Source organism: Barbus barbus (genome assembly GCF_936440315.1).
Source record: "Barbus barbus genome assembly, chromosome: 38".
NCBI lineage: Eukaryota > Metazoa > Chordata > Actinopteri > Cypriniformes > Cyprinidae > Barbus > Barbus barbus.
In genome coordinates, this window is record NC_136716.1 from 1,098,239 (window position 1) to 1,170,327 (window position 72,089).

General features: G+C 36.4%; 4 protein-coding genes across 7 annotated transcripts; 1 reads left to right on the forward strand and 3 right to left on the reverse strand.

Annotated features, from left to right (window-relative positions):
* Window positions 1-1,176: 1,176 nt before the first annotated feature.
* Window positions 1,177-1,944, reverse strand: LOC306857388 (leucine-rich repeat-containing protein 18-like; the record flags this gene model as incomplete). The annotated part of the gene is made up of 1 exon (XM_079397311.1): window positions 1,177-1,944. One exon carries the CDS (start codon window positions 1,942-1,944, stop codon window positions 1,177-1,179), a length of 768 nt encoding a protein of 255 aa, XP_079253437.1.
* Window positions 1,945-12,939: 10,995 nt separating this feature from the next.
* Window positions 12,940-30,541, reverse strand: LOC306857463 (V-set and transmembrane domain-containing protein 4-like). Its single transcript, XM_079397419.1, has 12 exons — window positions 30,452-30,541; window positions 29,057-29,110; window positions 28,854-28,970; window positions 28,746-28,773; window positions 26,891-27,029; window positions 23,602-24,000; window positions 17,067-17,120; window positions 15,725-15,832; window positions 14,914-14,947; window positions 14,710-14,831; window positions 14,541-14,605; window positions 12,940-14,417 (listed from the first exon to the last, which is right to left on the reverse strand). The coding sequence occupies exons 5-12, from the start codon at window positions 26,940-26,942 to the stop codon at window positions 14,292-14,294; spliced, it is 960 nt and encodes a 319-aa protein (XP_079253545.1). The 5' UTR covers window positions 26,943-27,029; window positions 28,746-28,773; window positions 28,854-28,970; window positions 29,057-29,110; window positions 30,452-30,541; the 3' UTR covers window positions 12,940-14,291.
* A 7,808-nt stretch (window positions 30,542-38,349) lies between these two features.
* On the forward strand, window positions 38,350-47,811 carry LOC306858022 (uncharacterized protein). Of its 4 annotated transcripts, none has more exons than XM_079398365.1 (2): window positions 38,350-38,531; window positions 40,888-47,811. In XM_079398365.1, the coding sequence occupies exon 2, from the start codon at window positions 40,989-40,991 to the stop codon at window positions 46,635-46,637; it is 5,649 nt and encodes a 1,882-aa protein (XP_079254491.1). In that variant the 5' UTR covers window positions 38,350-38,531; window positions 40,888-40,988; the 3' UTR covers window positions 46,638-47,811. The 4 variants fall into 4 exon arrangements, with proteins under 4 accessions (XP_079254491.1, XP_079254489.1, XP_079254492.1 ...); XM_079398363.1 differs by lacking the exon at window positions 38,350-38,531 and adding an exon at window positions 39,257-39,850; XM_079398366.1 differs by lacking the exon at window positions 38,350-38,531 and adding an exon at window positions 40,740-40,780.
* A 298-nt stretch (window positions 47,812-48,109) lies between these two features.
* Window positions 48,110-54,944, reverse strand: LOC306858100 (bone morphogenetic protein 2-B; the record flags this gene model as incomplete). The annotated part of the gene is made up of 5 exons (XM_079398497.1): window positions 48,110-48,522; window positions 49,469-49,652; window positions 49,740-49,856; window positions 54,457-54,584; window positions 54,665-54,944. The coding sequence occupies 5 exons, from the start codon at window positions 54,942-54,944 to the stop codon at window positions 48,110-48,112; spliced, it is 1,122 nt and encodes a 373-aa protein (XP_079254623.1).
* Between the last annotated feature and the right edge of the window lie 17,145 nt (window positions 54,945-72,089).

Sequence of the window (72,089 nt, forward strand, 5' to 3'; positions counted from 1 at the left end):
GATAGCATGACTAGCTTGTTGCTAGCATGTTACTTGCATGGTTAGCATGTTGTTAGCATGAAAACATGTAGCTAGCATGATTCCTAGGATAGTCATTAAGCGTTGCTAGTGACAGACAGCTTAAATATTTATAAATCTTATTGTACAAAAGTCTTAACCCCCTCAATGAAAGTCTATGGGACTTTTTGGTAGTTTTGAATCCGGTTAATGGAAATCATAAGCCTGATCAGTTGGAAAAGAGATAGCAACCAAGAGTTTGGTGGTTGTAGCTTGAAAACTCTAGGAGGAGATGCATTTGTAAATGTTCCATTCAAATAGTGCTTTTATAAGTGTTATGAATTAGAACTTTTCAAAGGATGTTACAAATTTCTTCATGGAACCTTCGAGCCAATAAAGAATGTAACAATTTAGAACACTGTTCATTAATAAATAACTACATAGGAACAACTGACTAATGCAATATTGACATTCTAACTATTATTAACTAACAATAAACTCTGATTAATGATTTAGCAAGCAATAGTGCTCAGTTGAAAGTAATAGTTTACTATTAGCTTTAAAGTAACTACTATTTTTTCATATATCTCGGAGAACTACTATATATACAGGTTCATAATTAATGTGAATTATGCATAGGCTAATGTATAATTAATTCTAAAGTGAAGATCATGGTAACCCACTAGTAATGCCTCAATTATTACCAAATCTAGCAAAAGGAATTATTATGCAGAACCTTACAAAACAACAGCTTACAATGATTTTAGTCATTACTAGAGAGTTATCATGTTATTCACTTTAGAATACTGATCCACATAATTAGTACGGTAATTCCTTATGAAGACTTTGGTAATATTTGAATCGTTACTAGTCAGCTATGACCTTCACTTTAGAATTAATTATGCAGTATTCATATTAATTATGTATACAGTAGTTCTAAGGTAGGTATGAAAAATAGTAGTTACTAATTAGCTAATTGTGAACTACCATATTCGACTAAGCACTATTACTTACTAAATCATAAATCAGAGTTTCTTATTAGTTACTAGAGTGTTAATATTATTGTGTCACTCATTTGTTCCTGTGTAGTTATTCATTAATGACTGAAAGTGTTACCAGCGTCTGTTTTTAAGACTGTAGATGCCGACAATATGGATTTGGTCACTTTAGTCTACACGTTCACCTCCATAAAGCCTGGTTCTCCTGTGCTACAGAGTTTGGCGTCATGAGCCCAGCAAAGATGGACTTCTTTAGTGTAGAAGCGGCACTCATTTGACTGTCTAACTTATCTCGTTCCTCCTTACATCTCTTCAGACAGTCGGTACACAGGCAGTCCTCCCGCACTAGATATAGACACTCTACTCTCTGGATGCGGTCCACCTCTGGAGACTCGTCTGTAGCGATGGGGTTGGATCTGGCGTTGAGCTTCTGTAGCTTTGGGAGGCTTTGGATGCACTTGGGCAAATGAGTCAGGAGGTTGTTGAAGAGCCCCAGTTCCTGCAGCTCTTTGAGAGCGGCCACAGATGGAGGCAGGCTCTCGATGCGGTTCATTCCCAGGTTAAGGATCCGCAGGTTCCTCAAGAGCCCCAGCTCATGCGGCAGGCCGATGGCGCTCAGATGGTTGTTGCACAGGTTGAGACTGTAGAGGTTATGCAGGCGGCCGATAGCCGCAGGAACCTGCTCCAGATGGTTGCTGTGCAGATCCAGCAAACGGAGGTTCATGAACTTGTCGATGGCGTCTGGGATCTTCCTGAGAAGGTTGCGGCTGAGGTCGAGCTCCTCGATGTCGCAGAGCTTCAGGATGCACTTGGGAAATGTGGCGATCTCCATGTTGCTGAGGTCGAGGCGACGCTTGCCATCCACCGTCACCTTCAGAGCACTCTTGGCCATCTTGAGTGTGATTTTTCTACCGGTCGGTTCATTTGATTTCTTTTTCCCTTTCACCATTGTGTCTGGAACAATGCAACATTGGGTTAGTTTTTTATGAACAATATTAATTTGTGACCCTGGACCACAAAACCAGTAATAAAGCTGAAAGCTGAATAAATAAGCCTTCCATTGATGTATGGTTTGTTAGGACAGGACAATATTTGGCTGAGATACAACTGTTGGACCTACTTTATATTAGGAGGCCTTAACTACTATGTACTTACATTTAAATCAATCATTTATATAATGTATTGTTGGCTATTGCTACAAATATACCTGTGCTACTTATGACTGCTTTTGTGCTCCAGGGTCTCATTTATGTTGGCTATGCCTAGTGGGCAGCATTTTAATGCATTGTAGATGTGGTCCCATCAATCCCATAATGCATTGACAAGTTCTTTGAAAAAGTCCAGCCAAAAAGGTGGATGAGGTGAGAGATATGATAGATTTTATATGCTGAAATCAAAAACATTTCAATTAAAATTTACTTTTTTACCCAATACATGTGCTATGGCAACAGGGCTAAAGGCACACAGAAAGGTAATTTTATTTTGTACTATTCCCTTAGTGTATCACTGAAAAAAAAAAAAAAAAAAATTATATATATATATATATATATATATATATACCGTATATGTCACAAATTCAGCCTCTGTGGCTCCCTCCGATCACCACCAGAGGGAACCATCTCCTGAGTACTAACATTATCATTCGGACTCCATTTCCCATGTCACCCCGTTCCTGAGACTGATTACCTGCACAGTGTTCCTCATCAACCAGCATATATAAACCATTCCTTCCCCTCTCTCAGTGCGAAGTCTTGTTCTTGCCCATGCAGACAATATATATATATATATATATATATAGTTTTTTTTTTTTTTTTTTTTTATTGAACATTGATGGAGCCGAGAATTTTGTGGGAAATCATATAATTAGGTTTTATTTTATTTTACTTAGTTCTATTTTATTAAATTTTTTGTTCTATTTGTTTTGTTTTACTTAATTTTTTTGTTTCAATTAATTTTAATTTATTTTTCATTTAATTTGGTTTTATCATTTTATTTTTGTTTTATTTTATTTTATTTATTTATTTATTTTTGTTAGTTTGAAAGTGTAACCATTCCCACACTGATAATCGGTGGCCTGAAACTGTTTGGTTTCATGTCAGTTGCTTCTTATGAAGAGTTAAGATGCCTTAGAAGGCAGCAAGGCAATTTACTGCATTTTGGAATAACGTTGTTATACAGTGTTGACGGTTTCTTTATGTAAATTCACAAGCTGTCCTTTCTACTCATGATGATTAGTAGTCCAGTCCCTGGAGACGCATTACAGACGTGTTTGATAGAGGTGACTGTCACGCTCCAGCGCTGCTGCTGAAGGACACAGAGACCAGTGCTTTGTCTAATGAAATGAAACGCTGCCCAAACTGCTGGCCAGGCTGCTGTTTTTGCATTACATGACTGTATGCCAGCACACGGCTCACTGCGCCAACCTAAACCGGCCTTGCAGGACAGAAAACACACTAACACTTCACTGTAAGCTTCAGTTCATTTACATCAGTTAATGCATTAGAGCTCTTGAGCTAAAATCAATCAATGTTTACTGTTTGCTTTTAAAAAGACTATTTTTCATTGCTAATCCATGTTTATTCAGGATACATTAACTCATATAAATTTAATTCATACAACTTAAAAATGTTTTATTTTACATAACTTAATGCATTCGATATCTTGAACTAAAATCAACACTTTTTACAGCATTTATTAATCTAAGTAAATGTTCAGATTTAAAATACTATTTTCTTTGTTAATTCATGTTTATTCATGTTACATGAACTAATTAATGTTATTTAATTTAAACAACTTGAAATGTTACAAATGTGTTAGTATATGTAGAAAATATAAACAGAATTGTGTAATTAAAGTATCGTTAATCTTTATTTTAGGCATTTTTACAGTTATATTTTACAGAACAATCTATCTGTTATTTGAAACCATATCAGTAACACTTTATAATAAGTTCCCATTAGTTAACATTAGTTAATGCCCTAACTAACATTAACTAACAATGAGCGATACAGTATTTATTCTTTGTTCAGTATTTTTTTTATCTTTGGTACCATTAGTTAATAAAAATACAACTGTTCATTATTAATCATATTAGCAATAAATAATATTAACCTATAAGTTAAATTTTAATAATCTATTACTAAATGTTGAAATTGACATTAATAATAAAGGTTTTATAAATGATGAATAATTGTTAGTTCATGTTATATATTGTCTGTTGTAGTTAATAAATGGATGCTAATTGTAAAGTGCTATATTTGTAATGCAAATGAAACAAAAACATAGTAGTTGTGTCTGTAGGTTACATTGTGCAACCAAGCAATGAAAAATAAAACAAGCTCTTCAAATATGCACTGCAGACTTTTACAGCTTTTACATAATCAATCGTTTACAGAACGGTGCAATGATAGTTTAATGCCATTTTCACAGTTCTTGAACAGCAAACATATATATATATATATGTGAAATGTATTCGAAATGGCAAGCAGCATTATTACAGAAATGTTTGTTCTTACCTGCTGTGATTGGATCTGTGTCTCTCAGAGCGGTTTAGAGCTGAACTAGTACTGTGTTCATATCTTTACGAGGCCGTCTTTGTCAAGGATCCGTCCGTGTGAATAATGCACAAGCTTCTCTCGGACACCCTGTAAGTAAAAACCAGCTTGCCTCACTTCATTTCCTCGGAGCAGACAGCGCTGCTTGTTGCGTGGCTCTGAGGGTTTGCTGTGAAAGCGTGGCCTCCATGAGGATGGTTTGTTTGGCTGGATCTCCAGGCAACAGAGAGCTGCCTTCTGCTGTTGCTTTACAGTGGCTTGTTTTTAGTAGATGATAGATCTGTTCATTATATTTTTATGCACAAATGTTAGTATGCATGTTATTATAATTTTTTTTCAGCATGGTTGTGGTTAGTTGTTTTGTGGTTAACCTTTACCCTTTGAGATCAGTACCTGGCAGAGAACTATAGAAATGGATATACAGTAGTTTGGCTGAATGTAAACTATTCCTGAAAGCAAGCCGGACTCAACTTTTTACAGTATTTGTTATTTAAATTACTCTGCAATTTGTGTTTTACAATTAATGAGATGCTTTAGTTTGGTGACCTGAATTATTAAATTAACCAAATTAAATTAACTTAATTAAATTAAATTAAATTAAATTAAATTAAATAATTTAATTTAATTTAATTTAATTTAATTTAATTTAATTTAATTTAATTTAATTTTATTTTATTTTATTTTAATTTGGTTAATTTAATAATTCAGGTCACCAAACTAAAGCATCTCATTAATTGTAAAACACAAATTGCAGAGTAATTTAAATAACAAATACTGTAAAAAGTTGAGTCCGGCTTGCTTTCAGGAATAGTTTACATTCAGCCAAACTACTGTATATCCATTTCTATAGTTCTTATAGAAATACCTTATTTCAATTTAATTAAATAAATAAAATTCATTTATTTTACTTTTTATTTTTTTTTTACATCATTTTGTTTTGTTTTCGTTTTGTTTGTATTGTTTAGTTTTACTTTTTATTTTGTATTATTTTACTTTGTTTTTTATTTTTTAATTAATTTTTTTTCTACTTCTTTTGTATTGTTTTACTTTATATTTTTGTTTTACTTTATTTTATTTTACTTTTTTCCGATTTAATTTGGTTTTACTATTTTATTTTATTTTATTTTAATTTGTTTTATTTTAGTTTAGTTTAGTTTAGTTTGAAAGTGTAACCACGACAATAACTGGTGGCCTGAAACGGTCCGGTCATTTTACATAGCATGACCTAAATCTTACAGTAAGTGGAGAAAATAGTTTTTCTTTTAGATAAGTAGTAGCTTTGCCTTGGTATCATCAGACAAGAAATAGGATACATCTGACAGTTAATCCCAACTAGATTTATTTTTGACCTGTTAAGTATAGCATTTCACTTACAGTCACGCAAAATATCACTATGTTTCCTATTGCATTTTAAGACCAAGAGAGGGCATCAAACTGCTTTGATGTTTAGTTACCTGATACATGATGCACAAGTATTTTAAAGGCATGCAACAGAAATCATGCAACATGCATGCCACTACTGCAACAAATCAATGCATTTTCTTGTAGATCACTTATAGATTATGAGAATGTACAGTATTTTTATCTTTTAAAATCTTTGAACTGCAACTTTGTGTGTTTTTCTGCAGCTCAGTCTCAGATGAGTCATGAGTAAAGTTGGCTCACGCAGATGTTTAGGTGAGTTCTGACTCACTCCATTCAGTCAGACTGAGTGTATTTTGATCAGTAGATGTTATCTAGGTCATTTAGGTAAGGTGACGGCTGGTCTGGATCATCACATACATCCCCTCATTTTGCTAAGTAGGACGTGTGTCATTCTGCTGCGTAGGATGTTCTTCCGGATCTACGTCCTTGTTAGGGTTTGGAATAATGGCTATGTTTGCTTGATGGAGATGTTGCTCCAGGAAGAGCAAAAATGATGATCCAGGAACACGTAATGCGCTGCAAAATCATCGTCACCCACCCAGACTGCTGTCATTATCCAATAGATGGTCTTTTCACCAGGAGAAAGCCTTTGTTTAGTGATATTTTGGATACAGTTGAATATGGACTCACAAAATCTTATTATAGAATTTAATGATGAAAATAAAGAAAATATCGAGGATCTTTTACCTTAAGACCTTAAAATATCTGTTTGCATAGTTATTTATTTTTTATTATTTGTTAAATTGTAAATTTTTATTTACTGTATTTTTTAAATAATAATGCCCTGTGGAGAAAGGCGGACCAACTGCCGATTTGCTATGGTCCCCCTAAGAGAGGTCTTCCTGCTTCAAAGCAGACCCTCAGTCGGTGGATTTTCGATGCCATTCAGATTGCCTACGAGTCCTCTGACCTCCCCTCGCCGATGGGAGTCAAGGCTCATTCCACTAGGAGTGTGGCAGCCTCCAAGGCCTTCCTCGCAGGTGTCCCAATACAGGACATCTGCAACGCTGTGGGAGGGTCTACGCCCCTGACCTTTGTCAGGTTCTACGGCCTGGACATGCGGGCCACTCCAGGCTCTTCCGTCCTCTCGCCCTAGATATGCTCCTCAGGGATACACACTGGGCAGGGATTGGTAAGTCTGGCTGCGTGGATATCTCGTTCCCCAAAGCGTCTCCGGACGCAGCTCGAGTTCCTGAAGAGGAACGTCTTAGGTTATGTATGTAACCCCAGTTCCTCGAGGGAATGAGACGCTCCGTCTTGAGGCCACACTTCCGGCATCTCTGCCAGCGCTGGCACCGGTTTCACCGCATGTGGTTTTATACCAGCTGGTCATTACGTCACCTCGCCCGTGACGTCTCGCCCATCCATTGGACAGATTTCACTTGTATTCAGAGCTGGTTATGCTGAAGGCTTTCCCCAAAGCATTTCTGGACGCAGCGTCTCATTCCCTCGAGGAACTGGGGTTACATACGTACCCTAAGACGTTTTTATTTGTGTTACATTTGTACCTTATATTTACTGTAAAAAATGAAAAATATCCAATTTAAAAACTACACTGAATTTGTTGTCTCTTAGAACTTACTAATAACTTTCACAAATAATCTAATTTGGTGTATTTTACTGTATTTGTTTTAAAAATACTTTTTTTTGTTTTGTTTGTTTGATTTTGTTGTAATTCGTTAGTATTTCAAAATTATGTTACATACATTTGTATTTACCATTAAAATAATACCTTTTTAAAAAAAAATTTGTGCACCACCTTTTTGTAACACATCTTTTTTTGTGCTCAGTGCTGTTTCAGATGCTCCAGTGCATCTGTCACTAAATTAAACATTAATATCCTCAACAAAAGCCCATCAGCAAATTGCTTGTGTGGGAAAGGTGATCTAAGGGCTCCTTGGACGTTTCAGAGTTTCCTTACACACGACTGCTTCACACTTACACACACACAAACACACACACACACACACACACACACACACACACACACACACACACACACACACACACACACACACACACACACACACATGCCAGTTGATGAAGAAAAAGTTTCAGTTTGATGCTTGTCTGTACAAAACTTGCCAGGGAGATATGTCTTTGCAAAATTCTTAAAAAAAATGTATTCGCCAAGTGAAGGTTAAATATTTTAGAAAAATAAAGCTCCACAATGGCCATCAGTCTGCACTAAATACAAGAGCAGTGTTAGTACACGTTCATACGTTTATGCTGTATGTAATGACTCGTGTTTTACCAGGAGACATAACTCTTGCACAGAATCTACTTCTCATTGTCCAAAGATGTATTTTACTACCAAGGATCAATATCACTATCAATTACTCGTGCTGTCAGGAGAGTTTTAAAGTGATTGCACTGCATTTGAAACAATAAGTGCTTTAAAAGGGTGGTTGATTGCGATTTCACCTTTTTAACGTTAATGGAATGTGTAATGTTGCTGTTTGAGCATAAATATTATCTGCAAAGTTATGATGCTGAAAGGAGATATCATCTTTTAAAATTATGGCAGTTTAATGTCTACAAAAACGGCTTGTAGGGACTACAACAAGTTACTTCCCGGGTTTGTGAGGTCACAAACCCAGACATTTACATAAACCCCGCCCCCAGGAACATGCAACAAAGGCCATGCTGAGCTGCTTTAGAGAAGAGGAAGAGTTGTGGCCATGCCGTCAAAACTAGGGGTGCAAGAAAAATCTGTTCATAAATGAATAGCGATTCTGTCTTCTAGCGATTCTAATGGATTCACAAGTTTCAAAATCAATGTTCTAAAGGCCCCTATATACTTCAAACGAAATCAAAGAGCAAACTGATACGACGTCATTTCGAACAAAATCAGGCTGAAACGAAGTTCGTTTTGAGTTCATTTCGGCAGTTTGGCTCCTAAACACCTTTGAGCTACCATTGGTCAGTGGCGATTACTCAATCGGTGGATGGGTTCGGGAACTCCACCTTCTTTGACATGCAATTTTTTTTTACCTGGTTTGTTTCACATTCAACAAATGTCAGGCAGAAGAACAACATCTCCAAGTCACTAGCAACATAAATAAACTGTGTCGAATAGCTGAGCTGCCACAGATATATCCACACCTGTACGATCACTCGCAGAGAGACTTTAAAGATTCAGAGAAAGCATTTAATTCCTAGAAAGAAATTGCTTTGAAGCCTGTTGTCGACGACCCGGAGTTATGCAAAAAGCGTCATAGAGAAACATCAGATGCAAGTTTTCCAAAGCCATGAAAAGAATGAAACGAAAGAGTAAAGATATAAGGTTGCAAGTATCAAATACATGTGTTTCAAATGAATGTTACACCTGCTGCTGTTGTTCTTTCAATAAGCGAATTTAAAAGGTATGCACTAAATGAAATGCCAAAACAATAGAATACAATAATATACCTTTATATTTTTATCAAATCATGACATCACATAAAATATAAAAATGTGTAATAATTTATCCATTTTAATAAAAGACCTATACACCTTCATTGCATCGTTGTTGTGTTTAGGGCATACACATGAGCATCGTGACACGTTTACATGAATCTACACCATGCCTCCAGCAGCAGTATACCGTCACTCAGTCTTTTCGAACTTCTTTTTGCCCCAAACGAAGAACAAAAACTAACTTTGTTTGAAATATATCGGGGCCTAAAGCAGCAGTCCTCAATCCTGTTCCTCCCTGCTCTGCATCTCTCTCTCTCTCATTCAGATCATCAGCTCAGCTCCAACAATTAACTTTTCCAATTATACACTTTATGTGGATAGATCAGGCATCCTCAAATCTGGCCCACTCCTGCAGAGTTTAGCTCGAACCCTAATCAAACACACCTGAGCTGCTAATCAGAGTCTTCAAGATCATTAGAGAATCACAGGTAGGTGAGTTTGATCAGGGTTGGAGCTAAACTCTGCGGCAGATTGGACCTCCAGGGAAAGATTTGAGGAACTCTGGTATAGACACGGTTGCTGTGCTGTATTAAAGCTTTAATTAGGATAAAACTGTATATTAAAAGCTAACATAAGCAGTAGCATTTACAAATTACAGCTTATCTAAATGTATGAGACAGTAACAAACAAAAACATACCATTAAGAGCTGTGCTTGCACAGGTTCTGCACGATCCTCTTCACTAATATTCTCTGGGTCTCAATCGGGCTCAAATTGATATTAATTTAATCCTTTGCTTTGGTGATCCTTTGTCAGTTTAGGCATATTACGTACTTCACAAAAATATTGCTAGAGTAGGAAAGTATTTATTGGTTTCCACTCACTTTCAAATGGTTCTTGGCTTTACTACATTCCTTTTTGCAGAGGCAGACAGAGATATTTGTGTTTAATGATTTGTTTTGGAGCATCTGCAGTTGTTTGGAGAGGCTCTGTGCTGCCGCTGCTGAGATCTTCATGACAGCATTATCCTCACCTCCTATAATAACACGCGTCATAATCGACGGGACTTCAGGTTTTATCAATTCTTCATTCCCCGCACTAGTAAACAGCTTGTAGATGTTTTGTTTCGAAATGGATTGAACTCTCTCTTGTATTATCCGTTAAACTTTAAAAAGGATGGTGTATATAAGCTCTGAGATGTTCTCTGGAAAACTGGCAAATGGAAGTTTCTTTAAATCAAGGATGTGGTTTTTTGGTTTTAGGATACGTGCAGACCTCGGCTGACCTACTTCATGAATGTTTATCTGGAAGACATTCAAGAAATCTTGTCTGAGACTCATCCGACGGTCAAGAAATAGAAACCTTTATTTTCTGAGCTAATTCAAATGGTGTCTACTTTCAGTCTAACGTTTCACTGGCTTTGGTGTGTCTCCTCAGACTTATTTTAGGTTTATTTAGGGCATGTCGAAGCAACACAGGCAGTGTTTTCTTTCCTCATTTGGTGAAATATTTAAGGTGACTCATGAAGGAAACTCTTGTGGTGTTGGGTGTAAAGCAGAAGTTAGTCCTGCACTTCAAACACAGTTTTGATGATGACTTGTAGAAACATTACTCACTTTTTTTCTTTTGCGTGTTAAAGCTGTAGTTCATGTAAAAATGTAGAGTTAACAGTGAAGAAGATTCATTGAATACAAGTCAATGGCTGCCTGAATAAAAAAGCATATCAGGGAATGATGATATATTGAGGTCTTATGAACTAAAACGATTGGTCTGTGCGAGAAACTGAACATTATTTACAACATTTTTAGTATTACCTGTAATCCAGAGTCTCAGACAAACAGAGAAATCTGATTCTTTTCCTTGAACTGGTTCTTTCAGACAGTTTGTTTCAATTAAGTAAACAAACTAGTGAATTGAAACAGTTAATCATGCAATGACATCAACACAATTATATTATCAAAATATCCAATAATGATGTGAAACATGGATGTTTTACATGTCTAAAGCATATAAAGTGAATAAACTCGTCTTGAGAATAAGTTAATTCATCAGAGGATTAGATACGCCGCTATTTTGACTCATTGCGAGACTGAGTGATTGAGTAGCTTGTAGATCTGTGCTGCCTTTTCATTGGCATTAGTGGTGGGTCGTTCTTGAATGATTCGTTCATTTTGACTCGGGAAGAACGAGTCGTCTCGGGGAGTGATTCGTTCAGTCGCTCATGCACAACATCCTGTAGGTTCTGCACTGATTTAGTTCACCTGTTTCGAATCATTCGTTCATCACATGACAGCCCCATAAGCTAAACCTATGCAGTGGCAGTCTGAGGGAAAAAGACTTAATAATAATAATAACCAACTCTTTAGTTTATTACCTTTGTTACCACTTTCAGTGTTGTGGAAATAAAAAGCTACAATTTGAGACCAGAAACGCATCATGTAACTGTAAGAGTAAATATTAATAATAATAACTATGCAGCCGTTTGTAAGGAAGGATGTCAATTAACTAATTTCTCTATCCAATGCTGTCACGTCACGTAACAATAGAACGAACGACTCGAAAGACTCGAGAGATGAACTAATCAATTCTCTTTCCAGCTCTGACTGCATTGGTTAAGGTTATGGGGTTGTAACGTGATGAAAACAAACGACTCAAACCCGAAGACTTGTCAGATAAGAGGTGAGGTGAGCTAATCATAGACTAAAGACCCAGGTAAACAATTACTTTTTTTCTTATACCATTATGTATTGTTTGTAGAGTGATCAACGTTTGCATAAGTAGTAGATGTGCTAGGGAAGTAGCACGTAACATTTTAATTATATTTTGCTAAAATGAACGAAATGACTCGAAAAAAGATTCGTTCATTTTGCTGAACGAGACTCAAAAGTCAGCAAAATGATCCGAACTTGGCACTAATTGGCATTTCAGACCAATTTGGTGAACTGGTTCAACTAGTTCACTAAAAAGAATCAGTTCAAAAGAATGATTCATGATTCGTTCGTGAACCGTAAATCACTACTGATCGTTTTCCTGAGACTGTGGATTAAATGATGTTGTAAATGATGTTCAGTTTCTTGCACAGACTGATCATCATGTCACTTCATAAAACCTCAAAATATCATCAGGAGCCACAGGGATTTATTTTGTGTTGCCTGATTTGCTTTTTTTGACTCTCAAAGTAGCCCTAGCCGCTGACTGATTTTATGAATCACAAAAATTAAATAAAAAAAATCATCTACATCTCGGATGGCCTGAGGGTAAATTAACAGCAAATTTTCATTTTTGGGTGAGCCATGACTTTAAGACTACAACAGTCACCAGAAATATTAAGAGATAAAAGTGACAGAATGCAATATCATGAGTTGACTGCTTCATGTCTTTGATACGTATTTCTGCACCCTGCTTTCTAACGTGGTACCGCTTACGTCCAGAATGAAACCTCCCATTTAAACACAAACACATGTGAAACTTTACCTCATACAATCCCACAAATCACAGTTCACACGAGCCCTCGCAGGAACTGAATATGATTGTTTTTTAGATACAGATTTTGGACATACACAGTAAAAGCTGTCAGGTTTAGTCATGTTCGTTCACATACAAATGTTTAATTTACAGTACACTTACGAAACAGAAGAGAAAAACAGTATATTTTCGGCATGTGTTGAGTAGAGAGTCTCAGTACGTCATTCACAGATGGTTCTTGTTAGTGGTGAAGGCGGTGGGCTTTCAGGACCCTCTACATTTCACAGTTAAATAGCTTTCTTACACATCGTATGTCTGTGATAGTGTCAAAAACCCTTGGAGTGAGAGATTGAGTCTTATTTATTCCTAAAGAGTCAGACAGACACTGAAAGGTCAGATCAGTGGTGCCTGCATGTCTGTTCCAGATATACGCCCTGATATTTCATTAGCTTTCCATTATTAAATCAAAAACGTTCTTCCATTAAAAGAAATCATAAAAAAAGAAAAGAAAAACAAACAGGCTTCAGCAATTCAACAGATTTAAAGGAATTTTCTGGGTTCAGCACAAGTTGAGCTTCTGTGGCCTGCTTTTCTTTACCACAGAAATAATTCAGGCTTGTGAAAACAAACAAACAAAAACAGTACTGTATTTGGACTGCAAACAAATCCAGCTTAAATCAAGATACATTTACTTGAGAAGCAAAATGACTGAAAAAATGTGACAATTAAGTGAGTTTTAGCCTAAGAAAAAAAAAATATTATATGTTTATATGGTTATATGAACTATTTCTTTATAATAATGTATAAAGCATTTAAACTCAATAATTTGAGCAGAAAACCACCAAAGTTGACATAAAGGTACGAGATTGTACTGTTAAATGGAAAAAAAACTTGTTGCAAAATTCAAGTTAATCTGCCAAGAAAAGTAGTCCCATCACTAAACGAACTTTACAGCTCAAATAATGCATCTATTTACAGAATAATTCATATAATCTGAAATACATCAAGTGCAGGCCACAGAAGCTGCTCGGAGAGATGAATTTGTATTGAACCCAGAACATTCCTGAGAAGATTTCCATGTTTTTTTTGTTGTCGAAATATATTTGTGCAAAATATCCTCATATTAATTATTAGTTCATTAACAGCTTGTGGCAATTCAAATGGATAATATTTATTGGTGTTTACCTTTACATAATCTTTTGAGTTGTTCCTGAGACAGGTTGGCTATCTATGTGCCTTTTAGTTCCAGATTGCAGTTTTCGGATGACAGTAATTTGGTTTTGCTAAATATGAATTTTTTTTTGTCACAGATAACAACTTAGAAAGTAAAGAACACACATATACAATATGTACAATTCACTTAAGGTTGCATGTATAAAACATCAGAAAAATGGTGAAAAATAAAATCAATGTTGTGTTATTATAAATAAAGTTTTCTTACAGAAATTATACTGCTACATAGGCTTTTCCTCAAAGAGTATCTGAGCGTACACCGTTCCTGTCGTTGCAGATTTGGCTTCAGGCAGCGGCTTCATCAGTTCGAGCTCAGCGTACATCAGACTCTCTTCTGCAATTTTGGGCTGTTGGTTCAGGACAACAGCAGAGTTACAGCTCACATTAAAAAATAAAATAAATAAATACAACAACTGGAAGTTCTGCAGTACAAATAATACATTTCTGTGTATTTAAATTATGGAACTTACCAAAACCACTTTTCTGGGTTGAGGTTTTAAAAGCTTCGGCTTTCGCATTTTGTCTGCAATAGGAGCTGAGATGGAATATTGGAATATTTTAGCTATTAAACTAAGATTTATACACTTGAGAAATAATGTAAGGTGACATGCAGAGGTAATTTTGGGAACGCTACTCTACCTTTAGCTGGTATCTCTGGTGGCACGTCTGGCTGCTCCACACTTTTATTTTTCTTATACTTTCTCATCTTCTTGGGAAGAGCTGGAGAGAGACTGACCACACTAGTGACCGTCTCGCCTGAACTGGACACACATGAACACGGTTTCAGTTTGTGAAGAAGATTGTTCTTCCTATATGCAGTTATAATTTTTCATGTTTTCTCACCTGTTCTGTGGACTCTTGACCAAATGATAGGTTTCTGCCAAAAAAGAGCATATGAAAAAATGTTGATGAGCAGATTACATAATTAAGATCATTACAAGAGCATCATTAACATACACATTGAAGGAATAGTTCACCTAAGAATGAAAAAAATTGCTGAAAATGTCCTCATCCTCAGGCCATCCAAGATGTAGATGAGTGTGTTTCTTCATCAGGTTTGTAGAAATGTGTCTCTGCATCAGTGTATGCTCTGCAGTGAATGGGTGCCGTCAGAATGAGAGTCCAAACAGCTGATAAAAACATCACAATAATCCACACCACTTGTCTGTAAGAAACAAAATCCTGTTTTTAAGACACTTTAACTTCCGGCTAATATACAGTAGTCCTCTATCCATAATATCGTCTCGTCTGAATCAGGAGAGAAATCTGCACAGATCAAGCACCGTTTACAAGCCAAAACAGCTCTAAACAAATATCTGTCTGGATTTTGATGTGAGAGACAAAAGGAGATGGATTTTCACTAGAGAAAACATTATTATGGATTATGGACTTCTCAAAATGTCTTTATTTGATTATTTGTCTTCTCAAAATGTTAACTGATGGACTGGAGTGGTGTGGATTATTGTGATGTTTTTATCAGCTGTTTGGACTCTCATTCTGACGGCACCCATTCACTGCAGAGCATCCATTGCTGAGACACTGATGCAGTATGAGTGCAAAGGTGAGTAAACTTTCAGTGAATTTAAATTTTTGGGTGAACTATTCCTTTATTTGTTATAAGACTATTTTATATCATCAATAGCTAGAAACACACCTTTTAATCGTCTCTTCCTCTGCAGATACTGACAGCTCACAGCTATAGTGAACATGCACATGCACAAGAGCCCGACACAACACACCAGCACAGCACACAGATACACATCTGAAACACACACAAAATACACTTAATGCAGCTGAAATAAATGCATACTGTATGTTTACTGCAGAGAAAATATACACACGACACAACAGTAACAACACATAAAAACTCCAATCTGTATAACATTGTTATATTGAGGTAAATTTACTCATTTACCACATGCCTTTCAAATGTTTTTTTTTCTTCTTTTGTTTCTTTTTTCTCTTCTCCAATATAAACAGGTTTGATGTCAGAAACAGAACAACCAGTGACATTTAATGGCACAGATGTCCAACCTGACATGAAGTGACCTATTTAAGTGTCTCAATTCAAATTTGGTGAATAATGCAAATTTTGTAACAATTTAGAGTTAATAGCCCTCTAAAATAAGTTAATAATAGTGATCTAGACCAGTACTTTTAAACAAATCTCCAGATGACTAGTATTACTAAAGACTGATTTGGTAATCCTTGAGTAATTAGGGTTTGAGGAGGGTTAAAGTAGCCCCCAAAGTAGTGCAATGACTATATCCCAAATATCAAAACTCAAAATATATAATTTCCCTACCTAAAATATACATGTTATACATTCCCCGTTTTGCAGATTGATCAAAAACACTGGCTTCCTGCCAGTTTCCATCCTTTACAAAACGTAACATCTACCACAGTTAGATAGAATGGAACATGTTTCAAATACAAGTATTTCAGTCAAATGTAATTTATGCAATTTTTCAAATCTCGGGAGAAAATCAACCCTTCGCAAGAGTTTAAAATCAACCGAATTTTGTACAAGAAAATGCAGATTTGGCAACCTTGCATCCAACACAAGCTGCATCCAAAGTGATTTAAATACTTCGCATATTGATAGCGGCTCCCTGAAGCACGGACATTTTATTCAATATTAGAATGTTTGCGGGAGCAGGCGGTAATGGTCAGAAATTCAGCAGTCCCTGCACAGTGCTTTAATACAAAAACACACACAAAAGCCGAATCCTGGACATTTTGGATGATTTAGAAATCCTGGCTAGGTGCATTTTCTTAGGTCCAAACAGAGGACATGTCAGGGAAAAAGAGGACGTATGGTCATCCTATGTAATATGCATTTGAAATTGAATTTTTAAACTTTTTGGTGAACTGTCTCTTTAAGAAAAATGGCCATTCCTTCCATTTCTATTAGATTATTTACTGCATCTGAAACATGTTTAGTAACACTTTTTTTTATGTGTGACAATATGGCTGAACACAGTTTTGTGGCTTACCTTCAAGCAGACTCCACAGTTCCTCCTTTGGTTTGCTGGCTGGGAGAACATGGACTGCGAGAGGAAGAAGAGAGAATTGCACACTCATCACTGTGGCTCCAGACCCTCGTAATTACACGGCACATGCAGTTAAATCAAGTAAATTGCAGGGGCAGTAGTGTGTGGGATGACAGCAGTGAGGCTTTCCCTCTCTCTGGATATGGCCCTGGCTAACACCCACTGTGATGCCCTGAAATACCCATAACCACAGCAGCTGACGACAGTAAGGCTAGCTGGCCCCAAAAACACAGCCACCTCGGCTACTGAGGAAGTTTAGCCGCTTATTTGGGTGTGCATTAGACCACTAAAGAGTAAATTTGATTCACTTGAATCAAATGAGTTGAATTGATCTGGTGTGTTCTGTCAGCAGTAGAAGTGTAAATTAAGCAATAAAACAGGAAAGAAAAACTTTATTTTTATATATATATATATATAATGTATATATGTTTGGTGAGTGGCCTAACTGATAGTGTTAACATAGTCAAACAGAAGGTAAAAATGTATTTACTGAAACAACCATGCCATTTTATCTTGTTTCTACAAGTCTCAGCTCTTTTATCGTGACTTGTATTTCAAGAGACTCGTACCGGAGCGCTTCACATCACAAGTGCAAAGTTGTACCGGGTGCGCTACCAAGCAAGTTTACTATATTAGAAAAGCCAAGCATATGGAGCTGGCTATGTGATGCAATTTTCAAAATGTATTCGTTTGGTGTTTTACTGTCAATACTGTTTATTTCAGCTGGAAACTGCAATGAATTGTATGTAGATATGCTTTTGGAGTTGCGAAAATGTAGGTAGAGGCATGTTTTCCAGTTGCATTAGTAATATTAAGCTTGGCTGTATTCTGTATACAGCAAGTATAACTTCATTTTAACTTAATTTTTTGGAAATTAACCATGGTTTTACTACCATGGTATTTGGTATTTGGATAGCTGTAGTTATACAAATGGTAAACAATACACCAAAAAGCATGATTACTACACATTTACTACAATAAAACCATTAATTATGGTTAATTTCCATAAGGGTTGTTGGGGTCATTTCCGTTGTCTTGTGAGTATTTGCAGCACGTTTCTGTATTTTGAGTATTTGCAGCACGTTTCTGTATTTTGAGTATTTGCAGCGCGTTGACGAACTGATGAAGATGTTCGACTTGCAGGTCGACTTGCTTATTTGAGTCATTAAGCTCATTGTCTTATTTAGAAACTGCTATGTCGCATTTGACAAAGAATTTGAATTTTTCCAGCTTTTCCAGTTGTCTATGCATTCTTATTAACCACACAGCAAATGTCTTCTGCTTTTTCTGCTTGCACATGAACTACTATTTATTTCTCTATTCATGGCTCCTGCAGAAATGTGCTTATTTTTGGAACTCTTGCTCATGCTTGACCGAACTGGGGAGGGACAAAAGCTCTATTGAGTCATATGGTTCAAACAAGGAGCCAGATACAAAATCTCCAGTAGTTTACTGAAGGCTTCTGTCACTGTACAGGATCCCAAAAGTCATTTGTTGAAGACCTCACAGATGCATGAATAGAGATGCATGTTTCAATAGAGCAGCTGCATCAATTGACATATTATTTCATTGCACGACCACAGCGCATTCAGCTATGAAAAGTAGTGCATATATGAAAGTGTATAAAAAGTAGGGAATTTAAAGTCAGCAGCATTCTTCTCTGTCTTGGCAATATGAATGATCACACTGTGACATTTACTAAGCCTCAATAGTTGGCGTGCCTTATATTCAACATGACAAGTTGCTCGCCTTTGAGCAATGGAAATACAAATGGCCAAAACAAAACTGCATAAATAATACAACCCATTTATGTCAAATCTATTTTTCTTTCCACAGAAAAAACCTTCAATAATGACTTTACTGATTTGCATCACATTCTGACAAGACAAGAGTCATCAAAACATCTCCCTACAGCATCGTCGAACCCACAAACACGGTCAGTATTCCCTGCTGTCTCTGTTTTACTGTGCATTTATATCTGCACCACATCCTCCCTCACATGGCAGAGATGCTCAATGGTTCTCCTTACAAACACTGTCAGTGGAAAATGTGATCATGTTGTAGGAAACAAAGTTTTGAGCTTAGTGGTATGGCTTGGTTTTGGGACTCTTTACTTGGATATCTCATTGGTTGGTTGGAGCACAAATTCTCATTTAATTGAGTTGTTAGTTATGTTTATGTATGTTTATGCATCAACTGGAGTATATAATCATTCCCTACTAAGTAGTTAGTAACAGTAAGGTCTTGTGTAATTGTATGGAATAACGTAGCCAAGGATAGTGTATCTATGCAAACAGTAGTTACTGGATATGCAATTTTTGTTTCGCATGACATTTCATCATTATACTATATGTCTGTTCATCCCCCTTTTCAAGCAATCCTCATTTTAAAGTTAACATGTCATCAAAATTGATCATATTTACTTTATTAATGCAAGTCTTGGTATTTATCATATGCTGCAAAGAATTATTCCAAATAATAATAAAAAAAAAATGATTTGTAATATTGTATTGAAATGGCTTGACAAGCAACATGGTCTTTCATGTGTTGATTTATTATTGAAATAGGAAGTTTGACTGTGGCAGTATTTAAGCAAAATGTGACTTCTTGCACATTTTATGACACTTTAAATGTTAAATGTCCAGTGAGTGGCGCATGTTCAGTTTTATCAGAAACAGAATTTGGCAACATTATGTTGGTTGTTATACATATTGCAGAAGTTCAGAAATGAAACGTCCAGTGACTGGTGCTAAAAAGTTAATGCTCTATTGCACTTGAAAATAATGTAGCACCTACACTAAACTCAGCGTAAACCTAACCAGTAGCACTAACAAAAGCAAGCATGAGATAAAAACACATTTGCTTAGGCAATCATGTCATTTTATCTTGCTTCTACAAGTCTTTGAGCTCTTTTATCGGGACTCGTGACACTTGTGTTTCACGGGACTCATACAGGAGCACTTCACATCACAGTTGTAATACTGTACCGGGTGCCCTACCAAGCAAGTTTACTACATTAGTAAAGCCATACATATGGAGCTGGTTATGTTATCCAAACATCAAAATGTGCTAGTTTATAAAGCATGCATTATAGTAATATAATTTTGGTCATAACATAGTATTGCACAAGAAAACACACACATTTTTAATAATCTGCATCTGCACGTAATTATAATTTGTGTGAAAAGTAAATAAAAGTTGTTGGTGTTTTACTACCACTAGTGTTCATTTCAACTGGAATCGGCAGTGTAGGTCAAAGCACGTTTTTCCAATGAGCAAAATATTACATATACATATTATGTTGGATTTGCTACTTGCTATTGCTCGTTGTTGGTCGATTTGACGAACATTTGTAAACAAGAGTAGTTTTGGTCAGTATTACCTAAAGGGAGAAACCCCAAGTTTTAAATTTTTGCTAAAAGTGAATTTTGCAGATGATTGGCAGTGCACTCACATGTAGCAGGTCTCAAAGTTAACACACATGGACTTAAAGCCACAAATATTCAATTTTGATTTGGTGATGTCTTTAAGTAGGCCAGGCGACGTCCTCCCACAGCGAGCTCTGGCGGCCCTTTTTGGGAAACTCTGATCTAGTAGTCGAGGCCCTGACCATGTTTTTCCTCTTTTTCTTGCTGCTTTGCTGCAAAGCCCTTCATACATATGGACTTATTTTGTCTTGGATCCAGAGAGCGACAGCCTCTCCATCCTCTGTGCTGCTTGCGTATCTGTCTGTCTGTACAGTAAGTTAGTAAAGGAAAACTGCACTCTGCAGCCAGTGTCAATAGCATTTGGCTGTCGCTACGCCAGTGTTCACTTTGTTCTCAACTCTGCTCTGACCGCCAAAAAGACAGATATATATCGCATAAATATTAGATCACATTTCCACATTTTTTTAATGGAAAATATAACACAACACCGAAGGAGTTTCTTGACATCTGTTGCTTATGCACTGAGTATTTTGTCAGATGTTTCGAACATTGAGACAATTTAAGAGTCTAGACGAGAGAAACTCTCAACAAACAGTCACTCACAGAAATGAGCTTTTCCATATTCCATTATTGCCTTTTTATGCATTATAAAATCAAGATTTTACATTGGCTATGTCAATAACACGAAAAACAAAGCGTTTTTCAAATTGGCATAAAATTTTATGCAGAACGCGAGCAAAGAATGTTCCTCGTCACTGAAACGTTCAATAACATTGGTAATATGCACCAATAACATAACTCGACATTGGTTATAATGCTCATAACTCGACATTGGTTATAATGCTCATAACTCGACATTGGCTATAATTGCTTATAATGCATAAAAATAAATCTTTGCAGCATGAGCAGATTTAAATATTATGCCTCAATCAACACGTTTTGTTCATCTTACTTTAACACTGACAGTAGTAATTGATTAGGTTAATTTAATTATGCAGGGTTATTATTTTTGGCCCAATTCCTCATTAATTTCCGACCCTGTTCACATCAGCATATAGACAAACCTCAGAGCTGCATGGAGTTTATTTAAATACCTTCTTAAAAAATATTAAATATAAATTTAGAGCTTTTTCTACATCTCCAAAATTGAAGATCCCATGAAATGGCTTGACAAGCACCATGGTCTTTCCTATGTTAGTGTATTATTGAAATAGGAGTTTGAGTGGTACATATGAAGGAATCTTCCCTTACCCGTTGCTTTTTACTTCACAGCCATGAACTATAATTCACTCAGCCCAGGCTCATTGCACAAACATGCCTGTGCAAATGAACATGAATTTGGCAACTTTACAATGAAACAACACAAAACCCAACCCTAAACCTAACCAATAGTGTTAGCAAAAGTAATCGTGAGGTAAAAATTAAGCAATCATGTTATTTTGTCTTGCTTCTACAAGTCTTTGAGCTCTTTTATCGTAACTTGTGTTTGACGGGACTCATACCTAGAGATGCACCGATTGCAATTTTCATGGCCGATTCCGATTTTTGGGAAGTGGGACCTGCCGATACCGATTTTTGTCGATTCAGATTTTCTTTCTAAGAACAATAATTGACAGCATATACAAACAAAAATATATGCAAATTTCAAAGAAAAAATATTTACATAATAAAATAAATGATTAAATATTACAATTCCCCCAATCTGGACTAATTTACAGATTTCCTCTCACTTAAACAACTCTCAAAATAAAGTGCTCTGTGACTAGAAAGAGGAAGAAATAGTTAACTTAAAATGAGTTGCTGTATGTAACAAAACAGCTGAGGAAACAGAAGCTGCATCTGAAGTGGCATTAGATGCATTTACACAGACAGTTTGATGAAGCTGAGGTGCCAATGCATTTACACTGTAAAATTTCAAATGCATAAATAATTTTAGAAGATGAATGTTTTTTTTGAACATAGAAATAAATGTTGAAAAAATGCCATGATACTTTTAAATATGACTAAAGCACCAGTAGTAGGTGGCGGCAAGTGTCTGTTTTAATGAGTGAGTCATTTATTAATGAATTCAAACGGCTGATTTATTCAGAAACGAGGCAAGTGACTGTCCTTATGAATCACTGACTCACTCGATTCATTCAGTAACGAAACACCGCTGTTGCTTGCAGACACACAACAGTTCTGCTGTGGCTTTGATCACAACTATTTTCGTCAGTGAAATTGAGCAAAAACGGCAAATATTTTGTCTAAAATCTAAGTCACTTAATTTTAACTTCTTGCTTATTTAAATACTATTGTATAAAATCAGTGTCACATTGCAATCGTGCTGATATTGATATTCAGGGAAACATCATGGGCGTATAATGTTGCTTACCTAAATCCTATTTTCTAAATATCTTTTTTTTTGCATCTATACATTTCTGTGAGTTATTTAGTGTGTGCTGTCTCTCTCACACGCTCACTCAGGCTGTGCAAGCCTCATCCGGCACGACATCAATACATTATCAGTTGTTTACACTGAACGCAGTTAAAATTAGAATCATTCTCACACGAAACGACGTGTTTACTGAGTGTGTGCGTGGCTGTGATGTCATTGCCTGCGCCGCTGGCAATAAGGATCGGCTCAGAATCGGCGAGACGTGAGACAATCAGTGCATCTCTACTCATACCCGAATGCTTCATATCACAAGTGCAATGCTGTAACCGGGTGTGCTATCGAGCAAGTTTACTACATCAGAAAAGTCAAACATATGGAGCCGATTGTGATGCAAACTTCAAAATGTATTAGTTTACAAATCATGCACTATGGTAAAAGCATTTTGAGGACAAAACAGTGTTGTGGAGGGAACCACACAAATCTAAGCTAATCAAAGTGAATACGAATAAAAGTTGTTGGTGTTTTACTGCCATTAGTGTTCATTTCAGCTAAAAACACATTTTTCCAGTGAGCCTATCTTGAGTTTGAGTGTCATTGTTGTTTATTTTGGTAGCATTTTTGCTCCAATCCCCCATTAATTTCCCACCCTGCTCACAACAGCATGTGAACAAACCTCGGAGCTGCGTAGAGGCCGAGCTGTTGGTGGAAGCTTTCCATCGTTCCTGATGCTTCTTGAACTCTTGGACCCTGCAGCTGTAAATACCCCTGTCCTGTTCGCTGATGTTCATGATGAGGAGGTTGTATATCTTGCCCTGTTTCACCACTGTCAGTTTCATTTTGGGCTTGCTGAAGCTCTTGGTGTAGTTTCCGTAGAACTTGGCTCTCCGCATGTTCACCCGCGCCAGCAGCAGCTCCTCTCCTCCCGATTCTGGCTGAAACATCCAGCGCACCACAGGCAGACTCCCTGACCGCCGCCGCTGGGTCACCTGACAGGACAAGGTGATGTTTTCCCCCTCAGCCACCACAGAGAACGGAGATGGAGTGACTGTGACGTTGATAGCTGAGCACACATCTGGAATCAGACAATATAAAGCAAATAAATATCTTATTCACAGAGCGATGCACCATTTAAAGCAATAATTTACCCAAAAATGAAAATATGCTAATAATTGGATTGGATTCAATTTATTGTCATTGCACATGTAGGTACAAGGCAACGAAATGCAATAAAGAAGAAGAAATACAGCATAACATGAGGAAAGAGAGGAGAAAAAAATTGTCCTCACACTACGCTCCTGGACGAGAGTGCAGTGTGAGAACAGACAAAAACCTCAGCATAAAGCACAGTCAACACAGGAACATAACTTGCATAGTAATCCTAGTTCAGACGAAACAGCCATCCGGCCAGCAGCCATCACAGCGCAAACACACGGACCCGTTATCACTGACAGGATGAAGCGACGAAGGCGTGGGATGGGGGTAGGGAGGTGTATGAGTGTGTGTATGTGTAAGTTCGTGTGAGTTCGTATGCCTTGAAATCCGTTTCGCCAGCACTCCAAACCAGGCGACTCAGTTCGCAGGTTGTGATGCGACATAGCAATTGCCATGGAAACGACCTTGGACAGAGCACAAGCGCCCGACAATAACAAGGTGTTTGATGGGGGGAGGGAATGGAAGAAAGAGCGTCTCCCTGCAGTATTCACCGGATAATTTACTCCAAGATGTAGATAAGTTTGTTTCTTCATCATATTTGGAGAAATGCAGCTCTTGCTCAGCAGCAGATGCTCTGCAGTGAATGGGTGCCGTCAGAATGAGAGTCCAAACAGCTGATAAAAACATCACAATAATCCACAAGTAATCCACACCACTCCAGTCCATCAGTTAACATCTGGAGGAGCTGTTTGGACTCATACCCGAATGCTTCATATCACAAGTGCAATGCTGTAACCGGGTGTGCTATCGAGCAAGTTTACTACATCAGAAAAGTCAAACATATGGAGCCGATTGTGATGCAAACTTCAAAATGTATTAGTTTACAAATCATGCACTATGGTAAAAGCATTTTGAGGACAAAACAGTGTTGTGGAGGGAACCACACAAATCTGTTTTTATCAGCTGTTTTTATCAGCTGTTATCAGCTGTTTTTATCAGCTGTTTGGACTCTCATTCTGACGGCACCCATTCACTGCAGAGCATCCATTGCTGAGACACTGATGCAATGCTACATTTCTCCAAATCTGATGCAGAAACAAACTGCATCTACATCTTGGATGGCCTAAAGGTGAGTACATTTTCAGCAGATTTTCATTTTTGGGTGAACTATTGCTTTAACAGAGCCACAATATTTTAGAAAAAATTATTCTAACTGGATAAAAAATTATTAAACACAAGTACTTTCTTATTCAGTGTCCCAGTTGTGTAAGCTATAGCAATTTGTCTGCAGACTTTAAAGAGAATAAAGCAATACACGCTGGGAAATTAAAAGTAAGAGTCTTTCCAGACCCTCTTGCTGCTGTTTAATGAGTCTTTTTGACAGGCCATCTGGAGAACATTATATGGGTGGATCTCAAACAGACGTCCCCACAAATTGTCCGGCTCTGTATTACATTAAAATGGTATAGACATATAGACATCTTGAGCATCAAATCAGTATATTAGAATGATTTCTGAAGGATCATGTGACACTTGGAGTAATGATGCTGAAAATACATAATTTTACAATATCTTCACATACAAAACGGTTATTTTAAATTCACAATATTCCTGTTTATACTGTATATATTTTTGCAGCCTTGGTGAGCAAAACAGAACCGTTTTTTCAAAAGCATTAAAATAATCTTTATTATTCCAAACTTTTGATAAATCATTTTAATACAAACAAACATAATATTATTACATTATTTATACCCAATATTGCATATGTTCTATATAAACTATGTTTTTGACATAAAAAATACCTACATTTGATAAAATGTTATATATTAAACATATTACATAAAAGCAGAATATATATATTTGTATTATATATTTATTATATATAGCATTTATTGTCAGTCCTTGTCTTGTGGTTCCCCTCCTCTCGTGCCCATATTTGGCCTTCCTGTTCCTGTCCTCGTTTGTCATCATTGTTTAATTAGTCCCTAGCCCTGTGTTTGATTAGTCCACACCTGTTCCTCGTTAATTTCCCAGTGTTCTTAAACCCTGTGTTTCCCTGCCTCTGTGTCCAGTCTGACCGTCAAACCCTTGTCTACAGTTGCTGTCTCCACGGTTCCTGTGAGCTCTAAGTTTGCCTTATTAAAGCCTGTGTTCAAGAGAAGTTGCTCGCCTCTGCCTTTCCCTGCTCCCAGAGGGAGCGTGACATTTATAGCATATATATATTTGTATAAATTTGAACGTGTAATTATGAAATCAAGCGTATACTGATGAATATGAATATGTTCATTTAAATACGTAGTAATAAATCATGAATATAAAGTTATAAATGCTGTAGATGCAAAATCGAAATCCACAAAATCTGCCACAATCACAATTTTCCATGGGCTGTAAAGGAATTTTTAAAGAAAGAAAACCAACTGGTGTGTTCTTTCTATCTGTGAGGATGTTGTGCTATTTATAAACTCAGAGTGACCACATGTGTATATATATATATATATATATACACATATAAGATTTAAGTTACATATACTAACGAAGGAGGAGTCAGAAACCACAACATACACACAGCCAGAGAAAAAAAGTGAATCACCAGGAAAAAAGACAAACAACTGAAAGATAAATTTCATACTGCTTGCACTTATATCGAAACATTGTTATAACTTGAGCTTTATCTTTAAAGTCTCAGAATCAGCAGATAATTTTTTTTTTAAATGCATGCATTAAAAAAAGTCACTGACATGCTGAGATTTCCTAGCTCTAATCAACAACATCAAAGATGATGTTAACTTCAGACAGACTGCACTTACTTCCAAAGAGGAGGTTAGTCAGGAGAGCTGTTAGCACTGCAGTGATCTTCATTCTCCAGGCTGATGGGCTCCATGCAACTCCAGTTCAACCTCTTCACAAAAAGTGAAGTCCTCCACTCTTTTTTTCTCTCTTTCTCCTCTGTGTAACCCGAGACAGGAGACGCTCTGTAGTTACTTAGTCTACACCCTCTCTCCTCCCCTTTATATGGAGGACTACACACTACACTCAATGAAGCAGATGCCACTTCCTGTTCAGAAAGCTAAAATGGTGTTTTTGTCCAGTCCAGTTGGAGAATATTAGTTATAAACAAGGTTTAGTGCCAGTATTTTATTTTATAGAAATTAATACTTTTATTTATCAAGGATGCTTTAAATTGATCTAAAGTGATAATAGAGACATTTATAATGTTACAGAAGATTTCTGTTTCAGATAAATGCTGTTCTTCTGAACTTTCTATTCATCAAAGAAACCTGAAAAAATTCTACTCAGCTGTTTTCAGCTTAATAATAATAAAAATAAATGTTTCTTGAACAGCAAATCAGAAACATGGAGTAAGGATGCTAAAAATCAGCTTTGAAATCACAGGAATAAATTACATTTTAAAATATATTAAAATAGAAAACAGTTATTTTAAATAGTAAAATAGTTTTTGCTGTACTTTGGATCAAATAAATGCAGGCTTGGTGAGCAGAAGAGATTTAAATTTTGACGGTAGTGTGTGTGTGTGTGCATGTGTGTATACACACACACACACACATACACATACACATACCCATACATACATACAGATAGATAGGCATATTTGCCTCATCAAAAAGTTTGGAAATATTTTACTCAGAACTTCTCAGATATCAGAGATTGGCATTGTTTGGTCAGTTCTAGGTCTGTTAACAGGTTCAGTCAGTGGGTTGTAGTTGAGCTCCAGGGCCCAGCAGAATAAATGTATTTGTTTACAATATCATTCTGGTTCTGAAGACTGATGGATGACTGGTTTTTCAGCTGATAGTGGAAACAGATGTGGAACAGCAGGAAAGAACTGACTGCCCTCCTCTGGATAAAGTGTGGCATTGCATGATACAGATGCAGAAGGCTTAAAAGCTTGAGAACATTGAAAACCTGACAGATTCAAAATGAGAATGAAAACAAGCTCAATCAATAAAAAAAAAAAAAAAAAAAGTCGGGATAGATAGATAGATAAAACTCATTATTCAAATGCACTATTCTACTTTTGTACATGTAAAACCTTTAGTGCACGACTGTGATTTTTCATATTAGAAATTTAGTGTAAAGATAAAGCAAATGCAAGACTCTCAAAAATAACATTTATAGTGAAACATTACATTTATGTGTGTTTCTCACACTGTAGATAAAGCATGAGAGAGATGCATTTTAATAAAGATAAATGACTCTAAATGTACTCAAAGCTGTTCATTTATTATTTACTTAATTACAAATAAACAATCATGTTTGATCACACATAGAAATGTCATAGATGAACAACAGATGAATAAAAGAAGTAAAACCTTAAATCTTGTGTGCTCTTGATACAAACTATTCCTCTGTTATAGTTATTGTAAATATATTTTACTCACATTATGGCTCAAAAAGCACAGAAAAGTCTTGTGACGGCGCAGCAATTTCGGCTGAATTTACAGTCATTTGTTTTAATAAATAAATAAAACTGTATAAAATGATGTAAACGTTTGTATTAAATGATCCTCAGAAGACATTTCATTCCCTCCTGCTCTCCACATCAGTGATCCCTTAAAATAAAGGTCATCATTTTATGAGATTCACTTTCAGACCAAACTTCTGCAGCTCTATCATAGGGATGTGATATAAAAATATCCTTACCGTGCAGATGCTCTTCTTAGTGATGTATCTTTAGAAATATTAAAGCATTAAAAATGATCAAAATTGCTATGATGGTTAATGTTTTAATCACGTTTATAATAGGCTTGCCTGATCTCTCGTGTTCACTGTCAAGCGCCTGCTTTCTGATGATGTAGAGTTTGACTAGCAGAAAGCAGATGGAAAGGAAAAGGCCGATTGCTGCTCCTATGACAGCATATTTGATTTCTGACATTCAGGAAAGAAACATGATGTAAATAGGACGGTTATCAGCTCTGAATGTGTTTTGTAGGGTTTGGATTGTGTGTTTGTACCTGGTTCATCACTGGAAGAGTCTTGTGCCTTTACCTGCGCCACCAGCAAACAATCTGTAAGATATCAGTCACATATCCTTACTCAAAACTCATCAGATTCTTATATAATGTTGGCTTGAAGTAATATTAATAGTAATGTACTTGGAAAGCATTTATTAATCGTAATGTTAATTTCAATATTTATTAATATATTATATATATATAAAAAAACAGTTATAAAAGTTGTATCTCTTAAAATTATTGAATGGACTTGAGCTTTCATGAACTAACAATAGCTGTTGACAACCACCTACAGTTTTTTTTTTTTTTTGGATATTGCATTTAAAAGAAAAAGCTGGATGGAAAAGCCAAGATGTGCATAAATTAAAAAAAAGTATATATATTTTATATTTTTAAGATTATTATAATTTCTGTAAAGTTTCCATTGCATAAACTATGATAGAAAACATTTACCAAATAAATTCCTCGATAAACATCAACAAAGTCATGTGACTTACGTTCCCAAACATCGTCCGGCTCCAAAAAGTGCACTAACATGACAGTGTTTGTTACGGTGTTTCATCTGTGCAAATCATTTATTATGTAGGAAAAAAAGAGCTGTAAGCTTCCCATCAGTATTATTATTAATACTTTGCACCAGTTCTTTGAAAGTGCATGGTGATTTTATTCTCTTGAACAAATGGAATAATGCCTAATTTGCAGATGTTTTATGCAATATTCTAATTTTGAAGTGAAATTGGCAACTTTGGATGGAACATAGCTACTGAACAGTTTTATTAACTAATGTTAAAGATACATAAATTCTGTAATAAATGTATTGCTCATTTTTAATTAATAGTATGGTACTTCATTGTAAAGCATTGCTATGTGTTTTGTCATGTTTTATACACATGCATCCTCAAAACATTACTGTCTGTTACACATTAGTTTGTTTTTGGCTTCTTTTGTGATATAGGCCTGCTTTCAGTCGAGACCTGAACGAGAGGAAGTGAGATTATATCTGTGATCACTTCCTTCTGTTAATGTATTACAGCCCTGACACCTGAAAACTCCTGAAAGCAATATTACATATTTCTACTGTTTATCAGATTTGTTTGTCCACACATTCATCTGTAACCCATACTTACACATATTAAACTCACACACTACAAGAATATGTGTTGACCTAGTTTATCAAAAGTAATCAATTCATTTCATATTCTTGGTCAAAATGTGCTTCTGTGTCTAACACACTCTTGCATTCAACACACTTTATCAAAACATTTTCATTATCATTCAGTCTTCGATTCTATTTTCTAAAATAATCATTTTATATTTGATGATGCGACAGCTTCAAATACCAATAAAACTATAATTGTAGCATCCCAGCTTCCATAAACAATGAAAATGACTTACCGATGGTGAGGATAAAGCAGAAGGCTGAGCAGTATCTTGCATGTTCAGACATTCTTAAGTCTTGTCATGTCTGTCTCTTACATTGAATGTTTTGTGCAAACGTGCTGATGAGCTGTTTTCGAAAATTAAACCATTTCCTGAACACTCACCAAATGATTTCAAGATAAGATGAGCTGATGATAATGTGTACAGCTCTTCAGTGGAGATAACTGTTGCTAAAAGGCAGCATGCCAGTGAATTTTAAACCGCAATGCAAGATTTGTCCATTCTGAAGACCCTTACGGTTATTAAGCATCACTTTGTGTTAGTTATTAGGTTCATTCGGGGTCAAAACGCTCCACCAGTCAGTGTTTTGAGACTGACATGCATTGCATGCATCTGAGATCTATTGCACCAACTTGTTTTGACACTCGAGCTCAGTAACTTGGTTATGTGATATCAGAACATTTGTATTATTGCATGCATGACCAGACCACCGAATCACCCAGATTTGACCGCAACACACGTTTGGGGTCTGTAAGATTTAGAAATGAGTATTTTATTAATCAAGGATGCATTAAATAGCTCAAACATGACACGTATAATGTTACAAAAGATTTCTGTTTCAAATAAATGCTGTTCTTTTGAACTTTGTATTCATCAAAGAATCTTGAAAAATAAAATGTATGACGGTTTCCACAAAAAAAAAAAAAAAATATTGTGCAGCACAACTGTTTTAAACATTGTTTATAATCAGAAATGTTTCTTCGAAACAGCATATTAGAATGATTTCTGAAGGATCATGTGACACTGAAGACTGGAGTAATGATGCTGAAAATACAGATTTGATCACAGAAACAAATTTTACAATATATTCACATACACTCTTAAAAATAAAGGTGCTTAAAAGGTTAATGCCATAGAAGAACCATTTTTGGTTCCACAAAGAACCATTCAGTCAAAGGTGTTTTAAAGAACCATCTCCTTCTTGCCTTTTTATAATTTGAAGAACCTTCTTTCACCGCAAAGAATCTTTTTGTGAAACAGAAAGGTTCTTCAGATATTAAAGGTTCTTGATGGAACCATTTAGACAAAAAAGGTTCTTCTATGTCATCCTGAAGCACCTTCATTGTAGAAAACACTTATTTTGAATTGTACTAATATTTCACAATACTTTACTGTATTTTTGATTAAATAAATGCAGTCTTGGTGAGCAGAGGAGACTTCTTTCAAAACATAAAACCTTTGAACGTTATTGCACATTTCATTTCTATAATTCACCCAAAATTGAAACTTGTCATCATTATCCTCATGTAGTTATCTAGGACATGCTATATGAGAATATTTGTGCAGATGCATGCATGACAAGACCCACATCTGACCACAACACGGCTGCTCAAAATGTCACCATAGAGATCAAAGAGTTGTTATCATGTTGCTGTATCTGAGAATAAAGAATCAGCACAGGTTTGAATAGTTTCTAAATGATTAATCTGGAGTAGATGACAGGCTTCCTTCAGCAGGTCCTTGTTACGCAGTCAAAGGTCACAAACAACAGTAGGAGAGCAGACTCGCTCTTCTAGGTGGTCAGCGGTGCATGTCTGCTTTGGACAGACGCTAACAGGTTGGCATAACAAACACAGAGCATTAATGGAGCATTGAGAAACTGAGAAACACGCCATCTGGCCTACAAGTTCTCCTTTGATTTAGTTTCAGCCGCTGGGCCTTCAAATGGGCAGAGGTGTCAGATTCTCTGAGCTTTGTGTGGTTCATATTCATACAGAGAAATATTACTCATTTATCTGTTGGAGGGTGGGGGGGTGACAGCATCATTATATTAAGTATTACAATTTGTGGTCTGAATAGTTACTGTAATAATGGTCCTAAACAGGGTCTAGTTTTAAAAGCATTAATCTTTTGACCATCTAATGGATCTTAGCACTGGTATTAGCGATGCGTTTTTACATAACTGCTATTCATATCACTTCTGAACACTGAGCTTTACAGGCTGATGTTTTAATATACTGTAATATATATAGCCGGCCGTTCTGGGAGGTTCATACAACATGCCTTGCTATGTTTAATACCATTTAAGATTTAAATTAGCAACATTTCTTGTCAAGTTCGTCCTTGTCATTGCCAAAAAGTTACATCTTAATACTTCAAATAACTTAATACTTAAAGCTTAAAATAATGCAAACGCTCTGCTTGATTAGCATGTCTTGCCATGTTTAAATTTTAACAGGCTTATTCATTTAAGAGGATAAGACAGCCATTGGAGATGTTCTAAGTGTAAAAAATGTAAATCAAATAAAATTAAGATGATTGGATTATGTTTTACAATAAATCACAAAGTCTTTCTACTTTAAAAATGCATGTTTAATTTGATGTGTTAACTGCTTTTTTTAAATTATTTGTGAAATATACTATTGATTTCTGAGTGAAAATTATTTCATTTTAATATTTATATTTATGGTATATTTGCGTAGATGTTTATTGAATATTTACTGCATGGAAATACAAAATAATTATTACAATCAGGGTTCTGAACAGTATTTACCCCAAATTTTGGTAAAAAGTTCAAATAAAATAAAATAAAAAGAAATAAGCTCATATTTTTATATTTTCAACATTTACTTTGACCTCCTATGAATGACAGTCAACATTTTCAAACATTTATTTGTCCATTTACATAACTATTTATTTAATGCTTTTTACTGTGTAAAAATAAACAACAAAAAACATAAAAAAATACAAATACAAATAAAAAATAACACATTTGAATGTATTTACACACCCCAAATGTTGGTAAAAGGTTGCAAAACTCATAGAAGAGAACAATAATATCATATTTTTATAGTTTCAAAATTTATTTTGACCTCCTAAGGATGACAATCAACATTTTCTGAAGTTTAAACACATTATTTTACAGACCAAATAAAAACAAGAAATATTTTTAATATTTTCAGGTCAAATTTTGCACTCTGTGTCTGAAAGAGCAATGCTGAGCCTTTCATTAAAGCTTGAACTTGCCACTTCTTGTCTTGTCAAACACTTGTGAATTTCCATAAATACTCACAGCCTGTTGTCGGTCCAGCAGCACATCTAAACGCCAGCCCAAAATGCTTATCATAGTCTCTTAAACCATAACAACACGAGTGTCAGGAGGCCACAGTTCTTTGTCTGCTCTATTTATATCTAATATTTGCAGTATGAGAAATGCTGAAAGTGTAAAATATTTTGTTTTTGTAATAGTAAACACTGTTTCTCTTACAGTAGGACACCCTGTCTTTATCATATATTATATTATATGTATTTTTAGAGTGACATACCACACAAAACAAATAACACCAGGAGAATTGCTATATTTTGTGGTAAGTGTGAGATTGACAAAGCTTGTGTTTGACAACTTTCTAGTGGACTAATGACAGTATAGAGGAGCGGTTTAGTGGTAAACCTCATAGTTTAACAGAGTGGGACATGATTTTACAACACATCACCATTGCTTAACTCCGGCAGAATGTGTATTTGTGCATCTTTAGACCTGTGAATCTCCTCTATCAGAGACCTAATGGTTTCATCACAGAACTGGCATACTGCTGTGTGATTTGTTTTCATCACAAGGTGATTTGTTGACATCTTCCATCTCGACTCAAGTCTGTCTCCAGATATTTTTTTCGTGACAGCTCTGGGGCTTTAAACAAGGCCGTGTCAAATTAATTGGGTCTGTTGCAATAAGTCAGTGGTGCAATGTGATCTGTATGCTCTAAGAATTGTTTATATCCTCAAATATTAACATGAACCATGGAGGAATTTCTTCTGTTTATTAATGCTATTTTTTTTAAACAATCTATGTGTTGTTAGCATTAATAAACAAAACAATTATTCCATGGTTAATGTTAATATTTAAGGCCTATATATACTAACATTCAAATAATATTTTGGAAGAAATTAATACTTTCAGGATCAATCCTTAAAGGATGCATCAAAATCTCAAAAGTGGCATTTACAGAAGATTTCTATTTCAAATAAATGCTGTTCTTTTGAGCTTTCTATTCTCTGTGTGTGTGTGTGTGAAAATATTCAGATGTAACCCTTTGTAATCGTAAACATCATCATAAGTAACTGTAATTTAACTGATTAAAATTGCATTTATTTTGTAATTAAATTACGTAACTCCATTACATGTAGCTATTACTCCCCAACACTGGTGATAGATTTTTCATTTTTTAACTGTTTCTTTAAGCATTACACAACGAGGGAAAGGTTATTGCATTGATATCCATTCTCCCCGTTGAATCCTGCATGGCAGTCAATACACAACAGTAACCGGAGCGTCTGAGCGTTGTCAGCAGGGCATTCTGTGGGCAGCGGGTGCATGTCGAGGCCAGCAGATCAGACATGCTAGTATTTATTGGCAGCTGTGATGCTCAAGCCTTCTCCAGTGCAATGAATGATAGCCGGCCCATGTGTGGACGTCCATCAACTCAAATAGATCCAACTCCTCTCCGGACGCCCCCTGAGAGCCAAACGGTCCGGTTGTCCTATTATAGCCTTGCCTGCTCACTCTGGAATAAGAGGTTGAGTGGACATGAGAGCTTTTGGAAACGGTGAGGCTGGGTTGCTAAGGATAGAGACTGGTCTGCCCTCTCCTTGTGACCTTCCTCCCCTCGAGGTTCACATTAGCAGAAACGAGCTCCAGTCGCATACAGCGGTCTGACTGCTGACACAGAGGCTTACAGATATTATTAGGGAGGGACTTTCCCCATACGACCCCATGAATCATGTACAGGAATAACATACAGTTTGTGGACAAAACATAAGTGACTGTATGCATGTGTCTGAGCTGATGGAGCAGCCACTCATTTTTGTCTTCTCCTAAAATTAAGTGTTTCCCAAATTCACTTAAAAACAATGCTTACATCTCATAGCACACATATTTAATTCTGGTTAGACATAAACACATATAAATTAACTAATACAATCTGGAAATAAATACATAAATCAATAAAAAGAAAGAAAGAAAGAAAGAAAGAAAGAAAGAAAGAATGAAAAAGAAAGAAAGAAAAAGAAAGAAAGAAAGAAAGAAAGAAAGAAAATAATGAAAAGTTGTTCGCCCAATATTTAATATTGTCATGATTTATTCACCTTCCAAACCTGTGACTTTTTCTTCTGTGGAACACAACATTTATGAAGAATGTTTTTTTTTTTTGCCAAATTTAAAATTTTATTATTTGCTGCTAACCAGATTTGATTGATTCTTATTATTAACCAGATTAATGAATGATTAATTTAGACCTGTTGTGAACTGGATTATCTGATTCAATGAAAAAATGTAACTCAACTCATTTATGAATCAGACATCGCCACTTCAGATTTCCATAAATAAATCAAGTCAGGATTTTTCTATAGCGCTCAGTTCATTTTGTTATTGTAACTTGTTTCAAAAAGTGAAACTTTCGTATATTTTAGATGTAAAGTAAAACATTTCAAAAGTTGTTTTGTTTTAATTTTGATGATTAGAGCTTACAGCTCATGAAAGTAAAAAATCCAGTATCGCAAAATATTAGAATATTTCCTAAGATCAATCAAAAAAAGGATTTGCCAAACAGAAAAGTTTAAGTTCTTTAAAGTATGTTCATCTCTGCACTCAATACTTGGTCGGGGCTCGTTTAGCACAAACTCCAGCATCAGTGAGGAATGGCATGGAAGCGATCAGCCTGTGGCTCTGCTGAGGCACTATTGAGTCTTCAGCTCGTCTGGATTGTTGCATCAACCGTTTCTCATCTTTCTCTTGAAAATATCCCATAGATTCCATACGGGGTTCAGGTCAGGCATGTTGGCTGGCCAATCAAGCACAGTAATATCATGGTCAGCAAAGCACTTGGAAGTGTTTTTGGCAGTGTGGACAGGTGCTAAAGTCCTGCTGGAAAAGCAAATCAGCATCTCCATAAAGCTTGTCAGCAGATGGAAGCATAAAGTGCTCCAAAATCCAGGTAGATTGCTGCATTGACTCTGGACTTGATAAAACACAGTGGAGCAACACCAGCAGACGTCACAGCACCCCAAATCATCTCTGACTTCAGAAACTTCACACTGGACTTCAAGCAACATGGATTCTGTGCCTCTCCACTCTTCCTCCAGACTCTGGGACCTTGATTTACAAATAAACTGCAAAATTTACTTTCATCTGAAAAGAGCACTTTGGACCACTGAGCAACAGTCCAGTTCTTTTTCTCCACAGCCCAGGTAAGATGCTTCTGACGTTGTCTCTGGTTCAGAAGTGGCTTGGTAGCTCTTTTCCTGAAGACGTCTGAGCATGGAGACTCTTGATGCACTGACTCCAGCTTCAGTCCACTCCTTGTGAAGCTCTCACAAGTGTTTGAATCAGCTTTGCTTGACAGTATTCTCAAGCTTGCGGTCATCCCTGTTGCTTGTGCACCTTTTCCTACCCAAATTCTTCCTTCCTGTCAACTTTGCATTTAATATGCTTTGATACAGCACTCTGTAAACAGCCACAGCTTTCAGTAATGACCCTCTGTGACTTACCCTCTTTGTGGAGGCTGTCAATGTTCCTCTTCTGGATCTTTGCCAGTCTTCTCCATTATTGTGGTTTCAAAGAACAAGAGATACCCGGAATTTATACTGTAGAGATGGTCGTTTAATGAAACTCAAATGTTAATATTCTAATATTTTGAGAAACTGGATTTTTGACTTTCATGAGCTGTAAGCTCTAATCATCAAAATTAAAACAAACAAAAAAAAACTTTTGAAATGTTTTACTTTACATGTAATGAATCTAGAATATATGAGTTTCACTTTTTGAAATAAGTTACAATAAAAAAAATGAAATTTTCACGATATTCAACACACACACTCAAATGATATATACGTATATAGTGTATTCAATTTTATATATACAGCTGACCGATAATATTGTATCAATATCAATTGACAATATAACAATCAATAATACATAAATAACATAAAATACATAAATTCTATAACTAATACATACTTAACAATTCAAATATCAGTCTGTATATGTCATAAAACAATGTATATACACATTTTTTTTTATATCTATTTATAAACCTGTTATTTGCACTTCTGGTTAGATGCTAACTGCATTTCATTGGCTCTGTACTTGTACTCTGCACAGTGACAATAAAGTTGAATCTAATCTAATCTAATATGAACTATATAGTGAATAAAAGTCAAGTTTTATTGACCAACATTGGAAGGTGTTTTTTTTCTTAATGTCTTTTAGGTTTGGAACAACATTCAGAATATTTTTGAGTGAACTATTCCTTTTACATATCGTCATATAACTTCCATATGTTTTTACTTTATATTTACTGATATTTGACTGAACTTGTTTTAATGTGTATTTTTAATTTTTTTTTAAATGCCCGTTCACACCAAGAACTATAACTACAAAGATAGCTATAACGATAACATATTAGCATCCACAGCAATGCACAATAATGCTCTCATTATTATAAGCACAAGATGCAGTTATGTCATCTGCTGCTTTAAATATTCAGTGAATTCTGATTGGCTGTCAGTAGTTTTATCATTCACCACCTGAAAATAGTCATTCCGAAAGGGATTCCAACAATATTGTTCCTGTCTTGGTAACATTATATCGGTGATGTGCACTTCCATATTCTCATATATTTAGAATGATACAACTTTATAGTTACAGTTAATGTCCTTATTCTAAATGGGCTTTTATTTTCAAAACTTAACAGTTGTTGCTTAGAAAAAACACTATTGGTATTCTTGAGACTCTGGCCTGTAGCGTGGAGAAACAGGTGCTGCTTTGACATGTGACAGATAAGCTGAGATATGAAAGGTGTGCCAGAAAGAAAGGCAGGCTATTACTCGATGAAATACAGGCGGCTTCAAATAGAGCCACTTAAATAACTCTCTATCATGCTGTGCAGGTGTGAAGACCATAGCCAAATAAATACAATTACATAACGAAGTGTTAAAACAAACAGGCCATGTTAGGATACAAATGCTTTTTATGGTATAAATCTGTTCGTGTTTCCATAACTACTTTCTCCAACTTCCAGGAACTTCCCGTTTCTACTCTGTGAGTAAAAAAGCCCCTTTTTTGTCAATGGTTTTTTAGATAGGTCGTGATATTCTTCAAAAAAATAAAATTAAATAAAACAAACGTTGTTTTGGTTTGGAACAACATGAATATTCAGACAATTTTGGGGTGAACTGTTCCTTTTATATATCGTTTAAACTTCAGTATGTTAACCACTACATGATTTTACTTTATATTTACTGATATTTGACTGAATTTGTTTTAATGTTTTTTTTTTTTAATAGGATACAAATGTTTTTTATGATATAAATCTGTTCGTGTTTCCATAACCACTTTCTCCAACTTCCAGTTTCTACTTTGTGAATAAAAAAGCCCCTTTTTTGTCTATGCTTTTTTAGACCGGTCATGATATCAATCAATCAATCAATCAATAAATACATAAATAATGTTGTTTTGGTTTGTAACAACATTAATATTCTGAATATTTTGGGTGAACTATTCCTTATACATATCGTTTAAAATTCAGTATGTTAACCACTACATGATTTTATTTGCTTTAATGTGTTTTTTTTAAGTGTTTTTTAATGCCCAAAGAATGAATCTGTTTGTGTTTCCATAACCACTTTCTCCAACTTCCAGGAACTTCGTTTCTACTTTGTGAATAAAAAAAAGCCTAAGCATGAATGTTTTCCTCGTTCAGTCTGACCGGCTGGAGGCAGAAATACTAGAAAGACACAAGCAGGATCTGCTTAACAACTGTGGGCAGTCTAGTAATCAGACTCCATTATCCCTCATTCTACACTTTGAGTTTGGTGACACTGCGGTGGGGTGATGCAAGGCACTATATTTGCCTCCCCTGTTTGTGAGACAAATGACTCCTACTCACCCCAGCCACCATACAACAACATCCCATGTGTCCAGCGTGGCCGTGTTAATGTCAAATAATGTAGTTTCTGTAGGATCGGAGAGGTATAGAAAGCTATGGTACTCAGGCTACCGGTACCAAAATAGCAGATGACCATTTGCATTTCATCTGTCGCACACTCGACACCAAAGAGTCGCTCAGATATTTGCGTTTCCCGTGTTACAGCTCCGGCAAACTATTTCGGTGGGGTGTGTTCGGTTCCTTCTCCTTCAGTCTTTTCAAGTGCTTACTTGAACATGGATTTCTACCATGAGCTTCAGGCTGTGTTCAGCAAACAGCACTTTTATAGTGTTCTTATATGGAGTAACAGGAAAGTCTGACTTCACTTGGTGGCTTGTGTGAAATTTACCTTTAAGGATTCATTTGTGTCTTTTTTATAATATTTTTGTTGAATGGATTTGTCCAAGGATGAACTACATAACTTAAAAAAAAGGTAAGGAATAAACTTTCACTCACTTTTAATCTTTTCTTGTCAAATTAATGTGGCTCAACGTATGTGCTTATTTTCCTGACTAAAGGAAAATTTGAAATTTGTACACAATATTTTCCCTTTAATAACAAAAAGCTAAGATCCGTTGAGAGCAGCTGCTTTGCCGTTTTCATAATTTTATGATGAACAGCCTGTTATTTTGAAGAAGTTTCCTTGAGGGCCTTATCACTGTACTGTAGATCTCCGTTTCACATAAATAAAATAACAGATGTGGGGAAATTACCCCGACTGCAAGTTGATATAGAATTATGGGTGGTGGAAAAATGTTGTGCTGTCCAAATCGTCTTGGCCACTTAGTGCATGGCTTTAAATGCTCACATATATCTCAAGATTTGTCCTGGGTCAGCATTTGAGGTCTCTGAGTTACACATAAATGTCTAATAATGCCATATTGTAGTACTTTTAAGGCACATTCCCATTCCATGACAGGCAGAAGCAGTGATGAGTGCTGGTTAACGGATTTAGGTCAGAGGATAAATATGGGTTAATGAGTTATTCCCGGATCAACCACACAGTGCAGCAGCTGCAATGAAACAACTGAATGATGACTAATTTGTGTTCTCTGTAGTACAAATAATGCTGGCAAAAATGTTGATTAGCTTGTTTGAGGAAGTTCAAAAATGTTGACATTTTAGGCTTAGAAGTATTTAGTTTTAAAAAGCAGATCTTTTGAACAGGACACACTTAAAAGTAGTCTGCATGGTTTGAAAATCCATTTGTTTTACCAAATGACTTCCAAGGGTTATGCAGGTGGCCTGTGTATGTGAAAGGGCAGAGAGACATCTGCCTTCTTCTAAAAATAGTTGGTGTTTGGCATGGTGTGTCTTTCTTTACTGTACATAGTCACAGGCAGGATTACCAACCACCTCTGAGGTCAAAACAATAAACTGTTTCATCTTAAATATAAAGGTTAGTAGTTTAAAAATGTGATTTTTGACAGTCCAAAACTGATGTAACTTCTGTCATTTATTTTTTTTCAGGGAAATCACAATGTAATCTCCAATATGTGGTGTTGACAATGCAAGAAGTGTCAAGCCAGGTCAATTCTGTGTCAGACTGAAGGAATTGGGAATACGCATCCATGATGAGCAACCAAGAGAAGCGCCACAGGACAAGCATGCAGCACCTCCGCTATCTTGATAGCTTTATGGATGAAATAGACCGTGAGGTCATGAGCCTGACGGATCGAGCTTTCAAGAGTCTGTGCATTGGAGATGAAGCAATCTACAATGACTCAGAGTTTTCCCCATCTCTAGTCAGCTGCCACAAGCCAGTGGTGGAGGACGTCTCAAAAAAGGCACAGCAGAGCTCATTTTCTGCTGCCAAAAAACTTAATTCTTACCCCCTTAATGGAGCAAATGATCCGTTGAGTAGATCAAATAAGTCATCCAAAGACTCATCGCTTTTTGCAGCGTTTGCAGCCAAAAAGAACGGTGAGAGCAGCAAGATGACAAATGGTGATTCATGGGACAAATCTGCTCTACTCAGCATCCAAAGGGAGCTCTCCGAGTTTTCTTCAGATTATCACAGTTTAACAGCGGGACATCTTTCCCAAGACAAAAATCATCTCAAATCAGATGAAAAAGGGCCTGCAAAGAAATCAAGCAAGGTTGCTTCGAATGCCCCAGGAAAATCTTCTAAAAGTAAACAAAGCAAAAACAACAAACTGAGAAAACTGAATTGCATAAACTTTTTCCTCCACAGCGAATTTAGCCCGTTTTTGTCATGGAGGGATTTCAATAAATTCTCCATCGGGAAAGAGCACATTTCGGAGATTGTGTTGAGCAACAGGCCACTGGAATGGTATGACTCACCTCTTTACAAAGAATTAACTGCAGCACATGGACGCTATCAATTAAGCGTCCCCCAATCAGTTGAAAAAGAAGTTGAAAAGTGTCTAAAACAAAATGAGACTCATCCACTTAAACCACAACTTGCTTCTATACAATCGGCAGTGCCTAAGGTACCTCCAAAACCAGAGAAAGAGTCCGGGCACATCCAGCATAATATTCCTACAAAAGCTCCTCCGCTTGTTGCTGAACAAAGGTGTAATTCAGAAAGAGTGGAAGCTTGTGTTCCCTGGCGAAAAAGCCGAAATAGAGCAAAAAGTGCTGCTCCTGTGGGGCATTCCATCAACTCACCGGCCTGCGAAAGAAGAAACGCTGGAGAAGGGAGTGCACAGGCATTTAACAAAGAAGTCAAGACAATAGACGACCAGACCTCCACTAGTTCAACTCCTTTCAGTATTTCACAGCTGATGACACCGGTGATACCCTCCAGACTTGGGACAGGAACTTCAGAGATACTGCAAACTGTGCTCTCGCCCACTGCCCTGGAGATCCCAGCGCTCCCTGAGAGAGAACTGCATCCGTCGCCTGAGATTAAGAGAGAGGGGTACAAATCCATTGCATCAAGCTTGTTGTTTAATCTCAAGGACAACAGAAAACGGGTTAAGGCCATGTACAGTCCACCTAAGTTTAAAGGTTTGGATGCGATAAATCAAAGTAAAGAGTCTCTCCAGCCCGAAGTGTCAAAAGATGTGCTTGAAATACTTGAGAATTCAGAAGCTATAACAATTTCACCTGCTCATCACATAGCCATTATCTCTCCAATGAGTCCCTTGTTGGAAACTGGAGATGCTCAAACTGACTCTCCTGGGAATGGTGGAATGCCAGATGACTATTTGGCACTGAGTCTGCTTCAATCTGGAAAATTAAAATCAAACAGGAACCCTGCAACTAACAAGGCAAAATACCCAACATTACAACTTTACCGAAAAGCTTGTCCTGAGGAGATCAGAGCAAATGCTCAAGTTGAGGTTGACACCAGCTCTCAGGTTTTCACAGAAAAAGCCAGCAAAGATCATGACACAATTATTGAAAACAAATCTGTAAAAAGCCCAAGTGTAAGTTTAACAAAACTGGAAGAACAAGCCATTAGTGATCAAATTAAGGACAGATTGAAAACTATAGGAACAGTCAGTACACAGAAAAGCCCTGTTAAAGAAAAAGAACCCAACTTAAAGGAGGCAGGAACAAAGCATGTATTTTCTGCACGACAGAACAACTACATTAAAAGTCAGAGATTTGTCAGTACAGATGATGATAAAGATCATGATGATCGTTCTAATGCAGAAAAACAGCTGATGGATATAAAGGATAAACATGTTAATGATGAGTGGTCCAGGCATTCCAAAAATACAAAACCAAAAGAGATAAGACAAGAGGAGCATAATGAAGGAATACGTAAAAATCAAGGACTAGTTCAAACAACAGTGGATGGACCACTATTGAAAGATGTTCATGTAAGTGAAGAGGCTACCACAGCTAAAGAACAGAGCAGCATTACACCAAAGAATGGTTTGGAAACTCAAAGAGAGCAAAAAGTAAAAGACGGAACTTTCTCAGTGAAAGGAAACACTTCTGCAAAGAAAGCACTGTTTGCATCAATGAAACCGGTGCCAAATAAGACAACTGCACCCTTAAAGAGAGATAATGTTGTTACAGATAAGTATGACTTGGCCAAAATGGCTTTAGAGGAAGTAATTGCTGAACGAGAGCAAAGAAAGTTGAAAAATAATGCATGTGGTTTTGAAAAACCTCAAGATGATCTTGAGTTACCCACCAGTGGAGAGGACCAACTCCCTAGCATGTTTCTGGTGAATGAATGGGGGACAAGTACAAAAGATGGCAAAAATCAGAATACCGTATCTGCTTCTAAAACTAATTGGCAGACTGTGCAAACAAAGTCAGAAGACATGACTAAACATGGTGAAAGTCATGTGCCTGAGGTAAAATTAGCCAGGCCCTGTGAGCAGGAAGCATCTAATGGGCAGTGCCAGCATGTAGAACCGATAAAATATAATGAGAGAGACAGATTGTGCCTAGACCATCAAGAAAGCAACACAAGTAATATCAGCAAGGGTGATAAGATACGCCAAAAGAAAGAGTTAAGGAATAAAAATAAAAGTCATGCAATGAAATGCACAAAAATGGGAGATAATTTGGAAAGTAGAGATATTTGTAGTGTGGGACAGTATGAGGAAGAGTTCAGTGTTGACAAATGGGGTAGTTCTAATAAACCTGAAATACCCCCAAGAAGAGGGAGAAGTAATTCTCAGAGTGATGACAGAGTAGGTGAAAAGACAGAAGGTAATTTGGACTTTAAAAGAGAAGGTGGCACTACAGGCAAAACTAAGATAATGGAAAGTAAGGAAATAAGCAAAGTTCAGTCAAGCCAAACAAAGAATCGAGGCCCAGTGAGAGGAAATGTATCAGCTCTAAAAGAGAAGTACAATAAAGAAATTAAGGTGAACCGCAAGGATATTCAGAAAGGCCTGCCTGTTGAAGGTACATGTTCTGAAAACTCTATGGAAGAGAGACCCAATGAAAAGGCTCCAAAAGGCAAAATAAATCAAAAAAATTTTCCACCAAAACTCACAGTCATTGATGCTGAAAGTGGCACTTGTTCTATTATCTACAATGAGATGGATTCGGAGACTGAAAGAATGTCCTACAGCTCTTCAAAAGAATCAGAAAGAGGCGAGGAACATTCTAGTAAACAAAGGAAACACAGTATCACCCAAGGCTCCCAAAAGGATGTAGGTGATCTCACAAACAACAACAGAAATGAAGGAATGCAAGACAAGGTAAAAACAAATGAGAGGGAAGAAGGTCCTGACAAGCAAAACAAATCCAAAGGTCCAAAGGTCTATGTTAAAGGCTTCTTAAGTGGACTTCTTGGACTTTCAAGCTCAGAAAGGGTCAAAACTGTAGACGAACTTGAGGAGGAACTCTCTGAAACACTGTCCTCAGAGTCTTTCAAACCTGATAAAGTCAGAAAGGACAGTATCGCAGTATATGATATCCTTGAACAGTCTCACTCTGTATCCTCGTTGAATGGTAAACCAGCACACCACAGCAGTCGCTCTTCAAACTCAAGTGAACCCTCTCTATTGCATGAATCCAAACAGGGGGCACTCACAGAAGAGTTGTTAAGGAAAGCAGAAGTCTGCAACATGAAAGAAAAAGATGAAAAGGTGAAGGAGAATTTCCAGAAACCCTCAATAGATTCTTACTCTTTAAGCAACCATGAAAGTGAGTCAGATGTCTCTGACAGGGTAGTTTCTCCACCTGGTGATGTGGACAAAAAGGGATGGGTGCACTGCTTGATTGAGTCAGCTAGAAACTTAACACAAATACCACACAGTCATACTTCCTCCAAGGATCAACAAGACAACTGCTTGAATAGATCTGAGAAAGATAAGGAAGATCTGGATCTCTTCAAAGATCATTCTCAAGTTGAGATGTCTGCTGGATCAGTCAAGAGTCCCCAACCAATCCAACCAGCAATGCAATTCTTGTCCCTTCCAGCAACTCACCTGGTCACAGTCAAGGACGGAAAGCTGTCGGTTGGAAGTGCCTCTGTGTCTGAGGAGGAGGAGAGACGCTCTGCTGTGAGCACTTTATCTGAGGGAATTGATGGCTATGAAACAAGCGGAGGGGATACGATGGAGGAGAACATGTTTTGCAATGCACCAACAGAGGATGCAGAGGGATCCAAGGCACCCAGCGAGAGATCTGCTTCAGTCTGCAGTGGAAATGACAGTCAGGGTCAGAACAAGCCGCCTGTTGTACCTCCAAAAACCGAAAAGGCTCTACGCCGAGCCATGAAGCTCACCACACGGAGGATACAAAAAGCTGAAGCTAAATGCAAATCTGAGCGTAAAGGCAGGACCGGTGACAAAAGCGTCGCTAACAAGGCTGAGAGGAGGCACCACGGCACTGACAAAGTAGATGACAGATCAGAACACAGGTCGCTTAGCAGTGACAGAATCAGCAATAAGCAAAGCGAACATCTGGATGGCACACTTGAGCACAAAGCTCAAAGAAGCGAGAAGCATGCTAGACGCCATAGTGGTCACAAGAGCCAAAATGTAGAAGAGAATGATCCTAGTAAAAAAGTGCCACATGCAACCAAAGATACTGGTGACTCAAAGACCCATCGCAGTAAGAAACAATTAGAAGCCACGTCAAACCATGGGGGTCATTTGGAGAATGGCCAAATAAGTAATGACAGTGACAGATTGGGCCGAAGCAATGATAAATACTTGCCCAAGAAACTGGAACGTAGGACTCAAAGTCTAGATAGATTTTTAAGGGATAAGCATGGAAACCTATCGAGCAACACTGGTGTTGAAGTTCATTCAACAGAAGGATCACAATACTCTACTCAAAAAGGATTACCTTTGCGCCACAACAGCATTGAACATACTTATGCCCCAGCCACTAATCTTGTAACACAGTCCTTCCCGATCACCCAGAGGAAGCTTTTACAGGACCCTGACTCCGGAGAATACTTTCTGGTGGATATGCCTGTACAGGTCAAAACAAAAACTTTCTTTGACCTGGAAACAAAAAGTTATTTGCAACTTCCGGTACAATCTCCTGAGGCTGCTGTGCGACAAGCTCCACCATTGGAGGTTATGAACACACCACCACTTATGCTGTATCATGGCTATGTTCCAGTGCCCCTACCATCACAGAAATCTGTTGTCAGGACTGGAGGATCTATGATTCCTCCTGATGACCTGGAAGACTTTGAACCTAGCAGGAAACAGATACAGGAGAACTTTTATAAAACACATAATGAAGAGGTAAATCCTTACTCTGAGCCTGTGTATATATCACAAGAACATACACCTGAAGAGGAAATTGATAGTGTGAGATGAAAACATCCAGACTGAAGCATTGGATGTTTGTCCAGAGTTTGAATGTGACTGAAATCAGGGATTTGTGTTGTTTGTTTTCAGTCTGGTGTGCCATGGGAAAATTTTTCTAGTATGTATGCTGTTCTTTGTTTTATAGTGTAAAAGGCGTGGATTGTAAATGTTTAATTCTTATTAAAGTAAGGCCTAGTTCTCTTACCGTTAAAAGCACTTGTCTATTTGTAACAGGAAGTTGAGATTTGCCTAATTGAAAGTAGATTTGCTTTCATAAAAATCAGAAGGAGATTATTTTGATACATCTTGTATTTGAGTTTTGGAAGTATTTAGTCCACAGTATTTTTCACAGCAGAAAAGTATTGTAAAAATGAAGAGTTCAACATAGGTGTTTTATATGCTTACAATGGTATATTTGACAAATGCTGATTGCATTCTGGGTGCATTTTGGAATGAATTAGTACATTTAAATGGATTGTTGCTTCATAAAAGAACCATTCCAATAAAAGCATCATCGATGAGCAATTGTTCAATTCTTTCATTTTGACGAATGCACTACCTTTTATCTGAAGAAGAATCTCATTTTGCTTAGTCTTGGGAAAGCCAGGCTTTATGACTTGCAGCATAAAGTGTAGTCCTCATTGCAGATTATTCTGACAGATTTAGATAGAAAGAGATTATATGATTGACACTGTATGGCACCAACCTGTTAACAAAGCTGAAAATACAGTTCTGCATATGGATATCTATATTTAACATCTTGTTATTAAGTGCCTTAAGCAAAACACTCGATCCACAAATCTGGAGAACCTTGGAAAATCAGTTCTTCCTCACTTTCGCTCATTGTTTTAACTTTGGTGATTTCAGTCAGCTTTAGCCATATTCGTATACAAAATGCACCAGACTACATCCCGTTTAGCCATTACAATGCCATTCTGCCTCCACCATGTGGTAAACAGGAGTTCTGCAGGCGTCTTATGACCTGCTTAAGCAACTGTAAAGTTGGGTTGCAACATTATGTAATATTTGTCATGACATACATTTTTGGATAATGTTTACGTAATAATATTTTCAAATGCTAAATGAACTCAGAATGACTCATCAGGGTCAAGCTTGTCTGACAATATGCACGTCTTTCTCAGGATGACTTCCCTTCAAACTAAATTTTGAATTGTCAAATTGGCATGGCAAAAAATGGTTTTGTAGATTTGTAGTAGCTGAACTTTAAGGGTGGAGCTTTCCAAGCCTGAAAAGACATCTTCCACTCAAAGTAATGATAGTCTGTTTTATACTTATACAAGATATGATCATATTTGGTTGCATGAAACATCTTTAATTTGGTTTAGACATACAAATACCCATACAAATATCAACTAATTTTAATGCTATCTAAATTTACATTTGAAGTGTGGCACATGTGACGCTTTTAAATAAATGGCATTACACATCAACAATACATTTACATCTTGTCATTCTGTATTTTAATGGCAGCCACAACTGCCAGCAACCATGTCGTCGTACTGTTTCAGAACAACATTTTCCTCGTCGTCAAAGTACAGGAGACTGATGGGGTGAAGTGCATCTGGCACACAGCAGGGCTTCCCCGCCACCTGTGATAGTTTCAGTGCATTCATGATGGATCTCACAGTAGCATGATTCGTAGCCCGTAAACCTTCGCCCAGTGGAAACGGACAGGAGCCTGTGCAACTGTACGCGTTATAACCTCTGGGAGATATTATCCACCCTGACCAGCCGATTTTAGTGAAGTCTACGTAGAGGTTTGTTCTCTGGCAAGTAGAGGTTAATGCACGCACACTCCTGCGGTTGCGCATTGTTGACTTCACTAAACCTGCTATAGGCTCGAGGAGTTTAAGGGATGTGGTGATATTTTGTCCTAAAAGAGAGTTAACAATGGCATAAAAACATTCAAACATAAAATCTGATTTTGTGTGTGTGTGTGTGTGTGTTCGTACTTGTTTATGCTACATTGAGGGGACCAAATGTCCCCACAAGGATAGTAAAACCTGAAATGTTTGACATTGTGTGGGACCGGCCAGGGCTAGGTTTAGGGTTAGGGGATAAAAATATTGTTTGGTCAGTATAAAAGTAATAGAAGTCTATGGAAAGTCCCCACAATTCACAGAAACAAACGTGTACTATGTACATTATAATGCATTGAAATATCTATTTTCAACATTGGGTACTTGTATTTCGCTGGGGTCGATTTTCTTTTATTTTAATTTTTTTTTATTTAAATTGATTTCAACACTTTTTTGCTTTTTGTTACATGAAGGTCACACTGTAAATGTCCTGCAAACTTTTTTACCAGGCCTTTTTTACCAACTTTCTTACCCCCCATCATTTATTTTTGCAACTTGTCAAATGCCTTTTATTGTATTATTTTACCCTTGTCGCAGACCTAATCTTTCAGTCTTAAAATATGAAATATTCCATTTCAACACATTTCCAATGCTATTTAAGATGTAATGGAAATGCATTTGTAAAGTAACACTGAAAATGTTTGTGGTTTTTTAAATAAACATTAAAAAATAAATGACAGACCTTACCTGTATGTGACATGTATGTTTAGTTTATTTCATGTATTTATACAGGGACAATTCACAACAAAAGTGTTGTGCCAGAGTTAGCTCTAAAGCTGCATCTGCAGTCCCTGGGCAGGATGTTGTTACCTTTTTTATGTCCATAAAAAAAAAGTGTGAAAAATGTGTTTTAAGAGAGTTTATTTTCCTGAAAGCCCACAGGGCCAAAAGTGCGCCGTAGTCTAGAAAACACCCATATATTATACTTGTGTCTGGAGAATTTCAGTACGTTTTAATTACCTGTGTAGAAAGGTGGGTGTTGGTAGTGCGTTCGTCCATCATCTGAATATATAACCAAATATGCATTTGTTTCGTCTGACTGCTCCTTCATCTGAATTCTGGACTCAAACCAGTTCCCTGAAGGTAAAGCAGTCATGACCAGGATACCATTATTTGTACCGCTGTTAAAAATCCATTTGGTCACCTGTCAATAATTTAGAAGTTATTGAGACAGTGGCACAAGCAAAGCAATGGCACATTATTTTCTTCTACGCAGTAATATTTTGTTTACCATTTGTGTGATGTTGAAGACCTCCCATCCTTTGGTGTAGATGGGTAATAACCTTGAGCTTATCAAGTTTCCTCGCCAAGGTTTAGGTCTGCTGTCCATCACTTCATAAAGGTAAACCTAAAACATCAAATTTTGTAATATTATTTACATTTTTACATGCAAATTCACAATTATATTCCTAATTGTGTTTACAGAGTTTCAAAATATTCAGTATCCAGAAAAAGTATGTTACAAGTTAGACAGCGAGCATATTTTTGCCAGACAGAAATGTGAGGTATTATCCATAGCAAGTGTAGGTCACTCGAGGACTCTCTCAGCATCATCATTGGAGCGAACACTAGCAGAACACCGCCAATATAATTGTATTTTAGGTTTACATATTACATATATCCCCAAAAACATCAACATATTTTTATTAAAAAAGTTAGTTTTTGCAATATGGGTTGCTCGAGATGAACATCAACTGCTTAAGCCTTGAGCATTTTCTATTAAAGCTCCTTATAATCAAGACACTACAAGCTAAATTTTATTCTTTCTTTTTCAGGCACTGTTTAATTTTGGAATTTTGGTCTTTTCGTAACTTTTTCTTTCAGACTAGTGGAAAGAAAACATGCAAAATATACTAAGTGTGTATTTAATTGCACTTTATCTTGTGTCTGTAGATTTTAATTCCAATAACACACATATTTAAAGAGGTTTTTTTTTTCAGTAGCACTGCTTTACAGTTTTATATATACTGTATATATGTGTGAACCCATATGTAAAATCCTTATATAAATGTTAAAACCATACCTATTTTTTTTTGTGTCTATTGACATATTTTCTGATTTATAAAAGTGATAAAAGAGATCTCCTCTGTAAAAACCTAATATGTCAACAAAATGAAACAAGAATTTTGAACCTGGCTTATCCAAAGTTTAGATTTCTGTTGTGGAAATACATTTAAATCAGTGCATACTTACAGTTTTTCTCGATTGCTTAAACACATTTCTTGAAATTATGCCTCTTTTTTGCACAACTCTAAACATAAATCCATAACTTCTAACTCAATTCCCCAAACGTCCTATATTCAGGTCAAAATTAAGCTCTCCACTCAAAAAACTCAATCTTGCTGAAAAACCAAACTTTGCTCTCAGACATGACACAAAAACCCTCAAAAACACAGACACTACAACATAGTTTTACACATTGATGAGAGAAATTAATTAACACGGTAAGAAGTGTTGCTTGTGGTACTCCCCGATGTTTTATTCCTTAATTTAATGTACTGTAGAGTACAGTACAATACAGCAAACAGCAGTTATTCTGCCAGAACCTCTTCAACTTCACAGGCTCTATTGGCCCTGGCCAGGCAGCGGGGGTTTAATCCTCTTGCATGCCTGATCCAACCCTGGCATGCATCAGCTGAAATATCTGAGACTGCTTGTCTTCTTGCCCTTGTCCTTCCTCTTCCATGTTGTCGTCCTCCTCCTCCTCTACCTTGGATGATGAGTGTATTCAGGCAAGAATTAGATATCAGGTATTCTCCTCAAGCATCAAACTCAATTCCGCCTCCCAGAGCGCCTTCAATGGGTGCATTGAGGGGGAAACACTTCACTACGATACATCCCAGGTGAAAAACAAGTGCACTTCCATAATGTACTTAAAGTGTTATATTTTCGTGCACTAAGGTTTATAAAAAGGAATCTTTAGTATCATCTAAGCGTACTCAACTGTGCTATTTTGAGACACTGTGAATATGAACTAAAATTAACCATCTTTAATACACTAGAACACTCAAGTGTACTACAATAATTGTTTATAATACAGAGATAGTATGTTAAAAGTGCATTTTAGTTCATATTCACGGTGTCTCAAAATAGCACAGTGTAGTGGCCCAATCGTTGACGTGTGTAAATGTTGCTCCAGTGAAAAGTGTGCATGCAGAAACAGGCAGTCCTCTAATATCAGTGCATGAACTCCACTGTCCCTTATGGTTTTGTTCACATTTCCAGTGAACATGGAAAAGACCTCCCACTGTTGTTTTTCTGGTTTCTGTTATTAGTGAGCCACATTCTTGACATCTCTTGAAAAGCTCCATGATATTGGGCTGGCTTACAATCCATTTGTTGGTTTTCCAAAGCATTTCACATTCCTCATCTTCTGTGCTTGGGGCTGAAGTTGATGTTGAACTGAGCGGCTGGAAAATAATATCTTTTTTGTCTGTGGACAACATGCTAATGTCAAGCTCCACATGTTCCTCTGATTGCTCTTCAGTGCGTTCTGGTTGAGTATACCCGGGAGGCTGTGAAATTACATGGATTACATTATTAATGAATATTAATTAGCGATATGAAATAAGCTGTAGTGGATTTATCACAATTAAACTGTACGAAATAAAAAAATTAAATACATTTGTTATTTCTATTTCTGATGGATAACACAAAAATCATAACTGGTTCATAATTCCAGTTGTTTAGATGCTCTATACTTACAGACCGGTGGAAGTGTATTGGAGGGAAGGCATAATATGCCCCAGATGTGGATGGTTTGGTCCTTTTTTGCTCAGTTTCTGGACTTGTGAGCAGTAATCAAAGTCTAGAATGGGCATCTGTTAACGGTCTTGTAGTTCCTGGACCACAGTCCTTTAGTTTTACTGGTATTGACTGTGGAACATTAGCCAAAAACACTCCTGCTGCCTGGACCTCCAGATCTGCTTCATTTTGCATTGCAAATTGGTTTTCGTGAGACGCATACTTAAGAGTTAACAAAAGAAACATGACAGTTTAATAAGTTTTTAACAGGCAGACATTAGTAATAAACATACACTGACAGGATAACACAATTAAACAAAAAGGCTGACACAGAGACATATAACTTTGTGTCATTCCACACGCAACAGCTTTGGAGCGATCCTCCTTCTCCAGATGCTAGTAAACACTGGGTCTGTAGTCCTGCATACGTCACGCGTGACCTTTCGACGTGATTACGTAGTACAAATGACAGTTTCGCTAGATAAGACCATTCTTCCTCCACTAGAGAACCTCTGAAGCTGCATTTAACCTGCGTTTTGGAGGTTCAGACTCGGGGGCACCATTGAAGTCTATCGTATGGAGAAAATTCCTGAACTGTTTTCCTCAAAAAACACAATTTCTTTACGACTGAAGAAAGAAAGACATAAACATCTTGGATGACAAGGGGATGAGTAGATTATCTGTAATTTGTTTGCATAATATATGTGTGCGTTCTGTGTATAATATATATATATATATATATATATATATATATATACAGCATATATTTTACAAATATTAACATATCTATATTTATATTCATATAATTTGTATTATAAATAAATATATTTATTATAGAAACATAACATATTTTCTGAAATATATACATGCATGTAATACATAATAAATACACACAGTACACACACATGTATTATGCAAATACAAACTTTTATTTTGTAGGCAAGGCAAGGCAAGTTTATTTATATAGCACATTTCATACACAGTGGTAATTCAAAGTGCTTTACATAAAAGAAAGTGAAATAATCATTAAAAATAATAATCACAGCAATAAAAATATGGAATTAAAAAAATAATAATAAACACAAGGAATTTTAAAATTATATAGAAATTGATTTAAAAGGAATTTAAAACAGTTAAGAGTAGAAAATGATTACATAAAATACAGTGCAGTGAGTTCGGACGGAGCACAGCGCTCATTCAACAAATGCACAGCTAAACAGATGAGTTTTGAGTCTGGATTTAGATGTGGCTAATGTTTTAGCACATCTGATATCTTCTGGAAGCTGGTTCCAGCTGCGGGCAGCATAATAGCTAAAAGCAGACTCCCCTTGTTTTGTGTGAACCCTTGGTATTTCTGACTCGATCCTAATGATCTGAGTGGTCTGTTCGGTTTATATTCAGTGAGCATATCAGCAATATATTTAGGTCCTAGGCCATTGAGTGACTTATAAAGGAGTAAAAGTACTTTAAAATCAATCCTAAATGTAACTGGAAGCCAGTGTAAGGACCTGAGGACTGGTGTGATATGCTCAGATTTTCTGGTTCTAGTCAGAATCCTGGCAGCAGCGTTCTGGATGAGCTGCAGTTGTCTAATGGTCTTCTTGGGAAGGCCGGTGAGGAGAACATTACAGTAATCCACCCTGCTGGTGATAAAGGCATGAACGAGTTTCTCCAAATCTTGACTGGAAACAAAACATCTAATTCTTGCAATGTTTTTGAGATGATAGTATGCTGATTTAGTTACTGCTTTGACATGACTGCTGAAACTAAGGTCTGTCTCCAGAATCACCCCAAGATTTCTGACTTGATTTTTAGTTGTTTGACCCCTAGAGTCAAGGTATGCATTCACCTTGAGAACTTCATCTTTGTTTCCAAATGCAATGACTTCCGTTTTCTCCTCGTTTAACTGAAGAAAGTTCTGGCACATCCAACTGTTCATTTCATCAATGCATTGGCAGAGGGAGTCAATGGGGCTGTAGTCATTTGGAGATAAGGCTAGGTAAATCTGGCTATCATCAGCATAGCTTTGACCGGCAATTTGGTTCTTCCTCATTATCTGACTTAGTGGGAGCATATACAAGCTAAACAAGAGCGGTGCAAGAATTGACCCTTGTGGCTACCTGTGGTGTCTTGCCTTACCGTCACTTTAATCAGCAGCACACTTACATCCACTTTTTTTTAAAGTACCTAAATTTTGAACTTACTTTGTAAAAATGATGACGTCCCATAAAAGGCTGTTGATGACGAAACCATCGGAATTCTGCTCTGATGACGCGCTCGTCCGGTCTGAATGATGTCAGATTGAAGAAGTGATACGAGCCGCTGGACTGTCCTATCAGAAAACAAATGTCTCTGCATTACATCTAAACGTCCACTGGAACATCTCGCATTTCACCATTTCAATTTACGCACCTTCGAAACTTCTAACAATATTTCCTTCCAGCACTTTGGTGTTTTTCAGCGTTCCGTTCGAGTCCGCGACAGCATCGTACAACTCCATCATGAACCGAGGCGCCTTCCTGTGCGTCTGAACGCTGCGGGTCAGATCTTTGATCTGGAATAGTTCATTCCAGTTGTGCATCTTAATTGCATTTGTTATCTTTGGCACATCTGCTGAGCTTGAAATGTCATCGGAGGACACAAGCAACGACCACGCAAAAATCCCAAAGAAATAAATGCTTAGTAACTTCATTTCTGACTGATGTAAGAGTCAGTGTTGAATATTCCCTCATAGAATGAATTCGCAGCTGCTGCTGAGATGCAGTTGAGATGGACTGCTGAGACAGTGCATTCAAAGCAACTACAAATTTACAGCGAGATTTACGCAGGGGTTTGTATGCTCACCCTGCACAGATAAGAGTGAACAGACAGCCTTTCAAGCCAAACACCATGACTAAAGTTAAATAAACTGTCTGCCTCATATTAATTAATCATGCTCATGCATCACCAAGACCACCTTTGAATAGAATTTATTTTCCTCTGACACTGTTTATTCATTCATTCAATTAGTTAGTAAAAGAAGCACAACTTTTGCAATTTTAGCTAGGCATAATAGCAATTTTTGCTCGTGCATTTTCACTTTTATAAATTAATTAGTCCATGGATACGTTTGTGTGTGTTTATACTGTATGTGTCTTGAAGTGTAATCTTAGTATCATTGAGATAATATTGTTAATATTTAAAGTTTTTATGTTTAGATTTTCCATTTTCTTGTTAATTTCAGGCTATGATTTAATGCTTTTGTTTTTGTCAAAAATGACAAAATTAAAAAGTAAAACCTATGTGTGTGTGTGTGTGTGTGTATACACACACACACACTTAGGTTTTAGTTATTTCAGTACATCGTTAACCTTAATGAAAATGAAAAATGTTGCCAAAAACAAAAAGTTTAAAAATATATATATATATTTTATTATATATTATATTTCAAGCAACATAATTTTTTATGGTTTTAGTTTACTGAAAATATAAAGAAGTGTATTATACTCACCAAGTCTGCATTTATTTGATCAAAAATATGGTAAAAGCAGTCATTTATAACTCTGGAATTTTGAAATAATTGGTATTAATGGCTGCTGAAAATTCAGCTTTGCCATCATAGGAATAAATTTAATTTGAAACCTATTCATATAGATAAAAAGTTATTAGAAATTGTAATAATATTTAACAATATTACAGTTTTTATTGTATTTTTGATCAAATAAATGCAGCCTTGTTGAACATTAGAGAAACATTCAAAAACGTAATTATTTCAAACGCCAGCCAGTGTAGATATTTAATAATGATACAGAATAATTGTATTTTAGGACGTATTTTGTTGAAATGAGAAGGTGTGTTGGCCCTGGTTCAGAGGTCACAGTGACAGCAATGAAGAGACATGTTAGAAATTGCTGTTGGTTTTAGCAGGTTGTTGTCTGTTATCTCTGCACAGCCAGATCCTCTCACAGTGACAGAAGTAAACGTAATGACATGACTATGACGCAAATGGAAATGAAGATTTACTCTGTTATCCTCAGCATGTTTGCCCTTCATGCCTTCATCCATCTGTTTCTGTCTTCAAATGGAATAATCCTCATTTCCATAAAGCCATTGACGTGTTGGGCACTTTACCTGCCATTCGTTTTTAAAATAAACACATTTCAACTTTGACTATAATAAGAGACAGTCACTAAGTCATTTAACACAAATGCAGCCTATCATTTGTTTAAGTTTTTTCTTTGTTTTTTGACAAAATCACCCAAAAACATGTTTACCTGTACTTTAGATTAGAATATATGTTAAACTTAAGAAAAACTGAAATATAATAAATACTATTGATATTATCTAACAAGAAAACATTTCTCAGATCAGGCAAAATCAAAGTCAGTCCTCATCCTGAAGGTCTCAGCTGCTCTGAGTTAAACAACAGATTTTGGTGAGTACATTTTTCGTTATATACTTTAATAGGCTACTTGTACTTATATTTGTGCAAAAAAATCCTGATAATTCAGTCTTACAAATAAAGAATTTGAAGTTATTTTTATTTTTTTATTTGTATTATTATTTTTATTTTTTTTAGGTTTTTTAGCACCAGAAAAAAAAAATGTTTGCCGGATTTATGCATAATTTCAAGATTTACTGTCTCTGCATGATTTATTTAATTATTTTTGACTAGTTTTACAGTACAAATATCTAAACATTCTTATGCACATCAAAATACCTTTAGTTCAGAAGCAAAATTACTTAAGGAATTAAGTCTTGCGTTCTGATTTTTTATTTATTTTTTTCTTCAAAATTAGGTGACTTTATGCTTAAAATAAGAAAAAGATACCTGTCCAGTAAACTTAATTCAAAGAAAAATATGTTTTTTTTTCTCCTTACCCCATTGTTAGATATTTGTTATTGTTTCAAGTATAAAGTCACTTGATTTTTATTTTTTTGAATTTTAGTTTATTTTGTTTTAGAAAACAAAACTTTAACAACGACTCATGCCATTTTGTCATTGAATGTAAATTGTAATCTTTAAATCTGTATTTACGAATGTTTAGATATTTTAATGAAAAACAAGACTAAAATACTTTTGTTTATTGTACCAAATCAGTTTGAACCCATCCTAGGGTATTAATTAATTAATTTATTGATGTACTGAGTGATAATACTTCACTACAGTTGTATTTTAGTTTCGTCCCAGTGCTCAGGAATCATTGAGAGAATAACTCAATAAATGGCATATAGCATATAGGGATAAACTTGTGATCTTTTGTCCTATGATCAACCTTGATATTTTCTAATTGTGCAATGGTGATGCAAGTTGATATTGGTCTTAAACCACAAGAAAGGATCAGTTCTTCTCCACTAGATGGTGCTGATGACTAAGGAAACAGCTTTCATTTCATCACATCTGCAAGCGCTTGCTTCTTGGCTGATGTTTTAAAGCAGAGAAGTGGAGTGGGAATTTGTTTTTGCAGAAATGAATTACTTAATACTCAATGCTTTATACATATATTTCCGATCTGCCTCACAATTCAGTAGTTATTAAGGACAGAAGAGCTTTTTGAATCCATGCATTTAGAGACCTTTAGAGACACAAACCAAAAGCACCCTGCTATTATTCCCCATTAAATACATCGTCCGGCGTTTCAAATTCCATCGGATAATTATATACAGAATTACATAAACATTTTGACAACAGCCTTTAGGAGATATTCATGGAGATGAATGAGCTGTTCCATGCATTTGAGAGAAAATGTTTCTTTCTGAAAGTATGAGGTGAAATTGTTGGCCCGCTCGAGTCCAAACCTACAGGCTCTGTTGGCACTTCTGTAAACTGTATTCCTAATAATGACCTCCCCCTATTGTTCAACATCTCTTTGGGTCCAAAAGAGAACAGATGGAAGAAATTAAACAAGCACCAAGCCATTGCTGCTGTTCTATTAGATATCTGAAGAGAAAATACAATTATTGCTAAAGTGGAAACATACCGCTGGGGGATTATGGGAGGCCTGGCGTTTTATGTTTTCAGAATGATTGAATTTTGGTTGACCTGGGGGTGAAGTGTTTAGGGCTGTTTGGGTTAAACATGAGGAAGGTGAAGGGATAGTTTACAGGAGCTGCTGTTTCATTTCTCATATCTCTGCCACTTAATTCTCATTTCCTCTTTTGAGAATCTGTTATGCTTAACAATTAGTCTGTTTGTTTAGAGGTGCTTTCTTGGAAAATGTACAGGTTTAAAGGAATAGTTCACCCAAAAATGAAAATGAGCTTATAATGTATTTAACCTCTGGCCATCCCAGATGCAGATGAGTTTGTTTCTTCATCAGGTTTGTAGAAATGTGTCTCTGCATCAGTGTCTCAGCAATGGATGCTCTGCAGTGAATGGGTGCCGTCAGAATGAGAGTCCAAACAGCTGATAAAAACATCACAATAATCCACACCACTCCAGTCCATCAGTTAACATCTGGAGAAGACCTGATCTACATCTACATCTTGGATGACCTGAGTGTGAGTACATTTTCAGCAAATGTTCATTTTTGGGTGAACTATTCCTTTAACATCTCTTTGAGGATAAAGAGCTCTTGACAGACGAGAGACAAACTCATGTTGATCAAATGAGTCTAGCACTGACTTTGTCCAGATATTACAAGTCAAAGCAGACACGTCTCACGTTTAGGCATCTCCTGACTCATAAAATGATGAATGCATTGATTCAGCTTTTTACAGTAAAATGATATGTTCTTTTAACGGCTGTAGAAATTCTTCTATAAATCACAGTCGGAGTTGGATTCACCTGCCAAGTGCGTGTTTGGAATATCTAACATATTAGATGTGTGTTAAGACCAAACCAGAGACGCAGTCATCATTTTATAGATTACAACCACATATTAAGGGTTTTGTGTTTTTCTTGGATGTTTTATTGGCTTGAAAAGTGCATATATAAGATGATTTAATGATACTGTATTCCTCTCAAATAACTCGTTAAACGTGTGGATATTTGTCAGAAAGTGTATAATTTCTCTTTCATTGACATACCTTGATCTAACCATAGTAATGGAGTGAAGTAAGCCATGCTTTTACTTCATACCAGTGAATCTATGGGTGCTATGCAAGACATGTAGTAAATCCTGTACATTCTGAGCATGCAGGCTGAAATTAAAGGATAGGGAGAGACCTGTTTCTTGAGGAGGACAAAGCAAAGAGATCTGTAAGTGAATGTCAGCATGTTAACCTCACTGTTGGCAGACGAAGACTGAAGTATGAGCTTGGCTCTTCAGTGTAATATTTTTCAGTGTTTGACAGCTTTATGACATAAAAATGATGGTTGTTTGTTACGAGTAAACATAAGAGTTGATTTAGGGTGAGAAGTGAAAAATCATTTATTTTCCCCCTAAAAAGCTTACTGTAGGCTATCATAGATACTCAGATTTCTAAGACCCCTAAATGATTAAGATAATCAAAACTTTGCTGAGAAACCTGCTGTACTCAATCTACTACATGCCTTCTGTCATCTGATTGAAAGTTTATAGTTTTTAGAAAGTAAAAGGCCTTTAAATATAATATTCAAAACAACTACTTTCAGCTTGTGCCTCACGTGTCTTTTTGCTGTGAAATCTGTACTGATTTTTAGAAACTAAACAGAATAACTTTGATATTATCAGTAATATTTCAAGATGAACATTTACTGAAGCAGCTGAGGTTTACTTGATACTCCATGAATCATCTTGTTTTTTGTTTTGTTTTCTTTTAGAAACATCAGTGCGTCTCAAATCTGATCATCAGGATCTTTTGAGGAGCGTTTGTTTCCAGAAGCTTTACTTTCTCTGTTCCTCAGCGGAGGAATGATCTTCATCTCACATCTTCTGAGGAGCCTTTATTTCTTCATCTCTCAATCAGCATTGCATTATATGTTTGGATCATTTCAATCTCATCTTACTAACATATATTATTGGAGATATAGAGTGATGACTGATATTTCTATCATTGTATGTCAGTATCTGCTGTATTGTTATAATGATGTCCATGATTTACATTACAAGCATCAGAATTTCATCATATAAATATCAGCATCTGCACCAAATTGCATATTTTCTAATCTCTGAATAAAACTGAGCTGTTTTTTTCGGATGCATCAAATATGATACTGCAAAAAACAGCACATATGCAAACTTTTAAAAATAGTTTGTATAAAGGTTCAATAAACTGTTCCAAAAAGTAGATTTTTTTCTGACTATCATATAATTTGTCAGGCTTTACAGGAGTAAGTAGACAGAGTGTTTCCAATCATGTGCGACACAAATTACCATAAAAACATAAGGAATTGTCTTGGTCTGCATTGTACTCTCTCTCTCCTGAATAAGTGCATTTTTCACATCTGTTGAGACGCAGCAGAGCTTTCAGGCCCTGATGAGTGCGGCTCACAGTGACAGAGGAAAAGCCGTCTGTTAAGCAAACCCACACCTGATACTTCCTCTCTCCAAACACACATATACACTCATGTGTGATGCAGCATGTGCTGACTGATAGATGTGGCACACTGTAATCAAACAGCAGCGGCCGCCGCTGACAGACAGTCACTGGGACTCATTGCACACATGGTGGGTGGTAAGACATGTGATCAGTGATGATACTGTGGAGTGGATCGTCCCGGGATCCAAGCCATCCCTTACAGCGAAGGTAGACGTTATATTAATGGAATTGCATTTTAGATAGGACTACCTGTTACACTTTCAGGAAAAATGGTAAAAAAGCTGTCACTGGGGTGGTACCCTTTACACATTTGTACCTTATTTACTCCTAAAGGATACATATTATTACCTAAAGTGTATATATATATAAAATAACTTGTTGTATGATTTATGTATGCAATTTTCACTTAAATCTCTCTCTCTCTCTCTCTCTCTCTCTCTCTCTCTCTCTCTCTCTCTCTCTCTCTCTCTCTCTCTCTATATATATATATATATATATATATATATATATTTTTTTTTTTTTTTATATAATTACAACAAATGAATTAAATGTGAATTAAATGTGAATTTTGAAATAAACAAATACTATTTCCTTGTAGCATCAAGCATTTTTTTCACAGTGTATGTATATATATATATAATACCTGTATATAAATTGCATATAAAAAAAAAAAAATTAAGTATCTATATTATTATCATTATTATTATTAATTTCCTCCAAAATTGGTATATCTTTTCCCCATTTGGGTTCTGTGTGGATCTGCTATAAAACAGAATAAAGTCCAAATATTTAGAGAATAATGTTATAATAGGCCTTTTTAATGAACATAAAATCATAACATTTTGAGAATAACTTTTTGGAGAATTAAATATTCTGAGAAAAAAAAAGTAAAATTACACGAATAAGGTCATGGCATTTTGAGTCACTATATTATGCGAATATATGATAATTATGACTTTAATTATGGGAAGAATGTCCTCTTCGGTGTTGTTTTTATTACAACTTTAATTCCATAATGCTATGACTTTATTCTCGTAATTCTAAATCTGTTTTCAAAACATCACTGCTTTAAACATGTAATATTATGACTCGTTATTCTCGTAAAGGGCCTATTATTAAATTATTTTCAAACCATTACGTGGTTATTCTTGAAATCGTCATACACATCTGCTATTTGCTGTGTCTCCTAAACTTTTCCAGACTGATGATATTTTGTAAGATACTGTTTTTACATTTAGTTTTTAATTACACACACACACGCACACGCACACACACACACACACACACGCACACGCACGCACACACACACACACACACACACATGACTGCACCGTATCCCTTAAATGTCCATCTAGTTTGAATTTGCTAATTGCAAGCAACTGCTTTCTTCATGTAAGCTTTGAGTTCAAATATTTCTACTCAGATCAGTGTTTTGTGTCTAATTATTTACTTTTGTGGCAAGCAGCCGCGTTATACGCAGGATAATGTACATCCAGCCAGTTGTTATCGCAAAATAAAGATGCACATTATCCCTTACTTATTATAATCTTAATGAAGGATTGTGAAAGTCTGACAGTAAATCAGTGTTGAGCGCTACTGTGAGGTTTCAATTTAAAAAGGTAATCGAAAAGTAATCACATGTGATAAGTTACATTACTTTAATAAAGTAACTGAACTAGTTTGACTATAATACATTTTAAATAGGGTAACTTGTAATCTGTAACCTATTACGTTTCCAAAGTAACCTTCCCAACACTGATTATGTTAGTGAATGACACCCATTACCATTGTGTCTCCTCAGTGACTGAATTTCCAGAGCATGATAAACATACTGTTTTATCAGCCAGTTTGCATGCATGAATCTGTCTTTCCAGTGAACATGTTACATTTGTGGCCTTGTTCCTGCAGGTCCCAATCCATTATACATGTGGAAGGGCTCATTTTCCAAACATAAATAAAAATACAGGAGGGCTGCTCCTTCAAAAAACAAGCAAGGTGCTCAGAAGAGGCATTCAGCATATTCCTCAGTGTTGAGCTAAAATAACAATGGGGTTTGGTTAGTTTAAGTGCTAAATGCAACGAGACACTGGAGCGCGATGCTGTGTATTTTTCATGAGTCAGCTGGCAGGCGAGGTATGAAACCAGAGTCCTGCAGCGATGGCCCTGTGAAAACAGCAAGCCATTCAGCTGAGAATAGAAGTCAATTAAGTGCTTCAGTTTGGTGGAAAGCCTTCTAAACTTTCTACAGGTTACAGATTATGTGGGATGCAGACTTTCTCTTTGAGCGCTCATTTAGAGTCATAATAATTAATAATGCAGTTTTTTTTCATTCATTTATTATCATCATATTTCTTATCATTATCATGCATCAAAATTATTTTTTTTTAAATATCAGGAAATTATATCATAGAAGGGACCCCTGCAAACCCTCAAAAACCTTGACACACAGTGTTTCCAAAAATGCTATGATATTTTCTGATTTTATAATTCCTGATATTTGATAGATAGATAGATAGATAGCTAGATATATAGATAGATGAATGAAATTATTTTGTAAAATATTTCTTATTTTTTAAATATAATTAAGATGTGCATACTCACATGTATAAGGTATAAATAATTTTTATTTAATTTTTTACTTAATGGACACAACACATTTCGTATTTCAGTCATTTAATTGAGCCTTTTCTTGAAAATTGCTTTACATTTTTTTCAAATCCATATGAAACGATCATGAGTAAATTTTTTTGGTAATTTTTTTTTTTTTATGTTGTCCTCCCCATTCTTATTTGCTGTCAGACTTGTGCTTCACCGTTAGCTTTAATTGGAAAAAAAAAAAACTGCTAACTGGATAAATGACAGTCATTTTGTCCTATCTGTTAATTTATAAAAAAATGCATGAAAATGCAATGATTAAAATTCAGTGTATACACACACACACACGCACACACACACAGAAAAGAGAGAGAGGGAGAGGAAAAAATATTAAATATTATATAAAAAAAATAAATAAATATTACATCACATGACAGCAAATTAAATTGAAAGAAAATTGAAAATTTTCTTGAAAACTGCATTTTTTAAATTTATTTATTTTATTTTTAAATTTTTAATTTTTTTTCTTTCAAAAATATTTTTTTTTTATTTTTTTTTATTATTATTATTATTTTTTTCTTCCTCCCCATTGTTTTTCATGCATTCTCGTTTGCCGTTTCACCTCACTTGAAAACAAAACAACAAAAAAAACGCTACTTGTTTTTCTCTAGCCCTCTTTACGTCCATGACTTTTTTGCATAGGAGAAAACGTGATGAAGAAAGACAGAAAGAGAGTGAGAACAGAACAAAGAAAGAGAGCAAAACGGGCCAAAAGTCTGCAAGTCTCCGTTTTGTTTCCCACTCCCAGGCCTTTTAACAGCCGCCTCACCTTTTTGCCATTTCAGAGGCCAGACACTACTTCATCTGGGAAATTATTGCAGCTCAGATGATATTCCCGATCGCTGAAATACAGAGTGCTGCCTTTCTTTTTCTCTCTCTCTCTTCACAGTTTTATTTCATTATCACCAGTCTGAGTTATTGAGTTTTCCTGTGTCTCATTTGGTGGGTAATTATGGAGGCGGACGGGTGGAGCTGTGCCAGGTCAGGTGGAGCTCTGGAGAAGGGTTCAGGGTGAGTATGTGAGTATAGGGCACAGCAGAAGGGCGTATGGTGGGCACTGCGGGGAACGCGCCAACATCCACAGTGACACAGATTAAAGAGGACTGCACAAACATACGCAGGCAAGCCATTATTCATTGTGTCTCCACTCGTTTCTCCACTCTAATGAGCTTTGCCTACAGTAAACCTTCTCTTACAATAGGGGCCATTTTCTGTGACCTTTTTTCGAGCGACTGTCGTGGTGTTTTTTGTACGTTTACTGTATGTCATTGGCAAGAGAAGGCATGGTGAAAGTTCAACCGGTTGCAAATAATCTTCGATCTCATTCTCTTCTGTAAATGGTGCTTTCACAATGTGGTCAGAAGTTTACATTTCGTCTCGTTTCAGTGATGCAAGACCGCTTTCTGACCGAGATCTGGAATCCTGCCTATCGTAATTGAGATATTAAATACATTACGAGTTTCCCCTGGAGGAAAGGAGCTTGTCCCGCACTAAAAGAGAATTATAAATGGTAATGGTATTTTACAAACATACCAGCCAAAAAATTTAACTTTTAAAACTTTTCTCTCAAATATACTCACATCTCAAGGGCTGATCATTATTGTTCATCCCAAAGAGGCACAAAATCCCTTTCACAGACTTCTACATTAACTGTTCCCTCCCGGTGGAATGACCTGCACAACTCAATCCCTGAGAATCGGCTAAAACACATCTCTTCCATCTTTATTTGATCCTCTAACTCTAGCACTATCTGTTATTTTTCTATTCTATCTACTTGTTTTCTTTGTATTATACACATGTGTATGTGTGTGTGATAATATACATACAGTCAAACCAAAATTTACCATTATCACATAAACACATTATCACAGTTTATTCTCTGTAGTTTAGAAAATGGTAATAAAATATGACAAGAACTCAAGAGTTAAACTGTGTCAGAATGAATTCATCTTGATAATGTCAGATAACTTTGATAGAAAGGTGTGTATCAAAACATGGTCAGGTCAAAGTGTAAAAAAACATTTTGGTCCTAAATTTATATAAATTTTACTGGTAGTCCACTGTAACCCAATAATTTTTGGGTCTAATATATCACAGTTTACTTTATTTTGCTATCCTCACTTACATAAATTAATTATAGTGTCCTGCACCCTCTAGTAAAAAATATCAAAAATTATATCTGGTGTCTGAATACTTTTGGCTTGACTGTATGTATATGTATGCATATGTGTGTGTGTGTGTGTGTGTGTGTGTGTGTATGTATGTACAAAACTGTATATATGTATTAAAAACCTCGCCACGTGTACTGCGTTGGGCTAACTGAGACTTGTCATAGCACTTGAATTTTATTGGTCTTTTGTTGGTTTTGCTTGCTTCTATTGTGCTCATTTATAAGTCGCTTTGGATAAAAGGCTCTACTAAATGACTGAATGTAATGTAAATGATCAGCGAAGGCCGGCGCTCTAACAGCAGGGGAACAAACGAGCCGCCCTTAATGACATCAGCAGCTGTTGACCAATGGCTATGCAAATCATCTCTGCTGCCGCGTCCCACAGCTGCAAGCGTCTATCATGCCTCGGGGCCAAGGGTTGCAGCCCTCATATGGAAGACATAGGCTGTAAACCTTTGCATTTTTCATCTCCTCTCACGGGTTACGGCCCTGATGTAGAGCTGATTTTCTGATGGGTCCCTCGTCGGTTGGCCTGTAGTTTATATGCCATGTGTTGTTCTCTTGGATCCTCGTCAAACTCCCAGCCTCAAATGAGGATTGAAGACGAAGCTCTGGAGTGAATGATGGTACGTCTGAGCACATCTACGGTGTGTTTTTAAGAGTTTAAGAGTCAATGACATGACGCTGTTCATTCATTTATTAAAACATGTCAAAATGCAGTGACTTGAGCACAACTGTTAATTTCTGTGATGAAATTAATTTTAAACCATTATTATTTCTTTAAAAATGCAAAGCAAAGCAAAATTTATTCAGATACCTTCAACATTTCTCACATTATGATGTTTTATTAACAAAGTTAGGGAGGAGCACGTTCAGATAATTAACCTAATTAACACGAGAGGAGAACAATCAGTAATCAACCCAGTTAACAAGATAAGAGGAGTGTATATATACACAGCAGACTTAACTCTGTTCATTGGCAGTTTTCCAGCATCCCTCCGCCACCCTTTCTCTGCACTTACCACTATCCCTGTCCTAACCTGTAGGGGGGGTACTCTGGGTTGGGGCCAGAATTCCGAGCTCGGAGCCCTGCCCTCGGACAGCACACCAAATATGCATAAACTTTATTCTATATATTATATGTGTGAAATCACAGTTTATTCACTATAGTTAAGAAAATGGTAATAAAATATGACAAGAACTCCGTGTTAAACTGTGTCAGAACAAATTGATCTTAATAATGTCAGATAACTTTGGTAGAAAGGTATGTAATGAATTCGGCTGAAAAGCTGCCAGCTCTTAAATTTAAGTACATAATTAGATAATACCAATTTAGGTCAAACAATTACCAAGCAATGCTCAATTCTGTTCAGTCTGTGGTGTAAAAAGATTGCATTAGCAATTAAAGAAAAAACACTTAAGCAAAACATGGTCAGGTCAAAGTTTCTGAATAATTTTTGGTCCCAAATGTTTTTTTATCAATTTTCCTGGTAGTCCACTGTATGAAGAATTGTTGGAATAATATGTCAGTTTACTTTATTTGGCTATCCTCACTTACATGAATTAACTACAGTGTCCTGCACCCACTAGTAAAAAAAAAAAAAAAAAAAAAAATAGTGCTGTCATGCGATTAATCGCATCCAAAATAACAGTTTTTGTTTACATAACATATTTATGTGTACTGTGTTTATTTATTATGTATATCTAAAAACACACACATTCAGTATAATCATGATTAATTGTTTGACAGCATTAAAAAACATATCAAATTATATCTGGTGTCTGAATAATTTTTGGGTTTGTATATATGCACACAAAAATAAAAAGTACACCAAACAAAATTCCCAAATGCATGGATTTTTATTGAAATTACTGAGACACAAAAAACAGAGCAATGGTGAATGTCATTTTTATACCTTACGTCATTGACTCTTAATCAAATGCTGTATTTTGCAAGTGAAACCACCTCCTTAATGACCTCATTTGCACTACATATGACAGTGTGGAAGACATTATGCTCTCATTTAGGATACCATTCATAATGTAAATGAGAAATAAATGCTTCATGTTGACATCGTCATCGGTCGGGCCGTGACCGATCTCCTCCAGGTCCTTAGCGAGTGATGTACAGGTAGGATGCCGTCGTCTGAAAGCCGGATTTGTAATTTCCTGCTAAACGAAGCCCTAATTTTGTGTGTCGCTGGCAGTCCTTCTCAACTTTCCCCTTGAAATGAAACATGTATATTTTGCTTAGCGCAGACAAAGGCAATAACTCCAGAGGCCAAATCAAGAAATCTCGATCCAGGACTTTTTGTCGATGGATTGTGGTTCCTCAATAAACTATAAGAAACATCTGAGATGGCCTCATTTTAAAATAAGCATGAAGAAAGAGCTGCAGGCAACAGAGGTCGGCCGCAGGCTCGCACGGCTCGGTATGAAGGATTTATAAAGTGTTTATATAAACGCCGAACTGACCAACACAGCATAAATGAGTGCCGAATCTCGAATTTCATAGCAAATTGCTTGTTTAAGGAGAAGCCGATAACAGCTAGGTTAGCTGCAATTAGGCTTTATTAATGACCCAAAAACCCTCTGTGGAGTATTTTTCCAAACATACCAGCGATCCAAAAGAGATGCAGGCTGGATGGTGACCATCTCGGGTTTGACTCCAGAAAGGGACGGGGAAAAACACATCTATTTATTTGCTTCCATAGTAACGTCTTTGAGAAGGTTGCAGTGTTTTATGAGACTCAATATAAAGTCAATTCTCCGTGAAGTGCACAACCCCTCCTTCTGGCAGACGGTGAATGGCCCCTGTTACCTGTGATTTCTTGGCTCAATAACAAACAGTAGTTGTAATACTTCATCTAAAGAAGGAAGCAGAAGCTTTAGAACCAATAAAATATTGACCTCTTCTTCAGCCAAAACTAGCACAATACCAGCCTGCATGTCCGCATGGTAGCAAAACACATCAGTAGCTTTCATAACGGAGGGCAAGACCAACCGCTGGGCTTTACAACGCAATCTGGCCTGTAAGATCTATTAAGATTGATGCATTAACATTTATATCGTCAGAATGATCTGAACGGAACGATTTGTTGCAAATCTAGATTTAGCAAACTGCCTCAGGCTTTTCTCGATGGGAAATTTGTAACTTTCCAAACTCCCAGTACACTTATGTGCTCATTCTGCCTTTAAAGTGCCTCTCTCATGTGCATTCAGAAGTAATGGCCTGCACACTGGGTTATTTGCACTCAGCTTTGACAAGAATCATTGTCTATGGTTTTGTAACTTTGCAACCTTTTTTTTTTTTTCTTACGGGGAAGGGATTTCTTTCAGCTAAGAGATGCTCCAGACCATCTGTCCTAACAAACAGATCTTGGGAGTGTAATAGTAGGCCTGAAGAGGTTTAGCTGTGTGTTTATCTTCACATTTGCAAATAAACATGTTCAATTCAAGCACTGTTTGTCTCTCTAACTTTTTTTGGATTTGGAGAGATGAGGGTTTTTTCATGGCTTAAGTTAAAGCATGATTAGTAGGTATAGTAACGTTAAGTATAACAATCTGTTTTTTTTTAAGTCATGAGATTAATGTTTTTACTTTTAAATTAAACACATAGCTACTTATTAATAAAATGATCTTCAAATGCCCAAATGTTTTAACAGGTGACACAACTTGCTATATTTTTTTAATTAATCTAAATTCTAATATCAGTAATGTCCGTTCTATGGTATAAATGTGTGTGTATGAATGTAATCGGACATTGTTATTGTCATGTGGCCTACCAGCGTCAGTTGCGTCCATACCTGTCAACACCCGTTTTTCCCGGGAGTCTCCAGTATTTCACACCCATCTCCCGCCCCACTCCCGTTTTGTTATTTCTCCCGGGAAACTCCTGTAATTTTTATTGCCCAAATCTAGTTATATGAATAATCACATCAATATTTCATTCCAAGGTTGTACAGTTGCCAGATCTTGTATGAAACGCATCACCCAAGCATCACCTCACACAATCGACACAATACACAAATTTCAAACCATTTGTGACCTCAACCTGGCAACCTACAACTCAGTTGCACTGTAGATTTCTGCGCAAGTAGTTGACGCGGGAAGTTGAATCTACCATCAGTGGTAGAAATGGAAGGAGAAGAGTCAGGTGGTCAAGTGGTTTATTATGTATGTACTTATGTGTTCACCCCTCATTGTGTGACCTTGATAGCCATCCTAATCAACAATGGATCGATTAGGATTTACCTCAGATATCAAAAGATAAACGATATTGAAACTGTGAACTCTATGTGAACAAACAAGTATTTCATGACAAAGAGTTGATCGGTCCCTTAGTATGTATTTGTTTTTTTATATGTATTATTTATCCATTGAGCTCTGCCCCCACTCTCTTCTGATTGGCTGTTATTTTTAATTTATTTCGTTTTTCTCATGTCTTGTAGCCATGATGCATCTGGTTAGGGCATGGTATTAGGACAGAAATTGTATTTGGTATTTGAAAACGGTAAAACTCAACTGTTTAACTCTTGGGGAGTTGGAAAATGAACCTATTTTAAAAAAAAGTGGAGTGTTCCTTTAAGGACGTATTTCTAACCATTAAACATTTGCTAATGAAGTTAGGCTACATATAGTCTATAATTTTTTACAGTTTATTTATTATTTAACATTAAATAGTCCATTTGGCAGATACTTTTATCCAAAGCAACTCACATTGCATTGAAGGTACACATTTAGATTTGATCAGTTCTTGCTTTGCCTGGTGAATGACATTGGCATTGCTAGAGGAGGTTATGTATGATCAAAACTTCTTTAGTTTTGTGTACCTGCATCCTAATCGCCATCCTGACAGCTTTTAATCCTGCCTCTTTCCTCTGGTGCTGGGTGCGCAAACGTCTGTGGATAACCAGACAGTGAGAAATCGCTTCTGCGTTGCCAGTGAGATGTTTAACGCACTCCAGGGCAAGAGAGGACCTTTTTATGAGCCATCACTCATCAGTAGATGGGGCCGGGGAGCAAACAGGGGGTCAGGAGGCCAAAAAGTGGGATGCTTGGAGACGCAGCAAACCCCTTACTACAACCCCACAAGACTCTCAAGCCAGGTTTGAGTGAGTGAGAACACAGGGGGAGACATAACTCTCTCCTCTTTCTTTCTTTGAGGGTTGAGAGGGAGACAGATGGAGAGATGGATGGAGCTAAAACAAAAAGCTGGAAATGTCTGCAGAATGTCATCGGAACGATATGCGTCCTTCGGCCAAGACAAACTAAACATAAAACCCTCCAAACGGACAGTGGCGCTTTCCCTCATAGACTCGCGGACCGCTCTAGGCCAAAAGACCCACCAAAGACATGAAATATCAAACACGACCTTCTCCCTGTGGTGTTGTGAGCCAATTATGTAATCAGAGAAACTCCTCTGAAGTGCCTGCTGAGAATAAGCTATCCATCACTCCTGTATACGAGGAGGCACAGATATATGTGACACTCCCAAAAAGTCAAATCACCCCAGATGACTAATGTAGTCTATATAGTGTATTTGTGACCAGTTGTTCTGATAGGAAAGGCTACAACCCATTTGGTGTTTTTGAATCCATACAGACTTGCATGAAAGTCGTATAACAGCTGTCAGATTAATTTTGGCCCTTCACTTGTTTCTTTTTATAGCTGCCAGATCTTTGTCCACACTGACTCTCTTATTCAGTCTTTTACAGTGGTATAATCCACAGGTGGGCCTTGTTATAGCAGTCTCAACACCTCAATTTGGTGTCTGACCCTGTCTGACATCTTACCCAATAAACACTTGAGGAACTCTTAAGTTAGAGAGCAATTGGCTGAGCTCATCTTTGTAACTTAGTACAAGTGGATATAGTATTGAAGTCCACTGTGCTGAACACTGGATAATGGGTTCATGACTTGGATTGTTGGATTTCTTCAACTAATGATTACTATTTGTCAATGCTATCAATAGTTTAGGAGTTCCACATCAGTAAGGACACATTTTAATGATTTCATTTACATATTGATTTAGGTGTTGATAGTAACTGAGGAGTTCACAGTAACAGTGATTGTGTTATAGAAATGTGGACAGTTCTGTTCACTTACAGTAGTGTTATCACTCTGAAATTAGATTTCTGTCTTTGATAAGCATTTTTCCTGATTTTGAATTACATTCTCTATAGTTTTTAATCACATTGCTGCATGTTCACATCGCACATTCTTCAAATAAAAACAGCATATAAGCATATTAGTGTATTTTTTTATTTGACTAGAAATATGATTTTAATATTATCCATTTCTGTGATATTGGCCATAACATGAAAATAATTTTTATTTTAATATCAATGCATCCTTCGGTTTACTGAAAATCACATTATTCAAGTAAATCACAAGTTCATTTCTATAGGATGTTTTATAATAATTGTCAAAGGTAGCAACAGTAACCAAGGGGCGGAGCGTAGCGAAGGGTCGAATTGTCTTTGTTTTAATTCATTTACTACGCTTTTTCATCTGTAATATATGGCATAATCGAACAGAACAAGAACACTCAAGTGAGATGAAAAGATG

Bases quoted from the DNA above. Each gene is read 5' to 3' on its own strand.
- LOC306858022 (XM_079398365.1), top strand. From the start codon at position 40,989: ATGATGAGCAACCAAGAGAAGCGCCACAGGACAAGCATGCAGCACCTC.
- LOC306857463 (XM_079397419.1), bottom strand. From the start codon at position 26,942: ATGAAGATCACTGCAGTGCTAACAGCTCTCCTGACTAACCTCCTCTTT. The intron at 14,832-14,913 runs GTGAGAAAACAT...ATGTGTGTCCAG, and splicing joins GTCAAGAGTCCACAGAACAG to TTCAGGCGAGACGGTCACTA. The intron at 14,418-14,540 runs GTAAGTTCCATA...CTGAACCAACAG, and splicing joins AACCCAGAAAAGTGGTTTTG to CCCAAAATTGCAGAAGAGAG.